This window comes from Nicotiana tabacum, chromosome 9 (assembly GCF_000715075.1).
Source record: "Nicotiana tabacum cultivar K326 chromosome 9, ASM71507v2, whole genome shotgun sequence".
Classification (NCBI taxonomy): Eukaryota; Viridiplantae; Streptophyta; class Magnoliopsida; order Solanales; family Solanaceae; genus Nicotiana; species Nicotiana tabacum.
In genome coordinates this window covers 18,681,959-18,754,047 of record NC_134088.1, presented here as the reverse complement: position 1 = coordinate 18,754,047, position 72,089 = coordinate 18,681,959, and the positions used below count along the sequence as shown (strand labels likewise).

Below are 72,089 nucleotides of genomic sequence, written 5' to 3'. Positions count from 1 at the left end.
CCAAACAAGATGTAAGTGTTACACTCTTTACATCATATAGGGAGAGTTATTTACATATATTGGCAAACAGTAATGCGTTTCTGTACGGTGTTTAGTCTTCTTGACCCAAAACAAATCTATAAAATTACGAAGTAATGATCAATTATCAATGCTTATATCATAAACAAAGAAGCAAAACAATAGACATCTTCTTAAAGTGATGGGCGAAGAACATCATATAGGAGAATTTTAAAGTTTTCAAGGAAGAAGAAAGTAGAGCTGCCAACATGGGCTTGACCCGTTGGGTCAGCTCAGCTTAACTCTTTATTTAGATTGTCTTGGGCTAAGATTTTTTTAACCCTTTTAAAATTGAGGTTTATAAGCCTGACAAGTCAGCTCGTCGGTCTTTTATGCTTGACCGAGGCTGGACTGGGCTGACTCGTGGGCCAAATGAAAAAATTATTTCATTCAAAATTTAAAATTTCAAAAAGAAAATAAAACTAATTAAAAGAAAAAGAAGCCCAACATGGAGGAAATGATTGGGAATTTTTCAGAAATAACTATTGTATGAAGGTTTATTGTCGGGCGTAGCCATAATTTAGTTAATTATATTTTGTGGCTACTAATTGCTTCCCATGGGATGTATGTTGTTGTATTCTATTAGGTTGTATACATTGTATTCAATACGAATGTATTCGTTCATATATATTTTATATTGTATTCAATTTTATTGTATTCAATTCGATTGTATTCAAATAATAAAAAATTAAAAATACAGTGATATCCGGTTGTATTCAATTCATTGTATTCATCCGTAGCTACTTTTACATTGTATTCAATTCACTGTATTTAATTCGGCTGCATTCAAGCAACAAAAATTCAAAAAATACAGGTATCTACCACAAATATCTGCCACAAAAAATAACCTTCGAAATACACAAATACATGCAAAATAGAAAAAAAAAATATTGTATTTGCATTGAAAAATACATAAATTTGAGTGTATTTGTACATAATACAATGCAATAACAAAGAAGAAAAGAAAGTTCTCCGGAGATGGCGTCTTCCGGCCAAGCAAAAAGCTGTATACATTGTATTAAACTTAAAAATGGAAACGACAAAAAATCCGACCAGATCTAAGAATACACTATCACGTTGTATTTACCAAATTCGGTCAAACGAACACACTCATATGTGAGATACAAAGAAAGGGAAGAAGTTACAGATTTCGGCATCTCTGTTAGATCCAGATCTGGTGACGCTTCCGATCTTCCTCCTCCATTGTTTTAGCCGCTCGTAATGGTCTCATCGCGACTTCTTAATTTTCAGATTTGGATCTGACGGTGGAAATGAGAGAAGGGAAGAGAGAGATAGAGAGAGAAACAAACGATTGTAGTCGAAAAATTACGACGACTATTTTGTAGTCGGAATCCGTAGTCGGAAAATAGCATTTTTCTGGTAGTGTGTTTAGTTGGACTCCAGTAGAGCTCCGCCGGAATCCCTATTTGAAGGCGAAGATGATCGATTCTCTTTTTCGAAGGGAATTAAAGACGGGGTTGGACGGAGACCTTGCCGAGGACGAAGAGAGAGGGAAAAAAGGAGAGAAAGTCGAGGGAGAAGAGAGAGGGGGTTGAGGGAAAACATTGATACAGTGAAATTACTCTATTTATTTGGCATGGCTATGATGGGTAAATTGAAAAGTCTTTGTAGTTATGAAAAGTAATTAAATTATAAGGTAGTTATCATCCACAAATAGATCTTAGATTTAGCTATGGCATGTAAAAATTTGAGAAATGATTTGTCAGTACAGTTCACAAGCATTTATAGACATGTATCTGATAGACATTTTCAGCGTCTAAGTAGAAAAATAGGGATTTTTACCCAGATAGCCGGCTGGATTCGCTGTTTATTTTTCTAGCCGGTATACATAGATTATGCACTGATTATATATAATCCATGTTATAATCATGTATGTACCGGCTAATTTTAGTTTAAGTGGTCGGGTGGCGGCTATTTAGGTTAAATCTTCAGAAAAATAAGCAACGTGAGTTGCCGCTTAACTTCCATTAAATGAAACTTGAAGAACTAAGACAATTTTGTATTAGCATGAAATATTTACAAGAGTGTTGAGAAAATTGTAAGTACGTAGAAAATGAAGAACAGTCAAATTCCATCGTAATACGAAGTTATTTAAATATTCAGGCTCTGTTTTTGTGCATAAAGTCAAAGGTGTTGTGTTTCATGTCAAAACTGTGATTTGTGCATAAAGGAGTAATTTTGTAAGTCTATTGCATTTCCTAATAACAACGTAACTTTATTCTTATTAATCATAGAATAATTGAAGTCTGTTTAGTATGTTCTTCAAACGCATTGACTTCTCGTTTTTATGCAATAACAGAAGACTAAATATGGAATAGACACACCAAAAGCATTTCCCAAATAGAACTGTATCATAACTTTTCATTGCTAATAAAATGTCTATACAATATAAAGTATTGAATACATCATGATACCCTTCAGCCTTCACTGTATACAAATATGACTCAGAAGTACATAAAATGTCTTCTCCTCTGTCTTCAAACACCATCTTATCCTTGGTCGACTTCAATTCTCATTTTGAAGAACCTGATCCTTGCTATTGGAAAAAGAAAAAAACAAGAACAAAGAATCATCAATCAACAATATTTTGACTTTTCCATTAACTCTAAATCACATTCATAACAAGCAGAAGTTTAAATGAATAAGAGTAACTAGCAATGGTAAATCATGGGGTATACACAGAAGAAGCAAATCTTGCCTCATTCATGCATGAGTGAAACCTTGTCTAAGCATGGCTTGAACAATTGTGGTACTCTTACCAGCTATTTTGGTTTATAAAATATTCACAAATTCTCTCATTATATCTGTCAATGTGTTAAAAATTGACAAATCAAATAAAGCATAATGCTGAGCTCTAAGTGCAGAGGGAATTTCTCTTAGAGATGATAGTAGTCTATAAGATAGCTGATACAGACACAGAAGTTAAAAAAACATATTAGGAAAATACTATCTAGCAGTTGATCGATTTTGCAATGTGTGAGAACATGAATGCTAACAGCATTCTAGAAATATATTTGGAGGTTAATAGAAAGTAAAAACCTAAGTAGAGTTTCTCATATTTCTTCAACAACCATCATAGTTAAAGTTGTTGGTCCATAAGCATCTGACAAAGCTTAAGACTAACAGCAGTTGGACATTTACAATACATTGTCACAATATCAGGCAAGAAATTCACCAATTTGGTTGATAACTCAACCCCAAAAGCTAGCTCGAGAGGTGAGAATTGCCCAAGAACATATAAGGAGATCAATGGCCCTATCCCCATCCGATGTGAGACATGTGGCAATGCCCAGGACTGGACATCTAGTGTGGGGCCCAACATTGGCATTGGCAAACAATGAATTGGGATGGGCTTGACTCCGATACTATCACAAAGAAAGAACCTTGGGCCTAACTCAATCCTAAAAGCTAGCTCGAGAGGCGAGGAGCCCAAGACCGTATAAGGAGACCAATGCCCCCACCCCCCTCCCCCCATCCCCATCCCCATCCAATGTGGGAGAGCTATACCAATTGTAGTAGATTTGTATGATTTTTATTTTTAGTAGATCTGAAAATGACAAGAGAAAAGAAAAGAAATTGGATATTTTTATGGTCATCATACTGGCCAAGATATTCCCATAACCAAAAAAGAATCAGTACTTATATTACATGCTTGCAGCACATGCTCTTGCTTGTCACTAATTTCAAAATTTCTTCTCACACAAATATGTAAAGCTCTAGCTATTATCTTAACAACAAAAATAAAGCACACGACACAAAACTGTGCAGAAATGCAGAAACACTGTCCAGAAATGCAAAACACTATGCGAAAATACAGAATGTTGCCCAAAAATGGAAAAATTCTGTGCAGAAATGCAAAACAATATTTTAAAGCATTCGTAAGCAAAAATTTAGCAGGCAGACTTAATTAGGAAAAGATTGATACCAAATCACCATTAAGAAAGCATGGTATTGGTTCCCCATGTAATTCTTATTGGTTACGTAGGCAATAGAAATTTAGAAGTGATGGGATGGCACCAATGAAGTTATTGCTTGTGACATCAATCACTTTCAACCTCTGTAAATGAGCCATCTCTTTTGGTAAATCTCCACCAAAAGTGTCGTTGCGGATGTTGAGGGAAGCAAGAAATGAGAGGTTTCCAATGTGTGGAGGAATGGTACCTTGAAGTTTCATGCTAGAAAATATTTAAAGCTATCACTCGATGGTGGCGAGAGCCAATGCCAATCCAGCTGCAAACTGGGCTGGAATTAGAAGACCAATTTCTTGCTAAGATATTGTTAGGATGAAAAGAAATGTGACATTTCAAGGCGAGAAGAGCAGCTTGATTAGTGCTAATATTGGGAACAGTTGCCAGTGAAGTATGATAATGAAGCACAAGTAATGTTGGTGTCTGTTCAAACTCATAAAGATGGAGGGGTAAAGTATCACTGAAATGTCATACAGAGGCTTATGAAAGAAGCAGGATTGTAAATAAAGGCAGAGGGGGAAAAAGTCCATGTATTGGTTCCCCTTTGTTACGTTTGATATACGCATATTTGTTCTGACATACTTTTAGAACAAATTTGAGAGACGGAAAGCCAGAAATATTAAAAAACACAAGAAACAAATCCTCAGCTTTTCAGGGTCAAGCAGAGAGAACTTTGCTACAGTGAACAGACTTGAAAATTAGAGAGTATATTAATATTATTGACATTCCCTTGTGTGAAACAATATTTAGGGAGAGAAGATCTCAGAGAATATTTCCGAAAATCTCAACACTCCTCCTCAGTTGGTTCATAGATATCATCCATGCCCAACTTGCTAAGGCATTTTGAGAATATTTGGCTTGACAATGCTTTAGTAAGAATATCAGCCAACTGATTTTCGGACCCAATCTTAGGCAACTTCAAACCTTTTTTAATCTAAGTTTTCCTCGATGAAAAATCTATCTACCTCAATGGGGCTTTCTAAACCTTGCTCTTGATTAATAAGAAGACAACATCCTCTAACCTCTATCCTCATAAATGTTCTTAGTATTTTAAGCATGGACCGAGCGTAAAATTAATGAAGTAAACTGGAGGATTTGGTGATAGAGTTACTTCCCAATTTATATAAATTTAGTATATAAAAATATGTAATCTTTTCTATACAGAGTTTACGTGTGCTTTCACTACATGTACATGCAGATCTTCTCTTATAGTGCTTACAATATTACATATCCCTTTTACCACGTCTTTATGCAATTGAATATTCGGTGTCTTCTAATACTTTTGTAGTTAATGAACCAAAGAGGTTACAAAGTAAATAAGTAAATTAAAGAATCTTCCTTTTTCTTAATAAAAAGAGAATTTTGAACATCCATGCCGAACCAAGAGAACTTATTACATAATCAAGAGCATGTTACATGAATTCCAGGAGAATATTACGCAAACTTATAAATACATTCTGGACCTCACAGTACTGTTGATCCGATAGTTCATCACAACGACACTCGTTACTTGACAACTAAAGACTAATTCTAGGATTATACCATCATGGTAAACATAATTTCTATCTACTTTACTCCATTTGAGATGGCAAAAGATCTTATAGACCAGCCCAGACAACATATCTGTAGGTAACGTAATGCCCCGCACTCTCACTTGGTCTGCATTAGTTTAAAACATGCAATCATAGTTGTTATGGATCATAAACCACCATCAACAGTGGCTCGTGCATTAACCTAAATAGAGGCCTCTAAAGGAAGCGACATTAGATGAACTAAATGAAAAGTTAAGATACAGCCAAAAACCTAGAATCTAGAGCCTGCAACCCCTTAAAGTTATGAAAAAACCAAACCAAGGTCACCTTATACATACCATCACTTAAGTTTGGGAATGGAAACAACTTTGCAGACCACTATACCTAAAGCTTAACTTCGTTAGGGATAGGCTTCTTTAGACCATGACGTGGGGAAGGAAATGTGACAATGATGAAAAAGGCGACAGTGAGGGCAAAGGGAATATCATTTAACAAAGTAAAAGACAAGACTGAAGCCTGTTGGATTTGATTGTCTTATCCATTAACAAAAGCAATGGAAAAAGTTCAAGGTTTTATGTGCTCAACAAAAGAACAGGACCACAGCTAGAGATACAGCCTGTTCAAAGCGACCAAAATAGTGGAATAAATACAGGACCTGATCACAAAAGCCAAGTACACCCAAAGGCTCCTTGCTCTATTCGTGATACTCCCAATCAACTCCAAAACAAACAGTAATGTGAGTTCAATTAATCACCTGGAAAACCTCCAAGAAAACTTTGGTGGATATCTCATTTATGCAGGTTCGAGCAAAGGGAGTCAAACTTTGCTGCACCACCAGGATGGTAAACAAGGTTTACTTTTCTTCCCACATTTTCTTTTGCCAATGGTGTGAGATCTGAAAGTATTTCAAGAAAGTACAAAAATCACAACACCATATGCAGGGTGTATTTGCTTTGAAAAGACAGAATAGGGAGGAGAGAGCGAGGGGAACGAATAGAAGTTAAATCGTGGAAATTAAGCATAACGGGGACATGCCATGCTGCCCCCTAAATTTTTGAATTTCTCAAATGGTCATCCGACTTGCGAATTCTTGCAAAGTCTTCCTTTATTTCTTAATATTTCTGTATTTTTTTTACCAGGTAAAATTTCCCAATTACCGGATAAAGGTTTTGCAGCTGTAAGAGCGATGTGTTCCATGTTAAGGAAGATACACATGATGACAATTCTCAAAAGAGAGGGCAAAGTTTCCAGCCAGCAACCTTAAATCACGTAGATGCAAAACAACTTAATTGAAGAGGAATATTTGGCATTCGGAGTGTCAATTTTGGATCAGCTTCTTAGTCTATAATAGTTTGATCAAGAAGAATCAGGCATATTGATGTCCTTATTGATCCGGTAGAGAGTCAACATAAATTTTTGTGTAATTAAGGGTTTATCTCAACAAAAGACAAAACAAAATTATTCGTGAAGTATATGTGGAGTTAATGAGACCTTCAGCTTTGTCCTGTTCAAGAGAGAATGCTGAGCTTTCCTTGTCCATTACAGCAACTTACTCAGTTTTCTGGCTAGAGGCAATTTGGTACCATCAACCATTCAAGCTTAGTAATTTTTTTTTTTTTGGATCAAGTAAATAAACTTTTTCATTAATAAGAGGGCCAAAAACAAAAGCGGTTGAATACAAGAAGTATACCAAAAAGTAGAAAACCAACACAATACATGATTTCTCTACGAAAGTAACCTAATCTTCTATACAACAAGGAACTTCATGGGTGTAACAAAAGAAAATAAGGGATCGGAGGCTACTCCTCAACTGAGTGAAACTCTCTCTACCTCTTCAAAAGCTCTTCCGTTTCTTTCTCTCCAAATCACCCATATGACTTCTAGAGTGCTAATGGAGCAACAATCCAAGCTCGGCGCCTTCTCCTCCTTCTCCCGCTCTTCCAGCTAAACATTAATTCCTTTACGGTTCTCGACATCACCCATGAGATACCAAACCAACAAAATATATCCGACCATAATCTCGAAGGTAGACCTCAATATATCACTCGCCTCCTTACACATAAACCATCAACTAAGGCAAACAACCTTCTGCTTTCTAAGATTCTAGGCCGTCAAGATCGCCCCTCTAGCAGCTAACCAAGTGAAGAAGCACACCTTCCTAAGGCATCCTCCTCCCTAACCAATAGCTTTTCATAGAAAGACTTAACTAAAAAAAAAACTCTGTTACTCCCCAAACCCCACCTCAATGCATCGTGGCCATCTGTTACAATTGATGTGAAGCAACCCTAACAATCTTTGAAACTCAGTCACCTCCCAATCATGGAAATTCCTCCTAAAACTCAAATCGCAGAAAATCTCTCCACCTTGCATCACCCTAATTTGTTGAACTGTCAGCTCCCTTTGGCATGATACGGTGTAAATGCTCGGGAATTCATCTTTCGACATGTTATCCCCACCCCGAATGATACATTGCCACTAAATTCTACCCATCACTTCATAATATTCCTCCATAACGCACACCCATAAAGCAAATTGACGTCCTTACTTCTGCCCACCCCCCGCCCCCGCCCCCGCCCCCGCCCCGTCCAGCACCCCATATTTGTCTACTATTACCCCTCTCCAAAACGCTTGTTCCTCCACCCCGAATCTCCATAGCCATTTAACCAACAAAGCAAGAAGGTTTTTTAACATTTACATAAACAAAGATGTACAAATAAATAAATAAATAAATAAGAAAGCAAGAAGATTCCAACAAAAACCTAGGTCGCAAAAAGAAGCTATGGAGATAAGAAGGACAATAATAAATAAGTAAAAAAGAAAGCAACTGACCTCAGATTGAAGGTTTTAACCTAGGTCGCAAAGGAGATAAAAAATGGCGGATTGTTTGGAGAAAAAAATTTGGACCATTTCTCGATTTGTGCGTGTCATCCTTGCGCAGGGGCCATGCTAATCTTCTCTGTATCGTTCCAATTTTATCGGATGTCCCCGAAGGGACAAACTCACTTATTCTGCTTCCGCTATATGAATTGCAAAGACTTTTAGCGTTTGGTCGGTGTGGGACTAGCTGGTTTGGTTGGAAACTTGGAATAGAACCAGAAAATGGACTATTTTACGAAATGGGCTGCTTCTGGACTACACTACGATGAAAAGAAACTTGGGCCAGTAGGAAAAAGAAAGGGATCTTTACATAAATAGCCGACCATATTCATTGTTTACTTTTTCTAGCCATATATATAAATTGTACATTGGTTATACACAAGTATACACATATATTATACCTCCAATGGATTTTTTAGTTTAAGCAATTGGGTGGGCAAACTTTGTAACTTCCAATTTTGCATTCATTTTCAAGCACTATATTTCCTCTTTTTTCTTTTTTTCTTTTTTTTAATAGAAATGATATACTATTATTAATGCTACTAAAGTCTATTATATAACTTGATTTGTCTAGAATGCATAGTATATGAATAATAAATTTTTCAAATAAGATAATACAAAAGTAGTTGAAAAATGGTAGATTCTTAAGTTCTCAAAAACTTGCATGTTTCTTTCATATTTTGCTAAGTCGTCCTCCACATAACCAACATGTTATCCTCAATAATATTCGAGCAAATTTTTTTATCATTAGTTAACATATTAACGATATATTTGCAATATATTGCAATCTCTATTGGCAATAGATTTTTCTTTAGATTTAAGTCTTGCTTTAGGCTAGACATTTTGCATATATGTTTGTAGGGTAAGGAATGTATCTAGTTCCCTTTCTTTTTCTTTTTCTTTTTAATCAAATCCACCATATGATGATGGGGTTTAGGCTGATTTCAACCTGTTTATTTCATTCGGCAAAAATATAAAGAGTTAGGTACTATGTCCAAACCTCTTTCTAGTTACATGCAGGATGAACTACGAGAATAGTGATTTCATGATAGTTGACCATTAAAGATTGACAACAAGTTCTAAGTGTTAATTCAAGTAGACATTTTAGGAGCAAAGGAAAGGCATCGATTACCATAAAACCTTCTCTCCAGTATCAAAGAAGGATTCATTGAGAATAATCATGGCATTAGTAGCTCATTTTGATTTAGAGTTACATCAAATGGATGTGAAAACAACTTTCCTGAATGGTGATCTTGAAGATGAGGTATACATGCGTCAGCCTGAAGCATTTTGTGATAAGGACAAAAGTCACCTTATTTGCAAGTTGAATAAATCCATTTATGGGCTAAAGCAGGCTTCCCGCCAATGGTATATTAAATTTCATAATGTTGTTTCTTCATTTGGATTTACGGAGAACATCATTGATCGGTGTATATACCTTAAGATAAGTGGGAGAAAATATATTTTTCTAGTCGTATATGTGGATGATATTTTGCTTGCAAGTAGTGACTTGGGATTGTTGCACGAGACTAAACCGTTCCTTATCCAGATTTTTGAGATGAAGGATATGGGTGAAGCCTCTTATGTCATTGGCATAGAGATTCACAGAGACAGATCCCAAAGATTACTTGGACTGTCTCAAAAGGCTTACATTGAAAGAATTCTGAAAAGATTCGGGAGGAAAAATTGTTAGCCTATAACAGCACCCATAATTAAAGGTGACAAATTCTCTTTGAATCAATATCCACAAAATGTGTTGGAAAAGGAGCAAATGAAAGACATTCCCTATGCTTCGCTTGTTGGGAGCCTTATGTATGCACAGGTCTGTACTAGACCTTATATTGCTTTTACTGTAGGAATACTTGGCAGATATCAAAGTAACCCTAGTCTTGACCATTGGAAAGCTGGTAAAAGGGTTTTGAGATATTTGCAAGGAACCAAGGATTTTAAGCTCATATACAAATACTCTGACTCATTGGAGGTGATTGGATATTCAGACTCTGATTTGGGTGGATGCAAAGACACTGGTAAATCTACTTCAGGATATATTTTACTTCTTGCTGGATGTGATGTGTCTTGGAAAAGTGTCAAGCAGACCATTGTTGCAACATCCATAATGGAAGCTAAATTTATAGCATGCTATGAAGCTACATCACAGGCATTATATTTGAAAAACTTTATTTCCGGCCTTAGGATTGTTGATTCCATTTCAAGGCCATGGAGAATCTTATGTGATAATTCAGCTGCAAAGTTCTTTTCTAAGAATAATAAAAGTGGCAGCCGGAGCAAGCACATCGACATAAAGTACTTCATGGTTAGAGACTGTGAAAAAGCAAGACGTGAGTTTTGAGCATGTTAGTACTACTCTGATGATTGCTGATCCTTTGACTAAAGGTCTGCCGGCTAATATTTTCAAGGATCATGTAACCCATATGGGTCTTAGTAGCTCAATTTAGCCTTGCTTTATTCTCTAACAGTTTGTCTAGACATTATGTTTATTTGATATACATGACAGTGCACACTTTGGTTTTTCATGTATTATTTTGTGATCATTGGACAATAAAGTTGGACTCTAAATGACTTATATTAAGTTCATTCATAAAGTTGTTGACACTTTGTTAGAACATATTGTACATTGTAATACATGGAAGGAATTGTTTGTTTAAGAGCATGACCGCCATGATTCATGTAATGATATGTTCTAGCTAAAGTGATTGTTGCATAACTTTTAGTTGAGTGATGAAGTCTATGGCCATATTATATATTTATCTCTCATAAAGGATTATATGATTTTAATATGTAAGCCAAGTGGGAGGATGTTAGAAATTTACTGTCTCTTCTAGAGACTTCTAATGTGGTCCACATATAAGGTAATAAATTATTTACCTTGTCTCCCAAAGGAAATAATATATTAGATAATATTCTATAGTTATGCATATATGGTATTTTTTTTATTTTATGGAAAGAAACATTTTTTATTAGGAGTCCCTAGGGAAAATATAATTTATAGAGAAGTCCCTAGGACTAAAGTATTTGCCTTAGAGTCCCTAGCCTACCTGTAAATACGCATGTGACTCCATCAGTCTGGCATTCTATGATAGGCACAACTAGAAGACTCTCTAGGTTTTCTGCTAAAGGATTTAAAGGCGATTCCCTACAACGCTTGAATAATAATGGTTGAAGGCACGTTCCTATTAATATTCCGATGCGTAGGCTCTATGTTTGTATTCGAATTTCATCAGGGATTGTTTCCTATTTTTCTTTCCAATTATACCCTATCTTATTACTCTATAATTCTATTTAACCCTTTAACTTTTTTTATTATTTTAACTCCAAATCTCCAACCTATAACCTACTTTGTCTTAGTCTATTTTTTGCCAGAACCTCTGCCGCTCCAACTCCAACATAGAACGTATAGGTTTTGCCTTCTTCTTCTTCTTTTTTCTCCTAATGTGATTTTAACTCCAATTCTAATTACTTTAACTCCAATTCTTTGTTCCTTTGTTCTGCCAATTCTCGTTCCTTTCTTTATCATAGTTCTTTATTCTTTTTGTAATGATAGTTAAAGACATATTTGGTGATAAATTAGTAGAAATATGTCTTCTTAAATTATTTTTATGCGTAATTCTTGATAAATTTAATATTTAACAATTAAGAATATTTTAGTAAATTTATCAGTTACAATACAGTACGATACAATCAAACCAAATAGGAAAATATTATTTAACAACAACAAACAATACGATCTATCCAAATACTGTATTCATAAAACGATATAATACAATACAATATAGTAAAATACAATACAATACATTATAAAACGATAGGTAACAACCATCCAAACAAGATGTAAGTGTTATATTCTTTACATCATATAGGGAGAGTTATTTACATATATTGGCAAACAGTAATGCGTTTCTTTACGGTGTTTAGTCTTCTTGATCCAAAAAAAAACTATAAAATTACGAAGTAATGATCAATTATCAATGCTTATATCATAAACAAAGAAGCAAAACAATAGACATCTTCTTAAAGTGATGGGCGAAGAACATCATATAGGAGAATTTCAAAGTTTTCAAGGTAGAAGAAAGTAGAGCCGTCAACATGGACTTGACCCGTTGGGTCAGTTCAGCTTAACTCTTTATTTAGATTGGCTTGGGCTAAGATTTTTTGAGCCCTTTTAAAATTGAGGTTTATAAGCTCGGCAAGTCAGCTCGGCGGTCTTTGATGCTTGACCGAGGTTGGACTGGGCTGACTCGTGGGCCAAATGAAAAAATTATTTCATTCAAAATTTAAAATTTCAAAAAGAAAATAAAACTAATTAAAAGAAAAAGAAGCCCATCATGGAGGAAATGATTGGAGATTTTTCAGAAATAACTATTGTTTGAAGGTTTATTGTCGGGCGTAGCCATAATTTAGTTAATTACATTATGTGGCTACTAATTGCTTGCCATAGGATGTATGTTGTTGTATTCTATTTGGTTGTATACATTGTATTCAGTTCGGATGTATTCGTTCATATATATTTTATATTGTATTCAATTCGATTGTATTCAAATAACAAAAATTTAAAAATACAGTGATATTCGGTTGTATTCAATTTTACTGTATTCATTCGTAGCTACTTTTACATTGTGTTCAATTCACTGTATTTAATTCGGTTGCATTCAAGCAACAAAAATTTAAAAAATACAGGTATCTGCCACAAAAAATAACCTTCGAAATACACAAGTACATGTAAAAATAGAAAAAATATATATTGTATTTGCATTGAAAAATACATAACACACTCAAATTTAAGTGTATTTGTACATAATACAATGCAATAACAAAGAAGAAAAGAAAGTTCCCCGGAGATGGCGTCTTCCGGCCAAGCAAAAAGCTGTATACATTGTTTTAAACTTAAAAATGGAGACGACAAAAAATCCGACCAAGCTAAGAATACACTATCACGTTGTATTTACCAAATTCGGTCAAACGAACACACACATATGTGAGATACAAAGAAAGGGAAGAAGCTACATATTTCGGCATCTCTGTTAGATCCAGATCTGGTGACGCCTCCGATCTTCCTCCTCCATTGTTTTAGCCGCTCGTAATGGACCCATCGCGACTTCTTGATTTTTAGATCTGGATCTGACGGTGGAGATGAGAGAAGGGAATAGAGAGAGGGAGAGAGAAAGAGAAAGAGAAAGAAAGAGACGATTATTGTCGCAAAATTACGACTACTATTTTGTACTCGGAATCCGTAGTCGAAAAATAGCATTTTTCTAGTAGCGTGTTTAGTTGGGCTCCAATAGAGCTCTGACGGAGAAGATGACTGGCAGCGACGGGGTTAGACGGAGACCTTGCCGAGGACGAAGAGAGAGGGAAAAAGGAGAGAGTCGAGGGAGAAGAGAGAGAGGATTGAGGGAAAAGATTGATACACTGAAATTACTCTATGTATTTGGCATGGCTATGATGGGTAAATTGAAAAGTCTTTGTAGTTATGAAAAGTAATTAAATTATAAGGTAGTTATCATCCACAAATAGATCTTAGATTTAGCTATGGCGGGTAAAATTTGCGAAATGATTTGTTAGTACAGTTCACAAGCATTTATAGACATGTATCTGTTAGACATTTTCAGCGTCTAAGTAGAAAAATAGGGATCTTCTCCTCTGTCTTCAAACACCATCTTATCCTTGGTCGACTTCAATTCTCATTTTGAAGAACCTGATCCTTGCTATTGGAAAAAGAAAAAAACAAGAACAAAGAATCATCAATCAACAATATTTTGACTTTTCCATTAACTCTAAATCACATTCATAACAAGCAGAAGTTTAAATGAATAAGAGTAACTAGCAATGGTAAATCATGGGGTATACACAGAAGAAGCAAATCTTGCCTCATTCATGCATGAGTGAAACCTTGTCTAAGCATGGCTTGAACAATTGTGGTACTCTTACCAGCTATTTTGGTTTATAAAATATTCACAAATTCTCTCATTATATCTGTCAATGTGTTAAAAATTGACAAATCAAATAAAGCATAATGCTGAGCTCTAAGTGCAGAGGGAATTTCTCTTAGAGATGATAGTAGTCTATAAGATAGCTGATACAGACACAGAAGTTAAAAAAACATATTAGGAAAATACTATCTAGCAGTTGATCGATTTTGCAATGTGTGAGAACATGAATGCTAACAGCATTCTAGAAATATATTTGGAGGTTAATAGAAAGTAAAAACCTAAGTAGAGTTTCTCATATTTCTTCAACAACCATCATAGTTAAAGTTGTTGGTCCATAAGCATCTGACAAAGCTTAAGACTAACAGCAGTTGGACATTTACAATACATTGTCACAATATCAGGCAAGAAATTCACCAATTTGGTTGATAACTCAACCCCAAAAGCTAGCTCGAGAGGTGAGAATTGCCCAAGACCATATAAGGAGATCAATGGCCCTATCCCCATCCGATGTGAGACTGGCGGCAATGCCCAGGACTGGACATCTAGTGTGGGGCCCAACATTGGCATTGGCAAACAATGAATTGGGATGGGCTTGACTCCGATACTATCACAAAGAAAGAACCTTGGGCCTAACTCAATCTTAAAAGTTAGCTCGAGAGGTGAGGAGCCCAAGACCATATAAGGAGACCAATGGCCCCATCCCCATCCAATGTGGGAGAGCTATACCAATTGTAGTAGATTTGTATGATTTTTATTTTTAGTAGATCTGAAAATGACAAGAGAAAAGAAAAGAAATTGGATATTTTTATGGTCATCATACTGGCCAAGATATTCCCATAACCAAAAAAGAATCAGTACTTATATTACATGCTTGCAGCACATGCTCTTGCTTGTCACTAATTTCAAAATTTCTTCTCACACAAATATGTAAAGCTCTAGCTATTATCTTAACAACAAAAATAAAGCACACGACACAAAACTGTGCAGAAATGCAGAAACACTGTCCAGAAATGCAAAACACTATGCGAAAATACAGAATGTTGCCCAAAAATGGAAAAATTCTGTGCAGAAATGCAAAACAATATTTTAAAGCATTCGTAAGCAAAAATTTAGCAGGCAGACTTAATTAGGAAAAGATTGATACCAAATCACCATTAAGAAAGCATGGTATTGGTTCCCCATGTAATTCTTATTGGTTACGTAGGCAATAGAAATTTAGAAGTGATGGGATGGCACCAATGAAGTTATTGCTTGTGACATCAATCACTTTCAACCTCTGTAAATGAGCCATCTCTTTTGGTAAATCTCCACCAAAAGTGTCGTTGCGGATGTTGAGGGAAGCAAGAAATGAGAGGTTTCCAATGTGTGGAGGAATGGTACCTTGAAGTTTCATGCTAGAAAATATTTAAAGCTATCACTCGATGGTGGCGAGAGCCAATGCCAATCCAGCTGCAAACTGGGCTGGAATTAGAAGACCAATTTCTTGCTAAGATATTGTTAGGATGAAAAGAAATGTGACATTTCAAGGCGAGAAGAGCAGCTTGATTAGTGCTAATATTGGGAACAGTTGCCAGTGAAGTATGATAATGAAGCACAAGTAATGTTGGTGTCTGTTCAAACTCATAAAGATGGAGGGGTAAAGTATCACTGAAATGTCATACAGAGGCTTATGAAAGAAGCAGGATTGTAAATAAAGGCAGAGGGGGAAAAAGTCCATGTATTGGTTCCCCTTTGTTACGTTTGATATACGCATATTTGTTCTGACATACTTTTAGAACAAATTTGAGAGACGGAAAGCCAGAAATATTAAAAAACACAAGAAACAAATCCTCAGCTTTTCAGGGTCAAGCAGAGAGAACTTTGCTACAGTGAACAGACTTGAAAATTAGAGAGTATATTAATATTATTGACATTCCCTTGTGTGAAACAATATTTAGGGAGAGAAGATCTCAGAGAATATTTCCGAAAATCTCAACACTCCTCCTCAGTTGGTTCATAGATATCATCCATGCCCAACTTGCTAAGGCATTTTGAGAATATTTGGCTTGACAATGCTTTAGTAAGAATATCAGCCAACTGATTTTCGGACCCAATCTTAGGCAACTTCAAACCTTTTTTAATCTAAGTTTTCCTCGATGAAAAATCTATCTACCTCAATGGGGCTTTCTAAACCTTGCTCTTGATTAATAAGAAGACAACATCCTCTAACCTCTATCCTCATAAATGTTCTTAGTATTTTAAGCATGGACCGAGCGTAAAATTAATGAAGTAAACTGGAGGATTTGGTGATAGAGTTACTTCCCAATTTATATAAATTTAGTATATAAAAATATGTAATCTTTTCTATACAGAGTTTACGTGTGCTTTCACTACATGTACATGCAGATCTTCTCTTATAGTGCTTACAATATTACATATCCCTTTTACCACGTCTTTATGCAATTGAATATTCGGTGTCTTCTAATACTTTTGTAGTTAATGAACCAAAGAGGTTACAAAGTAAATAAGTAAATTAAAGAATCTTCCTTTTTCTTAATAAAAAGAGAATTTTGAACATCCATGCCGAACCAAGAGAACTTATTACATAATCAAGAGCATGTTACATGAATTCCAGGAGAATATTACGCAAACTTATAAATACATTCTGGACCTCACAGTACTGTTGATCCGATAGTTCATCACAACGACACTCGTTACTTGACAACTAAAGACTAATTCTAGGATTATACCATCATGGTAAACATAATTTCTATCTACTTTACTCCATTTGAGATGGCAAAAGATCTTATAGACCAGCCCAGACAACATATCTGTAGGTAACGTAATGCCCCGCACTCTCACTTGGTCTGCATTAGTTTAAAACATGCAATCATAGTTGTTATGGATCATAAACCACCATCAACAGTGGCTCGTGCATTAACCTAAATAGAGGCCTCTAAAGGAAGCGACATTAGATGAACTAAATGAAAAGTTAAGATACAGCCAAAAACCTAGAATCTAGAGCCTGCAACCCCTTAAAGTTATGAAAAAACCAAACCAAGGTCACCTTATACATACCATCACTTAAGTTTGGGAATGGAAACAACTTTGCAGACCACTATACCTAAAGCTTAACTTCGTTAGGGATAGGCTTCTTTAGACCATGACGTGGGGAAGGAAATGTGACAATGATGAAAAAGGCGACAGTGAGGGCAAAGGGAATATCATTTAACAAAGTAAAAGACAAGACTGAAGCCTGTTGGATTTGATTGTCTTATCCATTAACAAAAGCAATGGAAAAAGTTCAAGGTTTTATGTGCTCAACAAAAGAACAGGACCACAGCTAGAGATACAGCCTGTTCAAAGCGACCAAAATAGTGGAATAAATACAGGACCTGATCACAAAAGCCAAGTACACCCAAAGGCTCCTTGCTCTATTCGTGATACTCCCAATCAACTCCAAAACAAACAGTAATGTGAGTTCAATTAATCACCTGGAAAACCTCCAAGAAAACTTTGGTGGATATCTCATTTATGCAGGTTCGAGCAAAGGGAGTCAAACTTTGCTGCACCACCAGGATGGTAAACAAGGTTTACTTTTCTTCCCACATTTTCTTTTGCCAATGGTGTGAGATCTGAAAGTATTTCAAGAAAGTACAAAAATCACAACACCATATGCAGGGTGTATTTGCTTTGAAAAGACAGAATAGGGAGGAGAGAGCGAGGGGAACGAATAGAAGTTAAATCGTGGAAATTAAGCATAACGGGGACATGCCATGCTGCCCCCTAAATTTTTGAATTTCTCAAATGGTCATCCGACTTGCGAATTCTTGCAAAGTCTTCCTTTATTTCTTAATATTTCTGTATTTTTTTTACCAGGTAAAATTTCCCAATTACCGGATAAAGGTTTTGCAGCTGTAAGAGCGATGTGTTCCATGTTAAGGAAGATACACATGATGACAATTCTCAAAAGAGAGGGCAAAGTTTCCAGCCAGCAACCTTAAATCACGTAGATGCAAAACAACTTAATTGAAGAGGAATATTTGGCATTCGGAGTGTCAATTTTGGATCAGCTTCTTAGTCTATAATAGTTTGATCAAGAAGAATCAGGCATATTGATGTCCTTATTGATCCGGTAGAGAGTCAACATAAATTTTTGTGTAATTAAGGGTTTATCTCAACAAAAGACAAAACAAAATTATTCGTGAAGTATATGTGGAGTTAATGAGACCTTCAGCTTTGTCCTGTTCAAGAGAGAATGCTGAGCTTTCCTTGTCCATTACAGCAACTTACTCAGTTTTCTGGCTAGAGGCAATTTGGTACCATCAACCATTCAAGCTTAGTAATTTTTTTTTTTTTGGATCAAGTAAATAAACTTTTTCATTAATAAGAGGGCCAAAAACAAAAGCGGTTGAATACAAGAAGTATACCAAAAAGTAGAAAACCAACACAATACATGATTTCTCTACGAAAGTAACCTAATCTTCTATACAACAAGGAACTTCATGGGTGTAACAAAAGAAAATAAGGGATCGGAGGCTACTCCTCAACTGAGTGAAACTCTCTCTACCTCTTCAAAAGCTCTTCCGTTTCTTTCTCTCCAAATCACCCATATGACTTCTAGAGTGCTAATGGAGCAACAATCCAAGCTCGGCGCCTTCTCCTCCTTCTCCCGCTCTTCCAGCTAAACATTAATTCCTTTACGGTTCTCGACATCACCCATGAGATACCAAACCAACAAAATATATCCGACCATAATCTCGAAGGTAGACCTCAATATATCACTCGCCTCCTTACACATAAACCATCAACTAAGGCAAACAACCTTCTGCTTTCTAAGATTCTAGGCCGTCAAGATCGCCCCTCTAGCAGCTAACCAAGTGAAGAAGCACACCTTCCTAAGGCATCCTCCTCCCTAACCAATAGCTTTTCATAGAAAGACTTAACTAAAAAAAAAACTCTGTTACTCCCCAAACCCCACCTCAATGCATCGTGGCCATCTGTTACAATTGATGTGAAGCAACCCTAACAATCTTTGAAACTCAGTCACCTCCCAATCATGGAAATTCCTCCTAAAACTCAAATCGCAGAAAATCTCTCCACCTTGCATCACCCTAATTTGTTGAACTGTCAGCTCCCTTTGGCATGATACGGTGTAAATGCTCGGGAATTCATCTTTCGACATGTTATCCCCACCCCGAATGATACATTGCCACTAAATTCTACCCATCACTTCATAATATTCCTCCATAACGCACACCCATAAAGCAAATTGACGTCCTTACTTCTGCCCACCCCCCGCCCCCGCCCCCGCCCCCGCCCCGTCCAGCACCCCATATTTGTCTACTATTACCCCTCTCCAAAACGCTTGTTCCTCCACCCCGAATCTCCATAGCCATTTAACCAACAAAGCAAGAAGGTTTTTTAACATTTACATAAACAAAGATGTACAAATAAATAAATAAATAAATAAGAAAGCAAGAAGATTCCAACAAAAACCTAGGTCGCAAAAAGAAGCTATGGAGATAAGAAGGACAATAATAAATAAGTAAAAAAGAAAGCAACTGACCTCAGATTGAAGGTTTTAACCTAGGTCGCAAAGGAGATAAAAAATGGCGGATTGTTTGGAGAAAAAAATTTGGACCATTTCTCGATTTGTGCGTGTCATCCTTGCGCAGGGGCCATGCTAATCTTCTCTGTATCGTTCCAATTTTATCGGATGTCCCCGAAGGGACAAACTCACTTATTCTGCTTCCGCTATATGAATTGCAAAGACTTTTAGCGTTTGGTCGGTGTGGGACTAGCTGGTTTGGTTGGAAACTTGGAATAGAACCAGAAAATGGACTATTTTACGAAATGGGCTGCTTCTGGACTACACTACGATGAAAAGGAACTTGGGCCAGTAGGAAAAAGAAAGGGATCTTTACATAAATAGCCGACCATATTCATTGTTTACTTTTTCTAACCATATATATAAATTGTACATTGGTTATACACAAGTATACACATATATTATGCCTCCAATGGATTTTTTAGTTTAAGCAATTGGGTGGGCAAACTTTGTAACTTCCAAATTACAATTTTATCCTTGGCCAGGCAGACATGTTGACCATGAGCTCCATGGTTATCCTCATTTATAGTATAGGAATAGATTTGTCTAGAATCCATAGTATGTGGTTAATAAATTTTCCAAATAAGATAATACAAAAGTGATTGAAAAATGATAGATTCTTAAGCTCTCAAAAACTTGCATGTTTCTTGTCGTCCTCCACATAACCATGTAATCCTCAATAATATTCGAGCAAGGATTGTTATCATTAGTCAACATAGTAACGATATCTTTGCAATCTCTATTGACAATAGATTTTTCTTTATAATTAAGTCTAACCCTTACTAAATAGCTAGAATTTTTGCATATATGTTTTGTAGAGTAAGGAATGTATCTAATTCCCTTTCTTTTTTCACTTTTTTTTTAATCAAATCCACTATATGATGGTGGAGTTTAGGCTGATCTCAACCTGTTTATTTCATTCGGCAAAAATATAAAAAGTTAGGTACTATGTCCAAACCACTTTCTGTTTACATGTACGATGTATTGTTCATCTTTATACAAAAATTGCCTACTATCAACTTTACAGTTGCTAGAATAAAGTTAGAGAGGAAGACTCCTCCATTACAATTTGAGAAAAAACGAAGCTGGCATAAAAAGTGCAAAATATTCAGAAAACGTTGGCCAAGGAAAATCATTTTCTGGATCAAGTACTAGATTAGTGATTTCGCGATAGTTGACTATTAAAGGTTGACAACAAGTTGTAAGTGTTAATTCAAGTAGACATTTCGGGAGCTTAACATGGTGGCGGATAGATTGGCTCGGTATGCCATCGACGCAAGTCTTAATACTATTGGGGTGTACAAAGAAAATCGATAAACCGAATCAAATCGATAATCTGAATTAAACTGGAAAAAAAAAATGATGTGGTTTGGTATTGGAAAATAAAATCCGACCATAATTGGTTTGATTTAGTTTTAACTAAAAAAAGTCAAACTGAAACCAAACCAAACCAAACCAATCCGATAGTACATTTATATAATTTTTAAAAATATTTTATACATATAATATTTATTATAGTGTAATTTATAAATATTTCTTACACTTTTTTATAATTTTATCTTTTAACGTATTATTTCAAGTTTAGACTTAACATTCTTGAATGGTAAATAAATTTTATACCCGATAAATGTAGTTACTCAAACAAAGTTCAAATCAATACTAATGCTAACAAAAGAAATTCAATTCAATACTAGGAATGATGATATTGTTGGATAATTATTTTAGCTTTACATTGGTTTATAATGAAAATGCATAACTTAGTTTATCTTTTTCTTTAGTGCTTAGTTATGTAATTAATATTAGTACTTATTAGCTATACTTATTTTAGCATGACCTATATAGTATTTTTAGATTATGTTAATTTTCATTATGACTTATTAATTAGCAATATTGTTTTTGTGTATTTTATTATTTTATATTTGTTATTGAATATTTTAGTATAATGCTATGACTTATCTCATATTATTGTGTTAGTTATTTGGAAAACACATTATATAGTTGTATTTTACTAGGACTTAAAAAATATTTGGAGCACAAGTTATATATTTTATGCTATGAAGACTTTACCAGAAAAAAAAACCCGAAAACCCGAAAAAAACGGAGATTGAAAAACCCGACTTTGTTGGTTTGATTTGATTTATAAATTTAAAAATCCGACACCATTGATTTGGTTTGATAATTGAAAAATCCAAACCAACCCGACATGTACACCCCAAAATACTACCATTTTTTTTTTTAAAGTGTCGTGGAGTTAAAAAGAGAAATTCAAACAGGACAGGATTTGAATAGTTTGTTAACAAATAAATTTGTTCGAGGTAAATCCCCAGCAATTCTATTCTTTAACAATCTTTTTTGTAGTAACAATATAGATCTTTACTTCTTATAGGGGACTAATAATTCTGTTTTCATTAGGTAATTTCCCTTTTTAAAAGAGTGTTCTAATAACAAAACACAGCCAGTTTTACCTTATCAAAAATTACACAAAAGCCGAGCCAGTTTTCAAATGCCAAAATTAAGGTAAGTTACGCAAAAGGACATAATGCTCAAAATTATTTGATACTGCAAATCACTGAAACTCTATGAACATTCCATGTCTATTATCAGATCATCGTTGTTAAGTAAAAAACCTACTCTTGCACCGCTCTTCTAGCAGCATCTTCTTCTGCTTTCATCTTCCTCTCCCATTTTCTCTTCCTATAATCAGCTAACATTTCCGGCATTTTCTGCATCAGTTCAGCCGTCTTCTCCCGCTTTTCTGCTGATATTCTGTCACACTTATGTCCTTTCTGCTTGGTTCTCATTTCCTTCCTCTCTGGATCATATGGCCAATCTTGTCCAGCAAGGAGAACTTCCTTGCGTAGGCGAGCTCGATGGCGAGCACTGATGCCTAGTGGTTTCCATGCCCCAAGTTCCCAGTAACCCCAAACTCCCTTGGAAAGCTCGTTTTTGTATTTTGCCAACTTCTCTTGCCATTGATATTGATTTTCTCCAACCGCTTTTGCTACTGATTTCATAGCTTTTCCAGCCATTGTTCCTGGGGGAAAATAAAATCTAAGTAACTTCTCTATAAGCATTCACATCGTCAAGTTTTAGGTAAGTAATATTTGAATGAATGTAAGACGGCATTCTGAATTGGCTTGCTTTACATTTTATCAGCCTCATATGAATAGCTTTACATATTGATTAATAACATTGGATATATCTAACTACATAACACTGGGATCAGAATCGATGTTTTTCAGACCACTGATCCCCGCCGCTGCAGTTGTGGTATTCCCCAGCAACCCACCACTTCGCTATCCACTGTGGTTAAGTGGCAACCTATTCCCCACTTCCCCACCACACGCGAAACACCTCCCCATCTTTTGCTAAACTCTTTCTTTCCATTTATTATTTTCCTCCAAGGTGGATTCTTACATTGTAGAATATTAGAGATATGTTTTGCATTACATACGAATGGTGAATAATAAACTTTGGTAACTGAGACACAAATCTTAATCCGGGTCTAAATTAAGCATGTTATGTTAATTCAACATACCAAACATCGGATAGTAACCCACCCATAATAACCCAAGCGGGTTGTTATATGTGATGAACCAAGCAACCCTTAAGCTTAAAGTTAAATGAGTGAAGAAAAAACATAGATAAATCTCTCACCACTTTTTGCATACAAATAATGCAGATGAATGCAACTATCCTTGGTATTACCAGAAAGTAAAAACACAATACAGCCGGAAGTAGCCACCTGATGAAATTTTATCGTAAAGAAACCATGAAGGTTTTATCATGATAGAATGATCCCTATTTTGATTTGATGACCAATCTATGGATAACAGCTACTTCCAATCTTTGTTGGCATATCCCTCCCTCCCTTTAAGAGGGTCAAATACCAAAACAAAATCAACTGATCAAGATTTAGAATTATTACTAGGAGCAAATTCTCTAGGCGTAACCGGTAAAGTTGTTGCCATGTGACCAAGAGGTCACGGGGTTCAAGCCGTGGAAACAGCCTCTTGTAGAAATACAGGGTAAAGCTGCGTACAATAGACCCTTGTGGTCAGGCCCTTCCTCGCACCCCGCGCATAGTGGGAACTTAGTGCACTGGGATGCCCTTTTTACTAGGAACAAATTCTCTGCAGCGCTCAAAGCAGCTTGCTCCATTGTGATTAAGAAGGCAGAGCCATTTAGGACACTCAACTCAAGCAAGTCAGGCACCTAAGTTGCTCGGACTCAGGTGCAAGTGTCCGATACAGGTGTGGATCTAGAAGTCGAATTTTTTATGATCTTGATCTAAAGATTCAGGGGTACCGATCCAGGTATGAATACAAATGCGAAAATTCGGGTAAAACTAATACAAATATCTAAAAATAGAATTAATAAAATATGCCTAAATTATGAGACATTATGTGAAAAACTTACATGGTGCTTGTGCAGAAAGTTTCTCTTTTATTCTCAATTTCACCCTAGCTTCTGTATTGATTTCATAAATCATTGTATTTGTCTCGAATTTCTCCATCGATTTTGGTCAAAGTATCCGAAATCAATTGATCAAATCCGGTATGAATCTCATACTCACGCCCACGTCGTGTCGACGTGGGTGTGGCATCGAAAGTAAAGAGTCCGAACAACTTAGCCAGGCACATCTTAGCCAGGCACATTTGTTGGTTAAACCCAGTATAGATCAGTTGTTCAGCAGCACGCTCTCCATCAAACAATTAAAGGTTTAAATAACAAAAACAGAACACCCGCTACCAACTCTACCTAACCCCCCCCCTAAACCCCCCCCACCCCCAAGAAAAAGAGAGCGGGAAAATTATCCCTTTCTTATGCCGAACTTGAAGTTCTTAAAATTAGTTGCAAGATTGTATGCATTGTGCAACTTCTTCTTTTTTATTGTTCTCTTGTCATGTTGGTCCCAAAATCAAGTCTAGAGAAGAAAGGCGCACTGTTGTATGAACTGAAAATGGGATGTACCTGTGTATAACTCCAACCTATGTTGCCGATATCCTCCAAATATTTTCTAGCGCCCATGTCGATCCCCTATGGTTTGGATGTAACTGTGGAATCTGCAGTGGATTTGGTTCTACACCTATGGCCAAGAAGTATAAGTCCATTGAGTATTTGGTTTGATTTTGGTTCTATATCATACATATATTCACATAAAGTATTAGAACACTTTTTGTTATACGATAACTAATGAATAAAATATTCTGTTTACAAAAAATTTAATTATACCAGCTTTAATTTAATAACTTTGATTAGTCGTTGAAGTATATACTTATATATTTATTGGTTGTATCATAACACCTGTACCCATAGTCCTACCTATATCCATGAATCCTAAGATTTAGGTGATGACGAATCTGACGTCTAAATTCTGTATCTGAGCAACAGACTCCGATGCCCCTCACGGCCTCACCATACAAAAAAATCAGCAAAATTGTAAGACACCTCTCTGATAAAGCTTGATCGCTATCTAATAATTTATTGGTAAACAAAATAGCAGTTATTGATATTAGAGGTATTAAGTATCTAGTTCCCTAATATATTAACCTTGAGAGGTATTAAGTATCTAGTTCCCTAATATATTTAGACTTGAGGGACACCCAAAACAATGGCATTTCTAAACAAAGAAATCTTACAATACGCCAATTAAGCTTATCCTATATAAGCAAATAACATATACTTCACTTGGTAGGAGCAGAATTAAAGTTTTCCAGAAAGTAAAAAAAATAATTTTAACTTGCAAAATTCTTCCTTTCTAATTCAATTGTAGAAAATGAACAAATTGAGGATGTCAATGTACCTTATAACACAAATACAAATCAAGTTGAATCTACAACTAAGAGCAGAATACTAATTGGATAAAACACAGCATTTAGTTATGACATTCTCAAAATAGAAGCAAGAAAAGCGTGAAATTTAGATCGTTAATTGTTATCAAAATCTCAAATGTCTCAGCTGCGAGAAGAAATGAGGTGTCCATTCTCTTCCAATAGCAAGATTAATTAAGTTAAGAGGAAGAGATAGAGAGAGAGACGGCGGAAAGTGACTCACCGGAGAATTGCCGGAGCTGGACGGTGTTGGTTAATGGAAAAACGGCGTCGCCGGCGATTGGTATGGGCCGTAGGGTTTCGGTATGCTGCGACTTGCGAGCGTACGCCTTATTAATGAAAACAAAATTATAAAAGTATATAAATAGTATTCGAGAAATATTTTAGTTTTAGAATAAAATTAGAAAAACTTACAAAGTTATGAAAATGTTAATATATCCCTTTAACTAACTCGATAAAGAAGGGAAAAAATTACTCCACAAAATTATTCAGCTTTTGTGGGTGGTAAATCGTATTAATGTTAGGATGAAAATAAACATTAAGTTCTCGTAATTTATCCAATAATTTATCTATATCTTTATCATTCAATATGTATGAATCAATTTGCTCCTAAACTTACATATAGAAGATATAATGAACAATTGAAAAATTGGGACAAATACAGCTTCATACCGAAAGGTCATATTTTGCTCTCTTTTAGTAATCATGTCATATCGAAACAAAACACTCAATAATACTTATAAAAGCGGGATTGCCACCACGTGCGTCCGCCACTGCAAGTACGACATCCATCCGTCATTATTACTACTTTGATATATAAATTACATAAAAGATTATAATTAATTCATGGAAAAGAATATCATTTATTAGAATGAATTAATAAGATTTTAGTATTACCTAAAAATCAATCTAAACGTACATATGGTACTGCAGAATACGAAATATTTTTTCTTTTGTCACGCTAGCACCTACTTGGTCATTGTCCTTATGATTGTTTTATAATATTTCCATTATAAAACCTTGTATGGCAACCTTTTTAAAAAAATATATTTAACGGACTATTTTATAGAATTATCTTATGTTGTAAAACTATTAATAGTAAATGTGGATGTTCACTACTCCCACTAATTTCACCTATAATGTAAATAATCTCCCACTACTTATCACTAGAGGTGGCAATTTGAGCACAAACTCATCCAACTCGTCCAACCCTCCCAGAGATTAATGGAGTGAGCTACAAACATTTTAGCTCATGAGTCTATTTGGGCTAAGCCCAAGTTATCCCATCATTTTATAGTCTATTCTGATCCATGAAGTAGCACAAATACAACCCATAAAACTCACCCAAAACCCAACTGAAGGCTTGTCTGAAAATTTACTTAGTTGCCCCATCATTAGTTGTTGTATCTAAGTTTAAAAATGAGAATCAAGGTGTTAAGTTTTAATGTAAATATGAATAATTTTGTATTTGAGTTGTGAAATTTACTTATTTAGAAATAACATAAAATATATTTTTGAACTTACAAATTTTAAATACTAATTTGTTATTTAAGAAAATATATTTTTGATTCTCAAAATACTAATAGTATTTTTTTTTTTTGGAAAGGAGGAAGTACTTCTTAAGTGGGAAATAGGGCTTCTTGTGTCACATTGTAAAGAACAAATAATAACTACATAAATAGATATAAATCAAAGTTTGTACAAAAAATTATCTGAGTTGTTTTTTTCCTAAAAGATTTAATTAACGAAGTTTTCGGAAAATTTTGTGTGGCCGGAAGGCTCTTTTCTAAATGAATTATTTATGGAACAATTCCAACATCGAGGAAAAAAAACTTCAACTAGTCAAACCTTTATCTTGCACAAAAGATTTCTTCAAAAGATTTTCTGAAACATTATCTTTTTTTTCAACCGCTATTTTCTTTGCTTTTTTCTTCTTTCTATACACTTTTAAATATTTATTTAGTTTTAGAAAGTCATAAAAGCTCATGAATAGTCGAGTAGAAGATTAATCCATATGTGTTTCTTAGCTAAAAATTTAAAATTAAATATATAGCAATTCATCGTCAGTGCATGGAATGAATAATGAAGAAGCTAAGAAAGAAAGGAACATACATAGGTGTATAAAATGTAAAAGGCTTTGTTTATGCAAGATAAGCATGGTTCTAAAACATGAGTCAAGTTGGGCGGGTTGGGCTATGACCCACTGTTTAGCCCATCTTGACCCAACCCATCTTAACCCAAGTACACTTTGGGCTGGGATGGGCAATGACCCATTTATTGACCTAAACCATCTTAACCCAATCAAATTAAGCCCAACCCGTCCATTTTCCACCTTACTCATCACTATTATAATTGTAACTCTCACACCTCCATAACCCCTCCCAATGATCTTTCCCCATGATCTCAATTATTATTGCCATGTTTAAGACAATCATGTTTACCCGAAAAACGGATAGAGTTGAATTTGTACGGAGTTCTAAGGATATGTGATATCGCTTAATACAAATCGTAAGGATAAATAGAAATATCAAATATGGATTGCTAAGAATGCAAAATAAACAAGGTTGGAAAGAAGATGATTTTTAGGACTAAGCAAGATGAATCAATTAATGAATCCTAAAAGAATAATCCTTGAATATAGGAGAATATTGTGCTTGAATTACACTGTAAGCAAAAAATTATCCTTTACAAAAATATAGTCATCCTTTTTATAGTTAAAAATATATAGTGGGAGACCCATGATAAATCAGCTTTTTTATGATTCCTGCCAAGATTCTCTCCTCTAGTGGGATTGTAACGGCTCTTGTCTGTGAGCTCGATATTAACTCGAGCTCGATTCTGACTCGGGGTCAGTGTTGGTCGGTCTCTGAATCATAAGCTCGATAACTTTACTTTGCATCATAGTTCGATTTGGATTCGAGCTTGATAATAACATCGAGCTCGACGTTGATCGATCCTTCGGGCTCAAAGCTTGATGACCCGACTTCGGACCTCAACCTGATACTATAAAGACACTTCTCCGATCCGATATATTACCATTCAAACCAGTCCGTACGAAAGACTAACCGGTTTTTACCGTATACAGATAGTCCCCTTGTTTCTCGAGAAGGGTGTAGCGAGAAACGACATGATTTCACAATGTCTCGATCAGATATAAGCTGACATTTGCATTGAGCCCGACCATGACGTATATGATATCTGTCAGTCGGTTTAGCTTCCCAAGGCATTTAATGCGTGTCAGAAGGTGGTCGGCCACTGCTGATATTGAACCGTCATTGCTTCAATCTATAAATAGCCCTTCCTTTCACCATTTATCACTTTTATGTCTTTAATCTTCCAAATTTTCTAAGTTTCTTCTGAGTTCATTCGTAGATCTGTGATTCTTTTCTGCAAAATTCTTCTTAAAAACCACAAAATCTTTATCACCTTCTTCAAATCAAAAAATGGTGAAGATATCAAAAACAGTCCCCCAAGAAGAAAAAACTTCTTCTTCCCAATCCGCCGCCGACAAAGCACCGGTGGATCCACGGCCTGAGGAGTGCGTTTCGGCGGCGTGTGTTCTTACCTTCGATTTCAAACTCGATAAAGGTTCGATGGTTTCCGGCCGATGTGAGCCCGTATCGAGATATATTTGTTCGATAACCGGGGGATATATCGAGCAGATAAAAAAAAGATTGTAACTGGGGGAACAAAGAAGTGGTAGTACCGTCTCCCGAAGAGGATATTACTACTCACGTGAAAGGGTTTTTAAGTGTGTACACTTACCCTTTCACGTTAGGTCCCCTCGACCCTGTTATCATAGATTTTTATCGTAAATACTTAATAACCCTAGGCCAGATTCACCCTTCTTTTCGGATCGTTATTTTGATCCGATACTTCATGAACAAAATCGAGGTGATGCCTTTCACCCTTGATTATCTCATCTGATTGTACCACCCTCGCCTTTTTCGAGGAGTATTAATTAAACTTCAGCGTCGAGCTACCAAGGCTTTGTTCTTGAGCATAGACGAGGATAGGGATCGAGGCTGGATGGGCAGGTTCATCCAAGTAAGGACTTCGAACTTGATTCCGATTGAAAAGATGCCTTTTCCCGAGGAGTGGAACATGGAGCGTAAGTGTAATTTTGTTGTTATCTCCAACTATTTTGCTCTTTCATTTCTTTTCTCACCGATATCCCCTTTTTTGTGATGCAGCGGTTCCCTGGATGTCCGGCGCAGTTTCTGATCTCAAGAACTGGGTACGGGATCTGGCTTCGACCTTCACATATGTCGAGTGCTCATGGCGTGATTTGTCAAAGGGCCTATAGGAGGCCAAAAATCATGGTAAGCCCCTTTCTCATATTTTTTGGTAGCTCGAACGGGACGCTTTCCTTTTACTTCAATAAATTTTCCCGTATGTAGGTGTGGGCAAGGATGCGATTTTGAGGCCCTCATCCATCGAGGAGGAGGCTTTGACATCCGTTCCAAAGCCAGTGAAGGATAATAAGATGAAATGGGCCTCCATTCCCGAAGATCCATAACCAAAGAAGAGGACGGCTCGTAAGCCGAAGAAGAATACAATTCCCTTGACCATAGAATCAGTTCTGCATCTAAGGGATGAAGACAAAGAATAAGAAGAAGAAAAAGAAGAAGAAGAAGAAGAAGAAGAAGAAAACGACGGGTCTGCGCTGACGGCCCGAACGAAGAAGACCACCGATGTTCTACATGCAGCTGGATCGATGGTGGTTTATAAGGCTACGCCTCGAACTGAGGATATAGAGTGCAACAAGCTTTGAATCAGGTAAGCCTTAAATTATTTTGTTGGCATTACCTTTATGTCTCCTTTTCTTTTCTAACTTCGCTTCTTCTTTCTTTGTAGGCCGTGACAGTTCATCGAGAACCATGTTCTCGGTCCCGAACCGAGCTGCGTCGATATGAGGCCGACCTTCAATGGGTTACGGAGCCGATGTTGAAGCCTTGGCTTCCTATGATGACAATGATGATAATGATGATGAAGGTCGATATAAGGCCGACCTCGAACTGAGTTGGCCAAGGCTCACCAAGATCAGACCGATCTGTCCGAGCAGGTAATGATACTTTTAAAAGCCTATGGGCTCGATACCGGAACGATGGCTAATTTTTTGATTTCGCAACTGTAGCAGAAAATTGAGATGATCGGGAAACTCTGTGAGGAGGTCGATGTGATAAAAGCGGAGTCTTTGAAGTGGAAAGAAGGTATGGACTGCTTTGCTGCAGAGAAAGAAGCTGCTCGAGCCCAATTATCGTCAGCCGAAAACCAACTTCAAAGTATGAAGGAGAAAAGCTTGGTTCAAGCAAGAAGAATAGAGGAGCTCGAGGCTCGGTTGGCCTCTGAACTTGCCAAGGCCGAATCTAACGCCTTTTACGGATGCACTCGTGGCCGTCTATCGGGACGATGCTGAAGCTGCCCAGGTCCAAGCAAGAGAGGCAGTCGAGACCACCGATACTCGAGCACATTGGGTCGCTTAACTTGCTAAGTGCCGATCTCGGAGGGAGACCCTCGAGGAGATCCATGCTCGAGGCTTCGATCTCGCTGAAGAGATAAAAAGGGCTAAAGAACTCGAAGCCGATGCTGAAGCCTTGGCTTCCTATGATGACAATGATGATAATGATGGGAGTAAGAGCGGGATGGGAGTAAGAGCGAGTCCGAGAATGGGGGGGAGCCCGGTGGAGAAGAGACCGCTCCCGGAGATAACCAAGAAACTTAGCCCTTAGTTTCTATGTTGTAATCAATCATGTAAACAATCTTGTGTATATATATATAATATCTTTTTCTTTTACCGACTTGCTTCTATTTTGTTTCCTGCCTTGTGAAGATTTTATTCATGCCTTATGAATGTTTTCATAAGGATTTAGGTAATTTGATCGAATTTGGACTTCGTAGTCTTTATAACCGAGTGAGTAACCCTTAGGCTTATTAGTTGAGTGAGTGATTCGAATTCGAAGTAATATAACTCGTAGGCATAATAGTTGAGTGAGTGCTTGTTCGAACTCGAAACAAAAGTAGCCCGTAGGCTTAGTAATCGAGTGAATGATTCGAACTCGAAGTAATGTAGCCCGTAGGCGTAGTAGTCGAGTGAGTGCTTGCTCAAACTCAAAATAGAAGTAGCCCGTAGGCTTAGTAGTCGAGTGAATGATTTCGAACTCGAAGTAATGTAGCCCGTAGGCTTAATAGTCGAGTGAGTGATTTCGAACTCAAAGTAATGTAACCCATAGGCTTTGTAGTCGAGTGAATGATTTCGAACTCGAAGTGATGTAGCCCATAGGCTTAATAGTCGAGTGAATGATTTTGAACTCGAAGTAATGTAGCCCGTAGGCTTAATTGTCGAGTGAGTGATTTCGAACTCAAAGTAATGTAGCTCGTAAGCTTAGTAGTCGAGTGAGTGATTTCGAACTTGAAGTAATGTAGCTCGTAGGCTTAGGTGGTCGAGTGAGTGCTTGATCGAACTCGAAATAGAAGTAGCCCGTAGGCTTAGTAGTCGAGTGAATGATTTCAAACTCGAAGTAATATAGCCCGTAAGCTTAATAGTCGAGTGAGTGATTTCGAACTCGAAGTAATGTAGCCCGTAGGCTTAATAGTCGAGTGAGTGCTTGCTCGAACTCGAAATAGAAGTAGTCCGTAGGCTTAATAGTCGAGTGAATGATTTCAAACTCGAAGTAATGTAGACCGTAGGCTTAATTGTCAAGTGAGTGATTTCGAACTCGAAATAATGTAGCTCGTAGGTTTAATAATCGAGTGAGTAATTTCGAACTCGAAGTAATGTAGTACGTAGGCTTAATAGTTGAGTGAGTGCTTGCTCGAGCTCAAAATAGAAGTAGCCTATAGTCTTAGTAGTCGAGTGAATGATTTCAAACTCGAAGTAATGTAGCATGTAGGCTTAATAGTCAAGTGAGTGATTTCGAACTCGAAGTAATGTAGTATATAGGCTTAATAGTCGAGTGAGTGCTTGATCGAACTCAAAATAGAAGTAGCCCATAGGCTTAGTAGTCGAGTGAATGATTTCGAACTTGAAGTAATGTAGCCTGTAGGCTTAATTGTCGAGTGAGTGATTTCGAACTCGAAGTAATGTAGCCCGTAGGCTTAATACTCGAGTGAGTGATTTCGAACTCGAAGTAATGTAGCCCGTAGGCTTAATACTCGAGTGAGTGCTTGCTCGAACTCGAAATAGAAGTAGCCCGTATGCTTAGTAGTCGAGTGAATGATTTCGAACTCGAAGTAATGTAGCCCGTAGGCTTAATAGTCGAGTGAGTGCTTGCTCGAACTAGAAATAGAAGTAGCCCGTAGGCTTAGTAGATAGTCCCCGAGTGAGAATGGTTGCTTGAACTCGAGTCGGTGTAGCCCTTGGGCTTTATAGTGAGTGTTGATCGAACTTGTTGATTTTTCGGTTGGCAATCCACGATTTACGGGGTAATGGTTGGCACTTTAAGTTTGTTCGCGTAATAAGTGTCAAAATAGGGGAAGTTTTCTTGGATATAAGATATCGATAAAGAAGAAATATTTCTTTGTAAGTCATTATATATGTGTTCATATTTTGTGTCAGGGCTCGGGCCAACTACATGGGCATGGCTCATTTGACCATTTGGCCCTTACAATTTTTCCTATCGAGACCCTGTTGCCATGAAATAACGAAGTAACTTTCTTTGCATCGTACTTGATAATTATCGTTGATATGTTCGATAACGATGGTATGCCCCCCCAGTATTCGAGGTTGATTGTAAGGAGGCCTTGAATACTGTTGAATTGTTTCGAGTTAGCACGATCAATGGTTGCCTCGTTAAAAAACCTTGCCGAGAAACCCATTTGGGACAAAACCGGTCTAAGGAAAAAAAAAGTGCAACGCGTGCTTCCAGACCTAAGGCTTCGTGTTGAATAATCCATCTTTGTTCCTGATCGAATTCATTAACCCTCATCTTTGGTCGAACACCTGCAAGGTTAGTTTTGAAATATAATTGAATGGGGGGGGGGGAGGTCGTACCTTAGCAGTAGTATCGTTTTAGCCGTTTATCACACCGAGCTCGTAGGATTTCCATTATACGTCCGGTTTCGATCTTTGATCGATCTTTGTTCTTGGCTGGCATCCCTTTTAATAACGGACCCAGAACCCAACTGGTCGTCTTCGATTCTTATTTTGAATTGATATCGATTATGCGCATCGGCCCAAGTAATAGCTGGGTACTCGATCAGGTTATGATTCAACCACCGTGAAGCCATCGAGCTTCATTCGTTTAGACCTTGAGTGAAAGCTTGAACATCCCAATCGTCCGTGACTGGTGGTAGATCCATTCGTTCCATTTGGAAACGAGATACGAATTCTCTTAGCATCTCGTTATCCTTTTGTCTTACCTTGAATAGATTCGACATCCTGGTCTCGACCTTTATGACCCCAGCATGTGCTTTTACGAAAGAATATGCAAGCAAAGCAAAAGAATCGATAGAGTTAGACGGTAAATTATAATACCATATCATTGCTCCCTTTGTCAGGGTTTCACCGAATTTTTTCAATAATACAGATTCGGTCTCATCGTCCTCTAGATCGTTCCCTTTGATGGCACATGTGTAAGAGGTGACATATTTGTTGGGATCGATTGTTCCATTATATTTAGGAATATCGGGCATGCAAAACTTCTTTGGGATCGGTTTAGGAGCCGCGCTTGGGGGGGAAAGGCTTTTGTGTAAAATTTTTGGAATCTAGCCCTTCAGTATCGGTGGTGCCCCCAGGATCTGATCAACCCTGGAGTTATATGTTTCCACCTTCTTGTCGTTTGCTTCGATCCTCCTTTCTTCCGATTCTATTCGTTTGGTCAGTTCTTCGAACATCTTAGCAATTTCGGGATTAGTCCCCGACTCCTGCTCATTTGATTTCACTATAGCTGGTTCTGTTGTATGGGTGATTTCTCGGGGTTGATTGGGCACCAGTCTACTCAGTACCTGGGTTTGACTCTGCAACTGAGCTATCGCTACCTATTGAGCTTGTAATATTTCGAAAATCATACGCAAGCTGATTCCATTTTTCTCAACGTTATGGGTGTCTCTAGGTGCAGATTGAGCACCACCATGAATGCTATTTTCAGGCTCAGAACGTTGGTTTTCCTCAATAGCCACATGCGAATTAACGTCTAATGGTATTTCGACTCGAGCTCCGACGGCGTAGACAAGTGGTCTTTCGGTACTGGGTGTCAAGTTGTTGTTCTCATCCTGAAGACCAGCTTCGTTGTCGATAGGTAAGGCCATTTGATTGATAATTGGTCGTTGCTAATCCGAAATCCAAGATACTTTCGGAAACAAGCGCAAAATGGTGTGTTTTTGCAGATTCGTATCAAATAATCACTGTTATCCTTAGCCCCACGGTGGACGCCAAACTGTTTACCCGAAAAACGAATAGAGTTGAATTTGTACGTAGTTCTAAGGATATATGGTATCGCTTAATACAAATCGTAAGGATAAATAGAAATATCAAATATGGATTGCTAAGAATGCAAAATAAACAAGGTTGGAAAGAAAATGATTTTTAGGACTAAGCAAGATGAATCAATTAATGAAGCCTAAAAGAATAATCCTTGAATATAGGAGAATATGGTGCTTGAATTATAGTATAAGCAAAAACTGTCATTTACATAACTGTAGCCATCCTCTTTATAGTGGAGGATCCTACTTTTAGATATAATTAAAAATACATAGTGAGAGACCCATGATAAATCAGCTTTTCCATGATTCCTGCCAAAATTATCTTCTCTAGTGGGATTGTAACGACTCTTGTATGTGAGCTCGATATTGACTCGAGTTTTTGATCTTGACTCGAGCTCGATTCTGATTCGGGGTCAGTGTTGGTTGGTCTCTGAATCATAAACTCGATAACTTTACTTTGCATCATAGTTCGATTTGGATTCGAGCTTGATAATAACATCGAGCTCGACGTTGATCGGTCCTTCGGGCTCGAAGCTTGGTAACCCGACTTCGGACCTCAACCTGATACTATGAAGACACTTCTCCGATCTGATGTATTACCATTCAAACCAGTCCGTACGAAGGACTAACCGATTTTTATCGTATACAAATCATTTTGTCACCTTCTATGTAATGAAATAGAGGCATGAAATATGATATGTAATACACTTGAACACTTGATGAAATAAGAAATCTATTTTTTGTTCTCTTATTCTATTACTTATCTTCTTATTTTATATTGTTACTTTGAGCTACATTTCTTAATACATTATCAACACGAAGTCTTTAACCTTAAGGTTAAACTCTAATCTTCTCCAAGTTAAGTTCCCACTCTTCTATCCACTAGGTATATACTTTTAACTAATCATGTTCATATGTCATTTAGTTTTCATGACTTTCTTTTACACTCAAATATCTATATGATGAAACAATGATTGGTTATACTAGTCGGTCCTATTTTTACATCTTAAACTTTTGCATTTACTGTTTTTGTTTTCCGAATGATTTGAAAATCATTTACTTAATAAAACAGATACAACATGCTTTATACTAAAAACTTGTCAGAGATAGTGTGAAGTTCTTATAAGCCTAACTAGCCTATTAGGATATTATTTGTGTGGAAACTATTTGTTAAAAAAAAGTACTGTTTCTTTTTGGAATTGTTAATCATATAGTTTATATAGGTCACACTTTTATAATTAAGTCAAATTATTTCTTTTTGGTATTATTCTAATAATTTCTAATTATTTATCTTCTTTGATAATTTTTACTATGTCGAATTTGTCAAAGCTTGAGTTTGTGGCACTTGACATTTATAGAAAGAATTAATTATCATGGGTTCTCGATGCTGAGATTCACTTAGCTGCTAAAGATCTTGGTGATACTATTACTCAGAGTAATGAGGCATCAATCCAGGACAAAGAGAAGGCCATGATTTTCCTTCATCGTCATCTGGATGAAAGTTTGAAGGTTGAATAATTAACAGTAAAAGATCCACTTGAATTGTGGATTGGTCTGAAGGAAAGGTATGATCACCTTAAGGCTACGGTATTGCCAAGGACTCGATATGAGTGGATGCACTTACGGTTGCAAGATTTTAAGACTGCACGTGAGTATAACTCTGCTATATTTTGAATAACTTCCCGATTAAAATTATGTGGGGATCTTATGAATGATGAGGATTTGTTGGAAAAGACTGTGATTTTTCATGCCTCAAATATGGTATTACAGCAGCAATACCGTAAAAGGAGTTTTAAAAAGTATTCGGAATTGATCTCATGCCTTCTGGTGGCTGAGAAACATAATACCCTTTTGATGAAAAATCATGAAACCCGTCCCACAAGGTCAGCTCCGATTCTTGAACATAGCAGCGAGATGTGATAAGTCTGAAAAAAGGCAGAATAATTATCATGGCCATATGAATGTACGTGGGCATGGCAATGTCAAGAGACAATACAATAATCGTCATCGTGGTGGCCATGGCAAACGAGAGAACAATATGGGTTCTTAAAACAATCCTTCAAGAGTCAAAAACGGTAACTACCACCACTGTGGCATGAAAGGTCATTGAAAAATTGAATGTCATGCACCTAAGAATTTTGTCAGGCTTTATCAAAACTCCATCAATAGAAAGGCAAATAATGTTGGAGCATCTTCTGCTAATGCCCCAGTGGATTCTCACTTGACCTTTAAAAATAATTTTGAGATAGGGCCTTCAAACAAAAATGATGATAATGTCGAGGCAAATCTTGCTTTAAATGATGATGATTTTGAAGTCCTCGATGATCTTACTCATTTGAAAGTTGATGACTTTTTTGGGGATCAAAGCTAAAGTTTGATCATTTTACCGGGGAATGCAATTATGTTGTTATTTTTATTTTCAGTATTTTTTTTGTCTCATTCTAAAGTTATTTTTATTTTCAAGTAGTACTTAAGTTGTCTTATGTTGTTTTTGTTGTTGGTGTTGTTAGTTTTTCTGTATTTCTTATGGTATACTTTTATTTTTATGAAGAAAATAAAATTTTCCAGTCTTCAATTGGATCCAAGATGAGTAATGAAGATTTATGCATTTTGGATAGTCCTATAACTCACACAATATTAAGAGAAAAGAAATTTTTCTCTTATTTGGTTATGAAAAATGCTTATGTTAATACAATATATGGTAGTACAAAATTAATTGAGGGCTTTGGAAGAGCGGCCTTATTAATACCTGGAGGAACGATATTGACTATTAATATTATATTATATTGTAGTAAGTCTCAACGAAACTTGTTGAGTTTCAAAGCTATTCGCCAAAATGGCTACCATGTTGAGACCTCTAATGAAGGAAAGGTTGAATACTTTTATATGATTACAATAAAAGTGGGAAACAAATGTGTGCATAAATAATTACCCGCATTTTCTTTTGGGTTGTACCACACAAACATTGGTGTGATTGAATCACATGCCATAGTAAAAAAAGGTTTAGTACTTCTAGTAACTTTATCATTTGGCATGACCGGTTAGGCCATCCCGGTTCTAATGATGCGCAGAATAATAGAGAATTCAAATGGGCACACATTGAAGAACAAAAATGTTGGTTCCCCAAGTACACGCAAATATACGTGGCCGTCAAGTAATAAAGTGACTCAAAAGTCGGATGTCGAACCCACAAAGACTTAGAGTAATTATTAACTAAGCAAACTAAAATCAATTTAATGTTCAAGATAATCAAGAGTGTTATTTTTCTAATTAATCTACTATTGCGGAAATTAAACAAGTAACGACTAATTTTTCAAGAATGCAAATGTATATGATGAGATTTTAATTAGAGGAGATGAAGATTCGAGGGTTGTGGTTGGTTTATCAATCCTATTAAGTTCAATAATCACACTCGCTAATCGAGATTATCTATGGTTGCTAATTGACTGGATCGCTTATATGAATAGCATGTTCCCACAATACTATTCGCCTATCCACAATATATCAACCCTATATTCCTATGGTATTGAGTCTATCATGAACAAATATAATACGGTATTCAACTAAGCAAGACTGTTAGGTATATTTCTATCCTAATTGCGAAATCATTCCCCGAGCCACGGGTTCAGAAACAAGCTCTCTTTAATTATATTCTAATCTAAACATGGCTGTCCCAAGCACAACATATATAGTAGGGTGAAATGATAGCTACAACAAGTCACAAGTTAAAACTAAAATTAAAGAAACAACCACAAGATGATAATCTAAATTAACGAAGATGTAATTGGTAAACGTTAATAATAATGTCAACCACAACCCTAAAAACTAGAGTGCTTAACCACTCATGTTCGTAGTAACAAATTTTCAAGTATTTTGCATAAATAAATTATAAAGAAAAGATGAAGGAATGAAGAACTCGATGATTTTCTCCTCCAAAAGTTATTCCACATAATGTTCGTGCCTCCAAATAATGTCCACCCCTAAAAAAATAGACCCCTTTTATACATGTTGGAGACGTGTAGGGCTGAAATCCCCAAGTCCCAGCCGAATTAGGACAAAATCCGCCCTTTGGCATCTCGCTTGGGGCCTGGCGCCAACCTGGACAACAAACTTTTTTTACTTCTGTCAATGGCATTTTTGTTGGTGCCTAGTGCGAATCTGGACAATGAATATTTTATCATGCTGTCAATGGCGTTTTGGTTAGTGCCTGGCACTAACATGGGCACCAACTTATATTTCCTCCAAATTCTTCCCTTTTTTACGTCAATTTGCATGAAAACTCTCCAAATCACTTTCAATTGATTCCTACACATACAAAATACCGTTATTAAGCTCGAATCATAAATATTCACACCAAAGTTAACAAGATCAAGGCTTAATGCAAGGCAAATTACATGCAAAAATATGGAATTTTAGTCAAACATCAAAGAAAATTCTTCAATATAAGCAATTTTCTTATAATGTTTGTTCTCAAGGAAAATTGGTTATTAAACCATCAACAACTAAAGTTGGGATTAAATCCCATGCATTTCTGGAACGTATACAGGGTGATATATGTGGGCCTATACATCCTCCATGTGGAACATTCAAGTATTTTATGGTCTTGATAGACGCATCTACAAGATAGTCACATGTGTGATTATTATCAACTCGCAATATGAAATTTTCGAGATTGTTGGCTCAAATAATAAGGTTAAGAGCATAATTTCCAGATTATGCAATTAAGACAACTTGTCTTGATAATGCTGGTGAATTTATATCTCAGGCCTTTACTGATTATTGTATGGCCACTGGAATAAAAGTTGAGCATCTGGTTGCTCATGTTCATACTAAAAATGGTCTAGCAGAATCATTGATTAAATGACTCCAATTAATAGCTAGACCATTGCTAATGAGGACAAAACTTCCCCTTTAAGTGCGGGGACATGCTATTTTTCATGCATCAGCACTTGTGCGCATAAGGCCAACCAGTTATCATGAAGTTTCGCATTACAGTTGGCTCTTGGTCAGGAGCCAAATATTTTCCATCTAAATTTTTTTGGATGTGCGGTATATGTTCCAATTGCTCAACCACAACACACAAAGATAGATCCCCAAATAAGTTTGGGAGTATATGTTGGTTATGAATCTCCTTTAATTATTAAATATTTGGAGCCTATGACAGGAGATTTGTTTACAACCAGATTTGTTGATTGTCATTTTGATGAATCGGTTTTCCCAATATTAGGCAGAGAAAATAAATAGCTAGAAAAAGAGATAGATTGGAATGTATTATCTCTATCTCATTTAAATCCTCATACAAATCAATGTGAACAAGAAGTTCAAAAGATCATTTATATACAAAATGTTGCAAATCAACTGCCAGATGCATTTACTAACCTTCCACGAGTTACTAAATAGCATATTCCAGCTGTAAATGCTCCAATTCGAGTTGATGTCCCTGTTGGACAATATGATAATGCAAATGAGTCTAGGTCACGCCTTAAACGTGGTAGACCAATGGGTTCCAAGGATAAAAATCCTCAAAAGAAGAAATGAGCAAATGATCAAGTTGATCATAATGTGAAGGTAATTAATCAAGAAGAGCATAAAGACATAACAGTTGATAAGACCTCACAGGAGGTTCAAGTACCTGAAAATGATGAAAATAAAGATATCTCAATAAGTTATGTCTCTACTGGAGAAAGGTGGAACCAAAATAATATTGTTATTAGCAACAGTTTTGCATATAATATTGCAGTTGAAGTAATGCAACAAGATGAGTATCTTGAGCCAAAATCTGTCGAAAAATATAGATAGAGAAATGACTGGCCAGAATGGAAAAATGCAATTCAAACGGAATTGGCCTCACTCGAAAAAACGTGAAGTTTTCGAACTAATAGTTCGAACGCCTGAAGGTGTCAAGCTAGTGGGGGTAAAAATGGGGTTTTGTGCAAAACTGAAATGAGAAAAATGAAGTCGTAAGATAGAAAGCACGACTTGTGACACAAGGTTTTTTACAAAAGCTTGACATTGATTATATGGAGATATATTCTCCTGTGGTAGATACAATTACCTTCAGGTATCTAATAAATCTGGCAGTCCATGAAAAGCTTGATGTGCAGTTGATGGATATTGTCACAACCTACTTATATGGCTCATTGGACAATGAAATTTTTATGAAAATCCCTGAAAATTTAAAGTTCTTGAAGCACATAAAAGTTCAAGTGAAACTTATTCAATAAATCTTCAGAAATTCTTATACGGATTAAAGCAATCAGGGAGGATGTGGTACAATCGCCTTAGCGAGTATTTGCTAAAGGAATGGTACAAAAATGACCCTATTTTCCCTTCTGTCTTTATTAAGAGGCCTGGATTTGAATGTGTCATCATAGATGTATATGTTGATGACTTCAATATCATTGGCACTTCTAAAGAGATTCCAAAGACTGTAGAGTGTTTGAAGAGAGAATTTAAAATGAAAGATCTTGATAAGACAAAATTTTGTCTTGGCCTACAATTTGAGCATGTAAAAAATATAATTTTTGTCCATCAATCAACATACACTGAAAAGGGTTTAAAGCGATTTTACATGGATAATGCACATCCATTGAGTACCCCAATGGTTGTGAGATCGCTTGACATAAATAAAGATCCATTTCAGCCTCAAGAAAATGATAAAGAGCTCGTTAGTGATGAAACTCCATATCTTAGTGCAATTAAGGTGCTGATGTATCTTTGCCAACAATACCCGGCCAAATATTGCTTTTGTAGTAAGCTTATTAGCAAGATTCAGCTCCTCCCCAACTAGAAGATATTAGAATGGTGTTAAGCATATATTTAGATATCTTTGGGAAACTATAGATATGGAATTGCTTTATTCTAATGAATTCAAGTCAGAAATGATTGGCTATGCCTATGCAAGTTATTTGTCTGATCCACATAAAGCGCGATCTCAAACAGGCAATTTGTTTATATGTGGAGGTACAACTATATCATGGAATTCAATGAAACAAACAATAACTGTCACATCTTCAAATCATGTTGAGATAATAGCCATTCACGAAGCTAGTCGGGAATGTGTTTGGTTGAGACCAATATTCAGGAAATGTGTGGTTTTCTTATGAAAAAAGATAATTCAACTATACAATATGAAGACAATGATGCTTGCATTGCTCAACTGAAAGGAGGATACGTCAAAGGAGACAGAATAAAGCACATTTCACCAAAGTTTTTTTTCACGCATGATCTTCAACAAAATGGTGAAACTAATGTTCAACAGATTCGTTCATGTGAAAATTTGGCTGATCTGTTCACTAAGGCATTACCAACTTCAGCATTTGAAAAGTTGAGACAGAAGATTGGAATGCGCCGTCTTCGAGAAATAAAGTGATGTTTTCATGAGGGGGAGTAAGATACACGATGTACTCTTTTTGCCTTAGCCTAGGTTTTGTCCCACTTGAGTTTACTAGTAAGGTTTTTAATGAGGCATCAAATAAAGCGTATTACAGATATGTGTACTCTTTTTCCTTCAATTTCTTAGTAACGTTTTAATGAGGCATATTATCTATTTTTGGACATCCAAGGGGGAGTGTTGTAAAACTATTAATAAATATGGATGTCCACTACTCCCACTAATTTCACCCACAATGTAAATAACCTCCCACTACTCATCACTATTATGATTGTAACTCTCACACCTCCATAACCCCTTCCCATGATCTCAATTGTTAATGTCATGTTTAAGACAGTCATTTTGTAACCTTCTATGTAATAGTATAAATAGAGGTATGAAATGTGATATGTGATACATTTGAACACTTGATGAAATAAGAAAGTTATCTCTTTTTCTCTTATTCTATTACTTATCTTCTTGTTTTATATTGTTACTTTGAGCTATATTTCTTGATATCTTATACTTTTTCCAGCTTTTTTCTTTTTTTCCCTCTACCTCCCCTCTCTAGATCTTTTCCTTTCTGTAACAACTTGTTTGGATGGTTGTTACATGTCGTTTCATAATGTATCATATTGTATTGTATTATATTATTTGATGAATACAATATTTGGATAGATTGTATCGTTTGCCGTCGTTTCATGATATCACACACCAAAAATATGAAGAATAAACTTACAACATTACTAAGAAAAAATAGGGCACGAAGCAGAGTATTATATAAAAAAGCAGAGTAAATGATAAAATATGATTATTTAATAATAAAAAAGGATAAAATGAGAGGAAAAAAAAAAAGATAACGACGCCACCACACCAAATCCTTCGTTACATAAAGTGACACTTTTCGTTGTTACGTAACGACAGATTTAACAATACAGTACAATAAAATTTAAGTAAACAATCAAAACAAATATTGTATTTAAAATAATAATACGATACCATACAATAGGTAACGACCATCCAAACAAGCTGTAACTCTTAGCACTTATTGCAGTAATTATTTTTTGTCAAAAACACAAATTTCTGTGATGTGTTTGATGAATCCTCAACTTCCATATCATAGTTTGTTGTGATTATTTTACAAGTTAATTAATGTACGTTCTTACTTGCTTTCCAGATTAATGGCTCGAAGTCTCAATTGTATATTTATTTGATTTAATTGTAGTAACAATAAATACTCTAAAAACAAAAACTACTAATGTAGAATTTTTGATTACTTTTCTCAGTGTGGGTCCAAATATCAACTAGTATGTACTCAATTCCAAACTAGTTAGTCTCTATATGGCAACTTTAAATATTCCGCTATATTGGGATCCATTCAGTGGCAGGGCCACACTCATTTCGTTAGAAAATTACACTATGTAGAGGGGTAAAAATATTCTTTTGAGGTATATATACTATATGTTGACTCCCCTTGATATTTTTGTGTGTTTAGCTTTTTATGTTTTGACACCCTTTAGTAAAATTTCTGGCTCCACCACTGATACACAATTATAGAAGATTGGCTCGAGCAACTCAAGTAGTAGAAAAAGAAGTCATGCAAGTTCAAAAGTTACATAGAGGGAGAGTTAGTTAAAGTTAGTTAATGTTGTTAGAATAACAGAATTCAGTTAGAGAGAAATCTGTTATAACTTTATCATTTTAGATACAATGTAATTAGAACAAATAGGATTGTAAGTTACAATTTCATTTTACCAATCAATACATACAATTCTATCCTAAATTCTCTCTTCTTCTTCTTCTTCTTCTTCTTCTTTTTCTTCTTCTTCTTCTTCTTCTGCAAATTCCTTAGCTCACCTGCTTTCTCGAGCAACTCCTGAGGCAGTGTTGCAATCCTCTAATTCAATTTGAATTCCTGTAATCGTGTAATATTGGTATCAGAACCTACAATCTTTGAAATTATGGCGAAAGGTACTTGATCAAATGAAAACTCAGTTGAAGAATCTGTGGACTTATGTGAGTTGATGCAAAAATTAATAGCAGATGTGGGAGCTTTGTCTGGGGAAGTTTCCAATTTGAAATATCTGGATCAAATAGTCCATGAATCGAAGGAACAACTGTCCAATTCTAGGGATCATCATAAGGACAAATCGCCATTGCAAAATGAATGTGAATCATATGAAGGGAGATCTCAGCTAGATAAAAGCCCTAGAAGTTATCATCAGCACAATTCTAATTTCTCTAGGTGGTCAAGGATGGAATTTTTGAGATTCACAGGAGAATATCTCAGATTGTGGTTGTTCAAAATCGAACAGTTTTTTTTTCATGGAGAGAGTTGCTACTGAGGAAAAGGTGGAAGTAGCTACTATGCAGTTGGAAAGTGAAGCTCTTTAATGGCATCTGTCGTTTATGAGATATAGACAATACCTTCAACCAGCTACTTGGAATTAGTATGTAATAGCATTAGTTGAAAGGTTTGGAGCTGATTTTGATGATCTAATGGAAGAAATCAAAAAGATTAAACAAACTGGAAGTGTGAAGGAATATCAAGCCATCTTTGAAAGGAATCTAAATAGAGTAAGACTATCTCAAGAGAATACAATCAGTTGTTTTCTTAGTGGTCTGAAGTATGAGTTGAACATTGATGTCAAGTTGACCAATCCAACAACTTTATCACAAGTGTACAGAACTGCAAGAATGTAAGAGGCATACTCAGCTGCAACTAAACAACTTTCCTAGACAGCCAACTCTTCAACTAAGAGTTATGTAGGACAAAACAACAACGGTAAGTCTTTATTACCAACTCCTAATTCTGATAATTCTTCTTATATTAGAGGGTTTACTAAAAGGACACTAAGTATAGATGAGATGAATGAAAAAAGGGCAATGAGATTGTGTTATTTCTGTAATGAGAAATATACACTAGGACATAGGTGTAACAATTCAAAACAATTATATCTACTAGAACTGGAGGAGGTAGAAGACATGTCTAATACAGATGAAGAACAGAAGTTAGTAATACAGGATGGATGTATTGATCAACTGGAATCATCTCAATGTATGGAACAGATGGAAATTTCTAACCATGCTTTCAATGGTTCAGTGGGATACAGGACCTTAAAGGTCACTGGTTATTATGCAAAAAAGTCTTTAAGTATACTGATTGATACTGGGAGCTCTCATAATTTCATAGACCCTGAATTGGCCAAGCATTTAGGGTGTACAATCAGGTCTACAAATCCTCAATTAGTAGTTGTTGCTAATGGGAACATGATGGAAGACAAGGTGTGCACAATCACTTGATTGTTGTAGGGTGCTGAATTTTCAATAGAGTTTTTACTACTACCCTTAGCATGTGGGCTGGTTCTAGGAGTGCAATGGATAATAACACTTGGGGACACTAAGATGAATATTAGGAAGCTCACTATGAAATCTTGGTACAAGGGAAGGAAACACCTTCTCAGGGGTGCTGGTAGTCAAGTAAAAGTTCAAGAAGCTAAAAGATTAGTCAAATATGTAGGTAACTTATCTCAATTATGCATGATACAACTAGTAACCATGGGGAGTGTAGGGGAGCAATGGTATTCCATTAAAGCTAAGGAGGAGCCTGAGACATATGCTAGACTAGTACAACTACTAGCTGAGTACTCTAAACTATTTGAAGAGCATGCTGGATTACCTCCTTCTAGGGGGTGTTTTTTATCACAGAATTGTTTTGCAAAATGGAACTCAGCCTGTGAATAAAAAAGCCTTATAGGTATCCTTCAGTTAAGAAGGATATTATTGAAGGTCTTGTCCAATAAATGTTGGACCATGGGTGTCACGTCCCCAATTTTCCTCCATAGGATGTCATGATGGAATATAGTCTCTAAGACTAGGTAAGCCTAACAATTTGCGGAATAACTGAATATAAACTGAACTCAACCTCAACACATGAAATATAAATACGAACTGCGATTCAAATAATTACAACTCCCAAAACCCGGTAGAAACAAGTCACAAGCTCTAAAGAGAAAATGTTAAGTGTCTCTATACATCAGAGTCTAGCAAAATAAAGAAAGCAACATATTAAGGATAGAGGGGGACTCCGAGGTCTGCGGATACTGGCAGATATACTTTGAAGTCTCCACGTGCAGTCCAGCTCACTCGTATCTTGCCTAGTAGGATAACTTGGATCTGCACAAACAATTATGCAAAAGTGTAGTATGAGTACACCATAACGATACCCAGTAAGTACCAAGCCTAACCTCGATAGAGTAGTGACGAGGTCAGGTCAGGCCCCTACTAGAATAAAAAGAGAGCAAGGTAGAAGATATAATAATATAATGAAATGACTAAGAATTTAATAATGAGAAATTTCAGAAAGGTAACAACACAACAAATAAAGGTGAACAGTAGGGGCACTCCCGAGGTACTATCTCGTAGTGTCAAATGTAAATACGCAACAAGGGGAGCTCCCGAGGTATCGCATCGTAGTCTCAAAAGTAAAGATGCAACAGGGGCGCTCCCGAGGTACTGCCTCGTAGTCCTAAAAGTAAATACACAATAGGGGAGCTCCCGAGGTACTGCCTCATAGTCCCAAAAGTAAATACACAATAGGGGGAGCTCCCGAGGTACCACATCGTAGTCCCAAAAGTAAATACGCGACTCATAACCTATGGAACAACGAATTTACAGCAAGGAATCCTACAGTTAAAGACTGAATACAAGATCAAGGAAGCAGGTAATTCAACTAAGCATGTTGCACGAATTGCAAGTAAGAGTTAAGACATGTAGGCATGCGACATTAGGCTAAACATGATGACTACACAAGCTAAATCAACTCAGTTAAGGAATTAAAAGAAAACTATTCAGCAAGAACCAGATTCTTTTTTAACATATAACCCGAGTACACACTCGTCACCTCGCGTACACGGCCTTCACGTATTGCAAATATCACAACAGTAACAAACCTAAGGGGAGGTTCCCCCACATAAGGTTAGACAAGTCACTTACCTCAAATCTCGCTCAATCAATCGATAAGAACGCCTTTCCCTCGATTTTCCGACTCCGAATGGCCCAAATCTACCCAAAAGAAATTACATACTATAAATACAACTAGAAGAAACTAATTTAAATTATAAATCTATGACTTTAGCAAAGAATCAAAAAATTGCCCCAAAAGGTCGAGCCGAGTCCCACGTCTCGGAATCGGGTAAAATTCACAAAATACGAACACCCAATTGATTTCGAGTCCAACCATACCAAATTCACCAAAATCCAACACAAAATCGCCACTTAAATCCCCAAATAAAACTCTCCAAATCCGTAGCCTTAAACTCCTAAATTCCACCTTAAATACACACAAACTAGGTGGAAAAATCAATGGGGAAACAAGGTTATTGATAAAAAAATGAGTACAAGAGACTTACCTCAAGAAACCCCTCAAAAATCCTCTCAAGAATTGCCAAAACCCGAGCTCAAAATCAAATTCCTCTCAAGAACCCAACCCCCTGTCCAATTCCGCTTCTGCGGCTTTCACGTCGCACCTACGACCACATGCCATTTCCTCCAGCCCCGCTTCTGCACCCAAATGCTCGCTTCTACGAGCTCGCACCTGCGGTCAATCTTGCGCTGGTGCGATTGCACCAGAACTGATGCACTTCAGCCATTCTCACAAGTCCAATTTAATCTGTTAACCATCCAGAATCCACCCGAGGCCCCCCGGGACGTCAACCAAATATACCAACCAGTCCCATATCATAAGAACTTAGCCGAGCCTTTATATTTCATCAAACAACGCTAAAAACATGAATTGCGCATCGATTCAAGCCTAATGAACTTTAAAACTTCAAACTTCTACATCCGACGCCGAAACCTATCAAATCAAGTCCGATTGACCTCAAATTTTGCACACAAGTTATAATTGCCATTACGGACCTACTCCAACTTCCGAGATCGAAATCCAACCCCGATATCAAAAAGTCCACTCCCGGTCAAACTTCCCAAAAATCATCCAATTTTACAACTTTCGCCAATTGATGCTAAAATGACCTACGGACCTCCAAATGAACATACGGACACGCTCCTAAGAACAAAATAACCCTACGGAGCTATTGGTACCGTCGGCACTCCATTCTGGAGTCGTCTTCATACAATTCAAACTATGGTAAATTCCTAGAACTTAAACTCCGAATTTAGGGTCTATGTGTCCCATTTCACTCTAAAACCAAAAACCAAACCTCCTGCGAGTCACGTAACCACAAAATAAGATAGAGGGAGAAACAATTTAGGGTTCGGGACTAATACTCTCAAAACGACCGATCGGGGCGTTACATCCTCCCCTCTTAAAACAAATGTTTGTCCTCGAACGAGTATAGAGACATACCTGAAGTGGTGAAAAGATGAGGATAACGGCTGCACATATCATGCTCGGTCTTCCAAGTCGCCTCCTTGACCGGATGACCCCTCCACTGAACCTTCACTGAAGCGATGTTCTTCGACCTCAACTTTCGGACCTGCCTGTCCAAAATGACCACCGACTCCTCAACATAAGATAGATCCTTGTACAACTGGACTGAGTTGAAGTCTAACACATAAGACGGATCGCCGTGATACTTCCAGAGCATGAAAACATGGAATACTGGATGAACTGTAGAGAGACTAGGTGGCAGTGCAAGTCTATATGCCACCTCTCCAACCCTCTCAAGAATCTCAAAAGGCCCGATATACCTAAGGCTCAACTTGCCCTTCCTCTCGAACCTCATAATACCCTTCATGGGAGAAACTCAGAGCAAGACCCGCTCCCCAACTATGAATGCAATGTCGCGAACCTTTCGATCCGCATAACTCTTCTTACTGGATTGGGCTGTACAAAATCGATCCCGAATCAATTTAACATTTTCCAAAGCATCCTGAACCAAGTATGTACCCAATAGCCTAGCCTCGTCCGACTTGAACCAACCCACTGGAGACCGGCACCGTCTACTATACAAAGCCTCATACAGTACCATCTGAATGCTCGACTGATAATTGTTGTTGTAGGCAAACTCCGCAAGTGGCAAGAACTGATCCCAAGCACCCCCAAAATCCATCATACACGCACGAAGCATATCCTCTAATATCTGAATAGTGCGCTCGGATTGTCCTTCCGTCTGAGCGTAAAATGTTGTACTCAACTCACTCGAGTACCCAACTCATGTTGTACGACTCTCCAGAACCGCGATATAAACTACGTACCCCGGTCAGAGATGATATATATCGGCACGCCATGAAGTCTGACAATCTTGCGAATGTAAACTTGAGCCAGCTCCTCCGAAGAGTAAATAGTAATCATAGGAATGAAATGAGCTGACTTGGTCAATATATCCACAATCACCCAAACTACATCAAACTTCCTCTGAGTCCGTAGGAGCCCAACAACGAAATCCATAGTGATCCGCTCCCATTTTCACTCCAGAATCTCTATCTTCTGAAGCATTCCACCTCGTTGATGCCCATACTTCACCTGCTGACAATTTAGGCACCGAGCTACATATTCCACTATGTCCTTCTTCATCCGTCTCCACCAATAGTGCTGCCTCATGTCCTCATACATCTTTGCGGCACTTGGATGAATGTAGTCCCATTAACTGTGAGCCTCCTGGAGAATCAATTCACGCAAACTATCTACATTAAGCACACATAGCCTGCCCTGCATCTTTAATACACCGCCATCTCTAATAGAATACTGAGAAACCACACAAGCCAAAACTCGACTCCGCTCGGAAACATCCAATCTGACAAACTGGTTGGCCAAGGCCTGAACATCCAAAGCTAAAGGTCTCTCTGCTACCGGTAGATATGCTAAGCTTACCAAACTTTTCACCTTGTGACTCAAGGCATCGACCACCACATTGGCCTTCCCGGGATGATAAGGAATGGTGATATCATAATCCTTAAGCAGCTCCAACCATCTCCGCTGCCGCAAGTTAAGATCATTCTATTTAAACAAATGTTGTAGACTTCGGTGATCGGTGTAGACCTCACAAGGGACACCATACAAATAATGACGCATATTCAAGGCATGAACAATAGCTTCTAACTCGAGGTCATGGACCGGATAGTTCTTTTCATGCACCTTCAACTGTCTAGATGGGTAGGCAATTACCCTATCGTTCTGCATCAACATCGCGCTGAGACCAATGCACGACGCATCATAATATACCGTATAGGACCCCGATCTAGTAGGCAACACTAACACTGGGGCTGTGTCAAAGCAGTCTTGAGCTTTTGAAAGCTCTCCTCACAGTCTTCAGTCCGCCTGAACGAAGCACCCTTTTAGATCAATCTAGTCATAGGTGCAACAATAAACGAGAAACCCTCTACGAATCGACGGTAATACCCCGCCAAGCCAAGAAAACTCTGGATCTACGTAGCTTAGGACGGTCTGTGCCAACTCTGCACTGCTTCAATCTTCTTCGGATCTACCTTGATCCTCTCACTCGATACTATATGACCCAAAAATGCCACTGACTCTAGCCAGAATTCACACTTCAAATTTTTTGCATATAACTTCTTTTCCCTCAAAGTCTGAAGCATGGTCCTCAGGTGCTGCTCATGATCCTCCCGACTCCGGGAGTACACCAGAATGTCGCAAATAAACACAATGATGAAAGAATCAAGATATGACTGAAATACAATGTTCATCAAGTGCATGAATGTTGTTGGGGCGTTGGTCAGCCCAAAAGACATCACAAGGAACTCATAATGACCATACCGAGTCTTAAAAGCAGTCTTTGGGTTATCTGGCTCTCGAATCTTCAACTGATGATAGCTAAATGCAAGTCGATCTTAGAGAACACTCTAGCACGCTGAAGCTGATCAAATAGGTCATCAATACGTGGCAATGGATACATGTTCTTCACTATAACCTTTTTCAATTGGCGATAATCAATACACATTCGCATTGAACCATTCTTCTTCTTTACAAACAAGACATGAGCTCCCCAAGGCGACACACTGGGTCGAACGAAGCCCTTATCGAGCAACTCTTACAACTGCTCCTTTAATTCTTTCAACTCAATTAGGGCCATACAGTAAGGTGGAATAGAAATGGGCTGAGTTCTCGGTAACAAATCAATGCCAAAGTCAATATCCCTGTTGGGCGGCATGCCTAGAAGATCCGCCGGGAATATATTTGAATAGTCCCTCACTATCGGAACTGACTCGACGGTAGGAGTATCAACACTAACATCCATCACATATGCTAGATATGCATCACATCCTTTATCAACCATTCGCTGACCCTTAAGAAATAAGAAAACCCTGCTAGAAACATGATCTAAGGTACCTCTCCTCTCTAGCCGCGGTAGACCTGGCATAGCCAACATCACCATTTTGGAGTGACAGTTAAGGATAGCGTGATAGGGAAACAACCAATCCATGCCCACATCGAAATCCACCATACTGAGCAATAATAAATCAGCTCTGGTCTCAAAACTACTAAGAACAATCAAACACGACCGGTACACATGGTCAACAACAATAGAATCACCTACGGGTGTAGGCATATAGACAGGAGAACTCAGAGATTCACGGGATACACCCAAATACGGGGCAAACTAAGATGACTCATAGGAGTAAGTGGAACCCGGATCAAATAAGACTGATGCATCTCTATGACAAACTGGAACAATACTTGTGATGACAGAATCAGATGCGACTACCTCCGTCCTAGCAGGAAGGGCATAATATCTAGCTTGGCCTCCCCCTCTAGGGCGACCTCTACATGTCCCACCTCCACCCCTAGCTGGCTGTGCAGGTGGAGTGGTAGCTGGTGTTGTAACCATATCCTGAGGACTCGGTGGAGCACGCGATGCCTGAGTGGTCTGTGGAGGTGCACCCCTCCTGAGTCTGGGCAATCCCTCATCACATGACGAGTGTCACCACACTCAAAATAAGCTCTCGAGGACGTGGCTGTTGTGACTGGCTCGAGCCTGATCGGTTGGACAGACCGATGAAAGCACCCCATGCAGAAGGTGCACTAGACAATGGCGGTGCATAATAAGGAGCCTGGGACCTAGGAGTGGCCGAAGCACCGCTGGCGATTGGAAGTGCTGGATGAACATGGCAACCCATATAGCCCCTACCCTGACGAGTTGTAGCTGGGGCACGAGTACCACTATATGTGCTAGACTGTTGAGACGTCTTGGCCTCCCTCTCCCCTCTCTCCCTAATCAACATACCCTATAATCTCCTGGCGATCCCCACCACCTGTTGGTATGCTATGTCCATCTCCAACTCTCGGGCCATGCTAAATCTGATACTAGGGTTGAGCCCCTCAATAAATCGACGAACTCTCTCCCGAACTGTAGCAACCAAGGCTGGTGCATGTCTGGCCAAATCACTGAACCGGACCGCATACTCTGACACGGTCATAGAACCCTGGCGCAACTGCTCAAACTCTGCATGCCATACATCTCTGAGACTCTGGGGGACATACTCCCTCAAGAACATATCTGAGAACTAAGTCCAAGTGAGTGAAGTTGCCTCGTCCAGACTACCCAACTCATATGCTCGCCACCACAGATAAGTTGCTCCTCTAAGCTGGAACGTAGTGAAACAAACCCCACTAGACTCCGCAACACCCATAGTACGGAGGATACGGTGGCACTCCTTAAGAAACCCCTGGGCATCCTCTGACGCCAAGCCACTAAAAGTAGGAGGGTGGTACTTTTTGTACCTCTCGAGCCTGAGCTGCTCCCCCTCAGAAACTACTGCCCTAACCTCGGGCTGAACTGGAGCTATCGGTTGCATCGGTATGACCTCAGGGACCTGGTCGACCTGGACCTGTTGCTTTGGGGTACGGGCGGCGGGAGTCTGTGCTCCTCCCCCGACCTGAGATGTGGTAGGAAAAAGTGGTATCATGTTTGCCTGAGCCAAGGTACTGAATATGCTCAGAAATTAGGCGAGAGTCTCCTGGAGGGCAGGTGCTTTAATAGGCGTCTCAGGTGCCTGCCCTCCAACTAGAGCTACTGGTGGCTCCTCTGTAGCAGCTCGTGCGGGTGCTCTGGCTGCACCACGTGGACGTCCTCAGCTTCTACCACGACCCCGACCTTTCGCGGCTCTAGCAGGGGGCGTGGATGCCTGGTCATCTGATCAAGCTATATGCGTCCTCACCATCTGCGAGAGAATAGAAAGACAAAAATTTAGAATTCTGCAGTCAAATTCGCGCACGATAAGGAATCAAAGAAGTGAAGCTTTTCCTAACAGTTTCATAGCCTCCCGAAGATAAGTACAGACGTCTCCGTACCGATCCGTGAGACTCTACTAAACCTACTTGTGACTCATAACACCTATGAACATAGTGCTCTGATACCAACGTGTCACGACCCCAATTTCCCTCCATAGGATGTCGTGATGGCACCTAGTCTCTAAGACTAGGTAAGCCTAACAATTTAATATAAACTGAACTCAACCTCAACACATGAAATATAAATACGAACTGCGATTCAAATAATTACAACTCCCAAAGCCCGGTAGATACAAGTCACAAGCTCTAAAGAGAAAATGTTAAGTGTTTATATACATCAGAGTCTAGTAAAATAAAGAAAGCAACATATTAAGGATAGAAGGGGACTCCGAGGTATGCAGACGCTGGCAGATATACTTTGAAGTCTCCACGTACGGTCCAACTCACTAGTATCTGGCTTAGTAGGAAGAACCTGGATCTACACAAAATAAATGTACAGAAGTGTAGTATGAGTACACCACAACAGTACCCATAAGTGCCAAGCCTAACCTCAGTAGAGTAGTGATGAGGTCAGGTCAGGGCCCTACTAGAATAAAAAGGGAGCAAGACAGAAGATATAATAATATAATGAAATGACTAAGAATTTAACAATGAGAAATTTCAGAAAGGTAACAACACAACAGATAGAGGTGAATATCAGGGGCACTCCCGAGGTACCGCCTCGTAGTCCCAAATATAAATATACAACAGGGGGAGCTCCCGATGTACCGCCCCGTAGTCCCAAAAGTAAATATGCAACAGGGGTGCTCCCGAGGCATCGCCTCGTAGTCCCAAAAGTAAATACACAACAGGGGGAGCTCCCGAGGTACCGCCTCGTAGTCCCAAAAGTAAATACGCGACTCATAACCTATGAAACAATAAATTTACAGCAAGGAATACTACAGTTAAAGACTGAATACAAGATCAAGAAATTAGGTAATTCAACTAAGCATGTTTCACGAATTGCAAGTAAGAGTTAAGACACATAGACATGCGACATTGGGCTAAACATGATAACTACACATGCTAGAGCAACTCAGTTAAGGAATTAAAAGAAAACTACTCAACAAGAACCGGATTTTGTTTTCAACATATAACCTGAGTACGAACTCGTCACGTTGCGTACACGGCCTTCACGTATTGCAAATATCATAACACCAAAACCTAAGGGGAGGTTCCCCTACACAAGGTTAGACAAGTCACTTGCCTCAAATATCACTTAATCAATTGATAAGAACGCCTTTCCCTCGATTTTCAGACTCCGAATGACCCAAATCTAACCAAAGAAAATTGCATACTATAAATACAACTACAAGAAACTAATTTAAATAATAAATCTATGACTTTAGCAAAGAATCAAAAAATCACCCCAAAAAGTCGACCCAAACCCATATTTTGAAATCGGGTAAAAGTTACAAAATACGAGCACTCATTCGATATCGAATCTAACCATACCAAATTTAGAAAAATCCGATACCAAATCGCCACTCAAATCCCCAAATTAAACTCTCCAAATCCCTAGCCTCAAACTCCCAAATTCCATCTTCAATACACACAAACTAGCTGGAAGATCAATGGGGAAACAAGTTTATTGATAAAAAATGAGCACACGAGACTTACCTCAAGAAAACTCTCGAAAATCCTCTCAAGAATCGCCAAAACCCGAGCTCAAAATGTTTAAAATGAAGCATAATCGCGAACCCTTGTATTTAAGTGTTCTGTTCAGCACTTCCGCTTCTGCGGAAACTTAGCCGCATCTGTGGCGTTGCAGAAGCATCAACATACCCGCTTCTGTGGCTTCCCTCGCTCCTGCGGTCCCTTCATCCGCTCATGTGGACTTGCTTCTGCGAGCCTCCAAGCCGCTTCTGCGGTTATTCCTCTGCAGAAGCGACTCCGCTTCTGCGGCCTTCACGTCGCACCTGTGACCACATGCCATTTCCTCCAGCCCCGCTTCTGCGCCCAAATGCTCTCTTCTGTGAGCTCGCCCCTGCGGTCAATCTTGCACATGTGCAATTGCACCAGAACTGATGCACTTCAGCCATTCTTACAAGTCGAATTTAATCAGTTAACCATCCGGAATCCACCTGAGGCCCCCGGGACCTCAACCAAATATACCAACGAGTCCTACATCATACGAACTTAGCCGAGCCTTTAAATTACATCAAACAACTCTAAAAATACGAATTGCGCATCGATTCAAGCCTAATGAACTTTAAAATTTTAAACTTCTACATCCAACGCCGAAACCTATCAAATCAAGTCCGATTGACCTCAAATTTTGTACACAAGTCATAATTGACATTACAGACCTACTCCAACTTTCGAAATCAAAATCCGACCCCGATATCAAAAAGTCCACTCCCGGTCAAACTTCCCAAATATCATCCAATTTTCCAACTTTCGCCAATTGACGCTAAAATGACCTACAGACCTACAAATTAACATCCGGACACGCTCCTAAGACCAAAATCACCCTATGAAGATATTGGAACTGTCGACACTCCATTCTGAAGCCGTCTTCATACAATTCAAACTACGGTAAATTCCTAGAACTTAAACTCTGAATTTAGGGACTATGTATCCCATTTCACTTCGAAACCAAAAACCAAACCTCGCGGCGAGTCACGCAACCACAAAATGATATAGATGGAGCAAAAATTTGGGGTTCACGGCTAATACTCTCAAAACGATCGGTCGAGTCGTTACAAGGGGATTATTCAACTTAGCTGCAATCTATTTTCTTCACCAACAGTTTTAGTATGTAAGAACGATGGCACATTGAGGCTTTGTGTAGACTATAGGGACTTGAATAAATATACTGTGAAAAATAAGTTTCCTATTCCCATTGTAGAGGATTTGACAGATGAATTAGGGGGTTCTAAGATCTTCTCTAAGATAGACTTAAGGTCTGGATATCATCAACTCAGAATGAACAAAGAGGATGTGCCTAAAACTACCTTCAAAACTCATTTTGGACATTTTGAATATCTGATAATGCCATTTGGGTTGTCCAATTTTAGTATAATGCATCCGTTCAGTTATCTAATGAAATTTTAGTATAATGTTTTACTCCAACTTGAGATAAGGGAAGACAAGCCAGCAGTTGCAAGTTCTAGTGAAATAAAATTGGATGATAGCGAGATAGAGATATTATTGAAAATAAAATCATGCATAAAATATTTAGAACATATTTATTGAACAAAATATATAATACCAACTGATGGAAATTGGTATTATGTTAAAGAAGAGGAAAAGGTCTACTCGAGGAAGTCCGAGAATCAGGTGGGGAGCCTTAACTAAGGATAAAGCCCAAGAGTTGGAAGGGCAGTTATCGGCTATAGGAGCTTGGAGGAGCAGCGGTGACGCGAGCACTATGTGGTCAGTGACAGCAGGCTGTATTAGGGAGGTTGCGAGAGAGGTGTTAGGAGTCTCGACGGGCGTCTCTGGTGGGCACAAAGGAGACCGGTGGTGGAATGAAGTGGTTCAAGGTAAAGTGGAAGCTAAGAAGGTGGCGTACCTGAAGTTAGTGGGGAGCATAGATGAGGAAGATAGGTGAGCAGGCATGGAGAGGTATAAGACAACTAGGAAGGAGGCTAAGCTGGCGGTCACATAGGCTAAGACTGCTGCATATAGTCGTATGTACGAGGAACTGGGGAAAAAGGGCGGGGAGAAAAAGTTATTCCGGTTGGCCAAGTTGAGAGAGAGGAAGGCTCGGGATTTGGACCAAGTGAGATGCATCAAGGACGAAGATGGTAGAGTATTAATGGAAGATGCCCAGATTAAGAGGAGATGGCAGACTTACTTTCATAAACTTTTGAATGAAGAAGGGGATCAGGATATTGTGCTAGGCGAATTGGAGCATTCCGAGAGTCACCGTGACTTTGGGTACTGTAGGCGTATCGAGGTTGATGAGGTCGTGGGAGCTATGCGTAAGATGAGTAGGGGCAGAGCGACCGAGCCAAACGAGATTCCGGTGAAATTTTGGAAGTGTGTGGGGAAAGCAGGTTTGGAGTGGTTGACTAGGTTGTTTAATGTTATTTTTAAGGAGAAGAGGATGCCGGATGAGTGGAGGTGGAGTACGGTGGTCCCATTGTATAAGAACAAAGGTGATATCCAGAGTTGTAACAATTATAGAGGTATCAAATTACTGAGTCATACCATAAAAGTGTGGGAGAGGGTGGTTAAAGCGAGGGCGAGGATGATAGTGTCTGTATCCGACAACCAGTTCAGGTTCATGCCAGGTCGTTCGACTACAGAAGTTATACACCTTGTTAGGAGGTTGGTGGAACTGTACAGAGAGAGGAAGAAGGATCTGCACATGGTATTTATTGACCTAGAGAAAGCGTATGACAAGATTCCTAGAGAAGTTCTCTGGAGATGCCTGGAGGCAAAAGGTGTATCGGTTCCCTACATTATGGCAATTAAGGACATGTATGATGGGGCTAAGACTCAGGTTAGGACAGTAAGAGGCGACTCTGAGTAGTTTCCGGTTGTAATGGGGTTACACCAAGGTTCTGCGCTCAGTCTGTTCTTATTCGCCCTCGTGATCGACGCATTAACACACCATATTCAAGGAGAGGTGCCATGGTGCATGCTATTTGCCGATGACATAGTTCTGATTGATGAGTCGTGAGCCGGTGTTAATGAGAGGCTAGAGGTTTGGAGACAGGCTCTTGAGTCTAAGGGTTTCAAGTTGAGCAGGACGAAGACGGAATACCTGGAGTGTAAATTCAGCGCTGAGCCAGGGGAAGTGGGCGTGGATGTGAGGCTTGAATCACAGGTCATCCCGAGTAGAGGCAGCTTCAAGTACCTTGGTTCGGTTATCCAGGGGAGAGGGAAGATCGACGAGGATGTCACACACCGTATTGGGGTAGGATGGATGAAGTGGAGGTTAGCATCTAGAGTCCTGTGTGACAAGAGAGTACCATCAATACTCAAAGGTAAGTTCTATAAAGCGGTGGTTAGACCAGCCATGTTGTATGGGGCTGAGTGTTGGCCCGTTAAGAACTCACATATCTAAAAGATGAATGTAGCAGAAATGAGGATGTTGAGGTGGATGTGCGGGCACACTAGGATAGATAAGATTAGGAATGATGTTATTCGGGAGAAGGTGCACGTGGCTCCCATTGATGACAAGATACGGGAAACGAGGCTTAGATGGTTCGGACATATTCAAAGGAGAAGCCTAGATGCTCCGGTACGGAGGTGTGAGCGGCTAGTTGTGGAGGACACGAGAAGAGATAGAGGGCGGCTTAAGAAGTATTGGGGAGAGGTGATCAGACAGGATATGGCGAGGCTCCAGATTTCGGATGACATGACACTTGATAGGAAGATGTGGAGGTCGAGTATTAGAGTTGTAGGTTAGGATGTAGTTGAGTTTTGACTTACTTCGTACCATTGTGGGACTGGCCACGTATGGTTTTTGTCTAGGGTAGCTAGTGACAATGTTGTATTTTATTACTTCGCTTTTCAGTGCATGTCCTATTTACTAGCTATCATTTTTGCTTTGCATCTTTCTTCTGCATTTCATGGTGTTCCTATTTTTTCAATGATTGTTGCGGTGATACTAATGTTGTCTCCTCTTGTCGTTTTGTCTTTTTGTTTTCTTGAACCGAGGGTCTTTCGGAAACAGCCTCTCTACTCCTTTGGGGTAGGGGTAAGGTCTGCGTACACACTATCCTTCCCAGACTCCATTAGTGGGATTCTACTGGATTGTTGTTGTTGTTATATTTATTGAATTTATTTTGCATGCATTACACGAGTTCATTGCTAGTTATTTGTATATTTGTATTTTATTCCAAGATATGGTTATAATTCTTGAAAAGAGTTGAACTGGTTCAAAGAATTTGTTAAAGTTAGTCTTGATTCTAGCTTGAGATTTACACTGATAAATATCTTTAGCAGAGGGAATATTTGTATTGAAAGTGAGTCTTCTTTATGCCATGAAGTCATCTATAAACTTTCTGGTTTCTTCAGGGCATCACCAGATGATAAGAAAAAGGCTAAAAGTAGGTCATATAGTGCAGATTCTGTAGAAATAATTGTGCATTATAGTGAGTCCTATTTAGAGCAATGAGATATCATCTTTTTAAGATGCAGATTCTGCAGAAATATCTCTAGTTTGTTTGCCCGGGCCGGCTCAAGCATATACCGGGCCTAAAGCCAAAGTTTAATGTGAGGTTTAATTTTTAAAAGAAAGTTAATTTTTTTTATTTGAAGTCTATTCATATAACTTCTTGAGATACAAAGTTGTTAATAATTTTTTTTTTATAATCGATTTTCTCTAATAATTCATTTTCAATTGATAATATAACGAACTCATTTAAAATTCCTTGGGATATTCTTGATCTTAGGCAAGATTTTATAGAGTAACAGAAATATAAAACCATTGGAAGCTTAAAAATACCGTTGAACACTTGAACTAATAAAATCTTGGAGAAAGAAGGCGAGTAATGAAATCTTGGAGAAAGAAGGTAAGTAAAAATATCAAAGCTAAAGATAAAAAATATGTAGGAATTTTTGAAATGTGAAGATATTAGAAAAAAAAAAGATCAACTTGGACAAATGAAAGAAGGGAAATAAAAAATTTACACGTTATCTAACGACGGAGTAAAATACGAAATTGTCAAATCAACTCAAATTGAAACGTTGAGAAAACTATTTTGCTATTCATTTTAAAGTAAGTCAAATTGTTACTTATTTATATATCCAAAAAGTTTTCTTCACTTTTATATTTAAAATACTAAATATTATTCTTTAAATACCTATAAACCTATTTTTTTTTTTAAAATGGGGCTCCCAAAATTTTGGGGGCCCAAGACACAAGCCTTACTATTGAACTGCAGGCCTAACTTCAGCCAACCATTTGAAGCTTGAAACTATAGATCCGCGATTGGAACTTCAGACCAATGATCTAGAGTTTGATTCTAAGAAACTTTCAAAATTTTGTAAACTTTTGCTATTGTTTAAATAGGGGTCCTAAATAGACTATTTTTGCACTTCGCTCTCAAAATCTGCAAGCAACAATCTAGAAATAAAAGGTTTGCAATTACATTGCTATATTTCAGTTACCTGCCAAGAAAATCAGTAACATCGAATGGATGCTGCTCTATAGATTTCACCTTTCAATAAGAGGAAAATGAGCTACCACCTCAAATTCTATTCATAGCCTCATCAAAATTTCAAACACATATTACAATAAAGCCTGCTGTTTTTCTTCTTCAATTAGTTTGGAGGCTTCATTTCCTACTATTTAGTTCAGAGAAAACTTAAAAATGCATTATTTACAATGTTGCCTACCAGAATGTAACGGAGACTCTCTGATACTCCTCGAATGATTATAGCTAAGTTGTTGCATTCCGTCTAGTTTCTTCTTTCGCCTTCCTGATTGTATTAAGCGAGAATGATTTGATAATATAGCGAGATCATTGAGCTCTTGAAGCGGAGTAAGAGCCTTCACAATTTCATCCATTGTAGGACGAGATTTAGGATCCCTGCTCAGGCACATGTAAGCGAGCTGCGCGATCTTTTGCACCCCTTTAACGGAGTAATTTAACTCCAGCCGAGGATCCACAAGTTGATAAAACTTTCTCTTGTCAGCTAAATATGGCCTTGCCCATGCTACAAGATTTTGTTCTCCACTTGGACGCTTTTTGTCCATAGACCTCCTACCAGTTAAAATCTCCAAGAGCACAACACCAAAACTAAAAACATCACTCTTCGATGTCAAATGTCCTGAGAAAATAGAAGACAGGTTTTGGTCATGTATCGACATTTTTAGAACACATTAAGCAGTGTGCAGTGGCGGAGCCACGTTTAACACAATTGACACCGAAAAATTATATCATGTTGCTAGGTAAGAGTATTTGTTTTATGCTTGAATCCCTTTGGCTTTTCCGTGTGTTTATTTTTTTTTAATTTTGGCACCCCTTAGTAAAAATCCCGACTCTGCCTCTGGCTGCGAGGAGCTATTTACTCACCATATCTTGATCACGTTATTCATGTCCCATTCAGATTAAGATATGTTTCCATTTTATAGACCATCATAGGATATTTATCCCTTATCTTCCTAGCAAATACCCTAGGGAATCTCATATAATCCTTAGCACAAATGAAAGAAATTAATGAGAGCTATTTACCTGTCATTACATATTCTGGAGCAGCATATCCATAAGTTCCCACAACCCTTGTAGAAACATGTGTTTTGTCACCTTGAGGACCAGCTTTAGCAAGGCCAAAGTCCGAAAGCTTAGCATTATATTCCTGCAGAATTATATTAGTGTTAGAATCCGGGAGAAGTATTAGACGACCTAAATTGAGATGTTCCTGATCAGATACCGAATCAAGTAAAATATTTGATGTCTTGAAATCTCTGTAAATGACAGGTTCAGGGCCTCCGTGGAGAAATGCTAAGCCTTTGGCTGCACCAAGCGAAATTTTTATCCTGTTGGACCACGGGAGAGGTATCGTCCCTATGAACAGTTATAACATACATCAGCACTTGCATTTTACCAACAGAAGTACAAAATTATAGTTTTTCGCAGTCTGCATATGTTATCCGTGTTGGTCATAGACATTATCATACTTACATTGTGTGTGTTTCTGTCAGAGGCGGATGTAGAGTGGTGATATCAAATTCATCTGAATCCAATACTTACGACGCGGAGCATAAACTTATGTGTAAAAATCTACTAAAATTTTAAAAATTACTAGTAGTTACGAACCCATAACTTTAAATACAATGGGTTCAATACTAAGAAACTTAAATATTGAACACCATAGAACTTAAATCCTGGATCAGCCTCTGGTTTTTGTGATGACTAAGTTTCAGGAAAAATTACAAAAGCCATTCAAGTCCTGACTATACTATACAAAATTAGACTTCAAGTCAGGGATGCAATATCAACTGTGAAGAGTGATTAAAGATCAATTTGCTTGCATTAATAAGACCAAACGTTTCAAAATGCAACGAGAAATCATAGAACTCACTTCTGAAAAGATGGTTTTCAAGGCTTCCACGGGTCATGAACTCATAAACGAGCAGCCTTTGATCATCTTCGATACAGTATCCGATTAACTTGACAAGATTAGGATGATGAAGCTGTCCAAGGAAGTCTACTTCTGCCTGCATTAAAATCATTACGTTATTATCCATTGCATATAGTCTTGCTTACTCTATTCGACTCATTTTCTTACTACTACTAACCACGAGCAGATAGTCTACGTACTAACCACCCATTCTCTATGGCCTTGAAGACCATCTGGTTTCAAGCTCTTGACAGCAACCGTAATCCCAGAACCGGGCTTTGCTGGTGCTGTCCCGTTCTCGTCTATCCAGCCTTTGAATACATATCCAAATCCACCTTCACCAAGAATACTATCCGGTCTGAAGTTCCCCGTTGCAGCTTTTAGCTCATGAAATGTGAACTGAAGCAGCTGCCGTTGCACTTTGTTTTCTGCAGCTGGTGTAAGTGTTGGTGGATCAGTATCATGAGGGGTATCAGACGATACTCTTGCTTCATCCTGAACGCACATCTCCCTGTTGCTAGCGTTTAGGTATCGGGTCTCTGTGGCTGCACTTGCAAAAAGATGTTTGATTGTAAATACTTCATATATCTCTCAATATTTCTTTCTAGGAATAGACATACTACATTTTGGTTTCCAACATGTAATGTTGTCTAGATTGTTAAAATTAGATGGAGAGAGTGGTAGAAAACTGTCATAGAAGGTTGATGTAGGCAGGGGAGGAGGCACAAGCTGACCTATGGTTCGGCCGAACCCAGTTTTTGCTCAAACAGTGTATTTAGCGAATCAAGGGAATTAAGCTGAATATTCCACTAACTTTAATTTTCCATTAAACAAAAGAAAGAACCTTTGAAATATTAACAGATTATCCTTCTTTGAAATTTAATAAATAATCTTAAATATGATCATCAAGCAGGGGAACTCCAGCAAACAAGAAGACAACATAGATAAATACTCATTGTCCATGTCGCTCCATTTTAGCTTAGCTCATCTCAATTCCATACTAATATTTGTATACAATCACTCAATAAACAAAAGAAATTTACAAATGACTTAAAGAAAGCCTAAATAATCACTAAGCAAGTAACATTGTATGTTAGCCAACCTTGAAAGATAAAAGTTTTAAACTTAAACAATGAACAAATATATTTTCGTTTTCTCGTCCAAGGGTGTGGCCAAGGTTTCAGGTTCAAATCCAGGGGGAGGTAAAAATACACTAGGTGATTTATTTTCAGCAATATAAGTCTTGATAGAGTGACCAGGAGATCACGCGTTCAAGCGGTGAAAACAGTTTCTTGCAGAAATGCAGGATAAGATTATTTAGAATAGACACTTGTTGTTCGGCCCTTCCCTAGACCCGCGCATAACAGGACCCGCGCATAACAGGAGATTAGTGCACCGCGACGCCTCTAATATAAGTCTTGACAGACAAAGTTACCGGGTGCCTAAATGGGAAGGTACCCGATAAAATAGCTGACGAGTACAAGTTGATCCAAACAACACCGCCATAAATAAATAATAACAAAGAGAAAAGGTTACAAGTAGAAACAAACCTGCATCATAAACAAGACTAGTTCTTGGAATAGAATTAGCAGAGTGTTTAGAAACAGAAGAACTACAGGCACCTCCAATAACACTGGACCTAAGAACAGCCCAACACCCACAATTCTTATTCTTCTTCTTATTATTTTCCATGTCCTCTCTTTCTCTTACTCTTCTTCACTTGTTAGTTAGCCTTTTTCATGGACTAAGAGAGAGAGAGAGAAAAGAGAAAGCATTGAGAACAAAGAAAAGATTCACCATATATGCTTATTGAGATAAAAAGGAAGAGAGAGAGAGGGGGAAAAAGGAGGAAATTCCTTTGTTTGGTGTGAGAGAAAATGAGAGATTGAAGGCATCATCATTAACAACATGATGGCAGTGTGTACAAAAAGAACTTTTTTCCCCACTCTTCCTTTTTCTGTAGGGAATGCCAGTCTCTTCACCTACAGCCCCCCTCCCCCCCCACCCCAACAACACACCCTACTCTTCCCTCATTCCTCTGCAACAACAGTTAACGGTTAAACAATTAAGTGCCCGTTTGGCATAACAAAAAATTTCACTTTTTCCTGAAATTAGTATTTGGTCATAAAAATTTTAAATTTCACTTGAAGTTGAATTTTGAAAAACTCCAAGAAATTATTTTTCAAAATTTTTACTTCAAAATCACTCACAAAAATCCAAAGACAGCTCCAAATTGTATTCATGTTCAAACATATCTCTAATTTTTAAATATCATTTTGAATTGAATTTTTATTTTTTCCGAGATTTCACAATCCTTATGTCCAAATGCCTACTAAAATTTTGGGCTCCCCATTATGCCCCAACTAATTTGAACTAAAGTCTTTCTTGGGATAAAACATTTTTTACCAAAGACACTTCATTTCTACGCTCAAATATTAAGAACGAAGAACTAGTACCACCAAACCACAAAATTTCGGATAACATTTGAATTCCTAAAAGGGGTAGTAAGTTGTGACACCCATAGTTCTCGTAATAAGGAGTACTATAAATATAGTAACCTCATTGCTTTTTTCTACTCTATAGGTTCGTTTGGTACGAGAAATAAGGGGTAATTAATTTCGAAATTTAATTTGAGTTAAGTTTATCTCCGGTTTGATTGAGATAAAATGTTGTATAACTAATTCCGGAATTAGTTATCTTGGGATTGTTGTATTATTTTTATCCCTATGAGAAAGTGGGATAACAACCCCGGAATAATTAATCCTGAAATAATTAATCCCAGGATAACTTGTTTCCCAACCAAATGACCCTATGAGTACAAATACTACTCCATCCGTCTCAACTTATATGAAGTTGTTTGGATTTCGAGAGTCAAACGAATTATTCTTTGACCGTAATTTTTTTCATTTGCCTTTTTAAATATTTTGAATTTTTAATTATTGTTATTTATAGTACTTTTTACGTAGTTTTTAAATATATAAATTATATTGAATTCAAGTAATATAAAAGTAATATTTTTAGCATTTAATGTGGTCATGTCGTTACCTTATATTTTTCTCTCATCTCATCTTTCATTATTATTAAATAATTTTATTTTATCCTCTATCCTACCTTTTTACGTAATAATTTTACTTCGTATTATAATTTTTTTAAATAATATTATAAGTTTAATCTTCACATTACTAGTAGGTGATATCATGAAATGACAACAAACGATATAATTTATCGAATGATACAGTACAATATAGTGCAATGCGATACGATACATTATTGAAACGACATGTAACAACCATCCAAACAAGTGGTAAAAGATATTTCCATTTTATCTGTGTCAAATGCTTTACAAAAATTCCTTGCTCCTCTCTATAATATTTAATGAATTTATAATTTGTTGTTCTCTAGTAAAAATAATTGACTAAGTGGGTGTTTGGACATAAGAATTGTAAAATTTCAAAAAAAAGTTAATTTTTTTTTCAAGTGATAATGATATTTGAAAATTAGAGTTGTGTTTGGACATAAAAATAATTTTGGGTTGTTTTTGAATTTTTGTGAGTGATCTGAGTTAAAATTTTGAAAAACAGTATTTGGGAATTTTTTAAATTTTTGAAAAATTCCAAAATTCATCTTCAAGTGAAAATTGAAAATTTTGTGATTCTTATGTCCAAACGGGCTCTAAGATTTACATACAACTTATGGGTGTATGTGGAACTTCTAGAACGTTAGGCAAACATGGCGTTTTGTAACTTAGCAACTTATGCCATTTATAGATGGAAAAACGACCAAAAAGATAGTAGCTGATTTCATAACAGAGACATATCTTAAGGTCATGCTTTGTCAAAATAATTATAATAATGACTAGCTTCATCTTTCATTTGAAATTGCCTATTGTTTGATCATTATGATTTTTTGAGAAATCCCGCCTTCTTGTAGCTATGATTAGTAGTTATTATGAAAAAGGGAAACAAACTGCGGATTATTAGTGTCACATTTTCCTCCTCATAAAATGATGAAACTTTAAAGAATCAATTTAACATGCCTGACCTAAAGGACAAAAAGGCTTTTGTGAATTGGGTAAATTTTTATGTTTGGTTTTTTAGCCTACTATACACAACATATCCCCTTGTTTTAGGCATCAAAGTTTAATGCTACTATATTGTCATTTGGTGTCCATCTATTGAGTGTCTGCACCTTGGTTCTTGAGCTTAAAAAGATCTATCCAAAAGTAGGATTTTCATGTTTGGTTCAAAACTCCAAAAAACAGTTTCTTTTTTTTTTGGTCCTTTTTTGTCTTTTTAATATTATTATTGATTTGGAGAAGTAGGTCGATGACAATTTTTTTCTTATTTGTGGTATCAACATGCGGGCATCTCCATCAATTTTAAGAGGTATCTGTTATTTCCATCAATATAAATATTGGATAGTTTTGTCTATGTCCATCAATATAAATATTGGATAGTTTTGTCTATGTCCATCAAAACTTAAGATAGAAAGAAATCTAATATTTTTGCAATAAATAATAAGAATATAATTTTTTTAATTAAAATAAATATAAAAGAGAAATTTAACCTGAGAATAAAATACATAGAGATACATATTTGGCATGGGGTAACCTGGTGGACAATAAAGAGGAGAAAGATAGAAGAAGGATATTAATTTGGTGGATTAGAACAATAATGTACCTTAGTGATATAAATTGTAACTATATTAGTAGATTGTAATTTTGATGTTAGTTTTTCTTGAGTTTGTCTTGTCCAAACTGCATGTCTTTCTTTCTTCTAATCTCGCTATTTACATCTGTCATAATGTTTTCATGAAATAATCAAAATATAATTCAAGACAATTTTATCTCAAACTTTTTTATTCTTGAAGCTTGTCTAACAAAGAGCAACTACCAACATGAAGAATGTAAAATATTGAATGGTCAAAACACTAAAAGGGATGGTCAAGGGCACTTTAAGTAGCATTCTCTCTTTATATAAATATCCCCAAAACAATTAACTAAGTCATTTAGAAACCCAAAACTAATTAGACTTTATTTTATATTATATATATGTGTGTATATTTTTTTTTTTGTATGTGTAGATTTCTTTTTGTTTTTTTTGCCTAAATGTGTCTTTATTTATTCAAAAAGGGAGCAGAGGGGACTGAGATGTGAGAGCTTGGTAGGGCTCATTTTAATTAACCAATATAAACAAATCAAATTGTACATCCTTGATGTTTTTGTATGATAAAAAGCAAAAGTAAGATCCTATTCTTTTCATTATTTATTTGTACCGTGCTTGCAACTTGACTATGAATTATTGGAAAAAAGTTGATACCCATTGCCAATACTAACTTTTTGGGTCCCTTGCATTGGCCCCTTTACATGGGCAATTCATAGGAATGGATTTTTTAAGATGGGCGAGTGCTATATGGACGGTAGCGGAATCAGAATTTTTACTAAATAAAATCAAAAATAAACACGATAAAAAAAAGTCAAAATATAAAAAAAATAAAAAATAAACACACTACGAATTCAAGAAGGTTCATCATATAATATTTATACAAAAAAAAATATCTAGTTAAAACAAATGTAATTTTCCGACCAATGGACAAATGTGTCTTTGCCACTGGAGGGGGAAAAAAAATCGAGCAATCAATAGTGTAGCTAGCCCACTTAATGTCAATATATGTATGGCAAACAAGATAACCCATTTGTTGAGGTAAAGTTAGCAAGGTCTATCATTGGTGCATGAGAAAATGTTAGAGCCATATATTTCAATTGGGGGAAACAAATTTTATGACCCATGTCTGTCACACGAAATAAATAAATAATAATATAGAAGATCGATAAATAAAATATTAGAGATTTTTGTAGGATCATTTTCTCTATTCAAATTGTAGCTCATCAAAAGAGATCTTATCCCTTTTCATTCAGTTGACTCTCATATCTATCTAAAACGTATAAAGATTTTGAAGGAGATTGATTTTTGTGCCCTATTACAAATGTTCTTTTAGTTATTTGATAATTTTCACATAAGATCGGTAAATAAAATTATGGTCATTTGTTTCAATTAACATTATAAGTAATAATAGGTTATCATTTCCTCAAGTTTCTGATTATCAAGTATAGTTATACGTTGATACTGTAAAAACAATTACACTATTAATAGAATTTGGTTAGTTATATAGCAGGCACTTCCCCAAAATCCGTGTGCACGCAAGATATTTCGTGCACTGGATTGCCTTTTTATATAGCAAGGTTCACACTTTTCTAGGTTATTATATTAGGCTTTATATTAAAAGTTACTTATCCTTGTATGTTAATTTTATATGATGGTCGTCTAAAAAATTTATACACGGCAAGTATAAAGTTAAATTCTAGCTATTATTAGTGTTTGGTGAAGGTTTCTATACAAACAGTTGTATATTTACTAAGCTCTTAAACCACTTGAGCAGCATGTGGCATCAATGTTTAACCAACTATTCTTTTCTTTTTCACTAAAAATATGACATCTCTTTTGGGTTGATTGGTAGTATACTATATATAGGCATCCTCTCGAAAAATATATGGATGATATTTATATGCTTCCTTTGACTAAATAGTCTAAGATTCCATCACAAGTTGAAATTTAGACACTTGATTCGCTTTAAAGTTAATATTTTCTTGGTTGGTATTGAGTTAGAATGTTTTTATTTTATTATTATAACTATCCGATATATAATACTTTAATTTAATTAGTTTGGTTTACATCGCGTAGTTTGTAACATATATCTTTGAGGTTGAGGTTGAGGTTGATCGTATTATCACTTTTAACTCGCGCCAGAAACTATTTACATTCGGTAGCCGATAAAGTATATAAAATTTGTATAATTTTTGTATATGACATACAGAATATATATACATATATATTTTTCGGTTATTATTTTGAGAGCGGTTATACAATGTCATTTTTCGAATAACTTTAGTCTGACGTTGAGTTTTTCATCCATCGTCGGGTCTTCTCACGTCTTAATTAAACAAAAGTGCATAGTCATAAGGGCTATATCACATAAGATCCTTAATTAAACAAAAATAATTACAATAACTTTCTGTTTCTTCCCAACACAGCTGTTATTTGTGTAGTAAAAAAATTTCTTTTACTTCCCACTTCGCAATTAGTATTTAAAATATTTCAATTATAACAAATTTGTGGCTATTACAGCATTTAATTATCTGAGTTTAATTTGAAAATAATTAAGGAAATAATTTTTACATTGAGATTACAATCATATGATTTGGTTCTGGTATTTTGTACCCAATAATTTTGTGACACAAAAAGAGTACTAATTTTAGGACAGATGGAACCCCATTTGTACATATTGCCGCTATTAAAGAAGCTCTTTAAAATATGGCCACGAATTAAAAATTAATGCAACTTTAGCATTATTCAATGACCCAAAAAGGAGGAGATATCATTAAATAACAATAAATAGCAATAAATGATATTTAAGTAAATAAAAACGTATGAGTCAACTGAAAAGGGTGAGATCTGTGGATGTTTTTTCTGATAATGATGGATGATTGATGAGTATTCGAATGTTCAGATTGTTCTTGGATCGAGTGAAAAAGTTAGGCAAAAATCTTAAGAAAAAGCGGTATATTGCATGTTTGCAATAAAGCCAGATTCTACAGAGAAAGTCAATGTGTTTTCTTACAAGTGAATATTTTATGTCCCATATCATTATGTTTCTTTCTATTTATAGGGAACATATATCTAAAAACCTAATAGGCTAATAGTATAGGTCCGGAGAATATCCATAAGAATATTTTTTATTGTCTTACCCTAAAACTAGCCATTATTCACTTTGTCTACGATGAGTGCTCGACCTCGACCTTGATCCTCAATAACTCATCGACTCTGCCCTTCATCTCTTAAGGGACCACTTCGACCTTGGGAAGGCCTTTGTCGAAGTCATACCGGTGACACATGGTAGCCCATGAAGGCCCTATTAACGTTGATTCACTTTAATCATATGAAAGATAACTTTTGGCCTATATAGTTAGTCCGCTTGTTGAGGTCATCCTCGCAGGCGAGTTCAATGAGCGGATAATGTCATTCATGGTCGATCTTATCGAGCAAACTATACGGGTCGTAGTTGTCGTGGTGAGCATGTAACGTGGCTCTCCGTGGGCCGCGTATTTCAAATCCCTTAAATTTTTCGGGTGGTTTGTTGGAGTCATCTGGTTCAAGAGAAGGGGTGATGTCATGACGTCATGTGTCATGATGATGCCTGTTTCTGATGCATTGCTTTGATTTGCGCGTGACTTTTGATTGGATCTGCCATTTCGATTCTGGTGCCAATTATGATGAGCCATTTCGGGTTTGGTGCCCATTAAGGTAAAACGTTTCAGGTTTTGGGGCCTTAATTTCTACAAATAGGGTTGTTAAACCTGGATTTGAAATTTCTCTCTCCTAAAGTTTTGAGATATCAACTTCTTCTCTGAATCTTCTTTCTCTGTTCTATTACCTCACACCGTACCCTAATCTCTCTTTCTTGCATTCTTCTTCATAACCTCAAAGTATGTCAAACTTATCCTCAGATGCTGGTGAAGGGAGTCATGTTGCTCCCTTGGTGGTTGTGTTTCCTACTCGTGAGGAGAGTGTTTCTACCATTGCTGAGGATGAAGCTTTCCCGTCGGTGGAGGAGATACTCCCCCGCAACTCCGATGCCAGGTCTGATCTCACTCGATCGCCGAACGCGACACCCGAGAATTTTCTATCGACTATGGCATCCAAAGAGTTTGCTAAATTCAAAGTCAAGTTTGGTCTTCCCAACCAAGTCGAAATGATCCCGGTTGAACGGGACGTGGTATAGGTTCATCGTCATGGTTATTGTACTTTATACGCCTACCCATTCCTCATCAGTTACTCGTTCCCTCTTCTTCCGTTGGTGGATGAATTTTGTTGCCACTATGGCATTTGCCCTGATCAGCTTGCACCGTACGTCTGCAAAGTTATTAGAATCTTCACCAAATTTGCCACACTAGCCGGGATCAAACTGACGCTGCAACATTTGGTGTGCATGTTCGCCCCTAGCTTCTATAGGAAAATGATGTTAAACCTTCGTCACCATGGAGGAAAATGCTTGGTGGTGAAGATAGATGGCAAGGCCAGTCGCTAGTTCTGGCTTGACTTCCTTTATGTTAGAACTGAGGACGTTGTGGCT

At 37.3% G+C, this 72,089-nt stretch overlaps 3 protein-coding genes, 2 long non-coding RNA genes and 2 other non-coding genes across 9 annotated transcripts; 1 reads left to right on the top strand and 6 right to left on the bottom strand.

Annotated features, from left to right (window-relative positions):
• Window positions 1-2,415: 2,415 nt before the first annotated feature.
• LOC142164187 (uncharacterized) lies at window positions 2,416-8,690 on the bottom strand. Its single transcript, XR_012694793.1, has 2 exons — window positions 8,408-8,690; window positions 2,416-2,614 (listed from the first exon to the last, which is right to left on the bottom strand). It is a non-coding gene; the product is annotated as an uncharacterized LOC142164187 (long non-coding RNA).
• Window positions 8,471-8,573, bottom strand: LOC142164544 (U6 spliceosomal RNA). Its single transcript, XR_012695302.1, has one exon. It is a non-coding gene; the product is annotated as a U6 spliceosomal RNA (small nuclear RNA).
• A 1,536-nt stretch (window positions 8,691-10,226) lies between the features above and the next one.
• Window positions 10,227-10,805, top strand: LOC142163801 (secreted RxLR effector protein 161-like). Its single transcript, XM_075220944.1, has one exon. It carries the CDS (start codon window positions 10,227-10,229, stop codon window positions 10,803-10,805), a length of 579 nt encoding a protein of 192 aa, XP_075077045.1.
• Window positions 10,806-13,995: 3,190 nt separating this feature from the next.
• Window positions 13,996-20,252, bottom strand: LOC142164186 (uncharacterized). Its single transcript, XR_012694792.1, has 2 exons — window positions 19,952-20,252; window positions 13,996-14,178 (listed from the first exon to the last, which is right to left on the bottom strand). It is a non-coding gene; the product is annotated as an uncharacterized LOC142164186 (long non-coding RNA).
• On the bottom strand, window positions 20,015-20,117 carry LOC142164543 (U6 spliceosomal RNA). Its single transcript, XR_012695301.1, has one exon. It is a non-coding gene; the product is annotated as a U6 spliceosomal RNA (small nuclear RNA).
• Window positions 20,253-22,530: 2,278 nt separating the features above from the next.
• On the bottom strand, window positions 22,531-26,203 carry LOC107779614 (uncharacterized). 3 transcript variants are annotated; one of them, XM_016600069.2, is made up of 3 exons: window positions 26,051-26,193; window positions 24,968-25,082; window positions 22,531-23,027 (listed from the first exon to the last, which is right to left on the bottom strand). In XM_016600069.2, the coding sequence occupies exon 3, from the start codon at window positions 23,020-23,022 to the stop codon at window positions 22,621-22,623; it is 402 nt and encodes a 133-aa protein (XP_016455555.1). In that variant the 5' UTR covers window positions 23,023-23,027; window positions 24,968-25,082; window positions 26,051-26,193; the 3' UTR covers window positions 22,531-22,620. The 3 variants fall into 3 exon arrangements, with proteins under 3 accessions (XP_016455555.1, XP_016455554.1, XP_016455556.1); XM_016600068.2 differs by lacking the exon at window positions 24,968-25,082 and having other exon boundaries at window positions 26,051-26,203; XM_016600070.2 differs by lacking the exon at window positions 24,968-25,082 and having other exon boundaries at window positions 22,531-23,044; window positions 26,051-26,165.
• Window positions 26,204-60,988: 34,785 nt separating this feature from the next.
• Window positions 60,989-64,846, bottom strand: LOC107779613 (serine/threonine-protein kinase PBL34). Its single transcript, XM_016600067.2, has 6 exons — window positions 64,451-64,846; window positions 63,105-63,445; window positions 62,862-62,997; window positions 62,211-62,344; window positions 62,012-62,135; window positions 60,989-61,607 (listed from the first exon to the last, which is right to left on the bottom strand). The coding sequence occupies exons 1-6, from the start codon at window positions 64,590-64,592 to the stop codon at window positions 61,153-61,155; spliced, it is 1,332 nt and encodes a 443-aa protein (XP_016455553.2). The 5' UTR covers window positions 64,593-64,846; the 3' UTR covers window positions 60,989-61,152.
• Window positions 64,847-72,089: the final 7,243 nt, after the last annotated feature.

What these genes read in the sequence shown, in the direction of transcription:
- LOC142163801 (XM_075220944.1), top strand. Translation starts at nt 10,227, where the DNA reads ATGAAAGACATTCCCTATGCTTCGCTTGTTGGGAGCCTTATGTATGCA.
- LOC107779614 (XM_016600068.2), bottom strand. Translation starts at nt 23,022, where the DNA reads ATGGCTGGAAAAGCTATGAAATCAGTAGCAAAAGCGGTTGGAGAAAAT.
- LOC107779613 (XM_016600067.2), bottom strand. Translation starts at nt 64,592, where the DNA reads ATGGAAAATAATAAGAAGAAGAATAAGAATTGTGGGTGTTGGGCTGTT. An exon ending in TAGTCTTGTTTATGATGCAG is followed by an intron (nt 63,446 to 64,450) that starts GTTTGTTTCTAC and finishes TTGCAAGTGCAG; the next exon opens with CCACAGAGACCCGATACCTA. An exon ending in AAGGCCATAGAGAATGGGTG is followed by an intron (nt 62,998 to 63,104) that starts GTTAGTACGTAG and finishes ATTTTAATGCAG; the next exon opens with GCAGAAGTAGACTTCCTTGG.